Source organism: Equus caballus, chromosome 6 (assembly GCF_041296265.1).
Source record: "Equus caballus isolate H_3958 breed thoroughbred chromosome 6, TB-T2T, whole genome shotgun sequence".
Classification (NCBI taxonomy): Eukaryota; Metazoa; Chordata; class Mammalia; order Perissodactyla; family Equidae; genus Equus; species Equus caballus.
The window spans coordinates 47812949-47885037 of record NC_091689.1 but is presented as its reverse complement, the minus strand read 5'-3'; the positions used below and the strand labels follow the sequence as shown (position 1 = coordinate 47885037).

At 35.7% G+C, this 72089-nt stretch overlaps 1 protein-coding gene across 7 annotated transcripts; it reads left to right on the top strand.

Moving 5' to 3' along the window:
* Positions 1-17697: 17697 nt before the first annotated feature.
* Positions 17698-64997, top strand: CD163 (CD163 molecule). 7 transcript variants are annotated; one of them, XM_070270963.1, is made up of 19 exons: positions 17698-17890; positions 40655-40804; positions 42610-42696; positions 43701-43733; positions 43837-44021; positions 46634-46954; positions 48642-48962; positions 49456-49776; positions 55878-56192; positions 56291-56605; positions 56969-57061; positions 57143-57457; positions 58583-58903; positions 59624-59932; positions 60292-60321; positions 60529-60636; positions 61868-61963; positions 62738-62791; positions 64792-64997. In XM_070270963.1, exons 5-18 carry the CDS (start codon positions 43910-43912, stop codon positions 62758-62760), a joined length of 3000 nt encoding a protein of 999 aa, XP_070127064.1. In that variant the 5' UTR covers positions 17698-17890; positions 40655-40804; positions 42610-42696; positions 43701-43733; positions 43837-43909; the 3' UTR covers positions 62761-62791; positions 64792-64997. The 7 variants fall into 7 exon arrangements, with proteins under 7 accessions (XP_070127064.1, XP_070127060.1, XP_005610963.1 ...); XM_070270961.1 differs by lacking the exons at positions 17698-17890; positions 40655-40804 and adding exons at positions 41325-41449; positions 42123-42238; XM_070270962.1 differs by lacking the exons at positions 17698-17890; positions 40655-40804 and adding exons at positions 41330-41449; positions 42149-42238.
* Positions 64998-72089: the final 7092 nt, after the last annotated feature.

The following is a 72089-nucleotide window of genomic DNA, read 5'->3' as shown; positions in this document are numbered from 1 at the left end:
GTATTACTAAGGATTTGCTGATTTTGTTTACCATTTCAAAAAACCAACACTTCATTCCGTCAATTTTTTCTATTGATTTTTAAATTTCATTTACTTCTGCTGCAATCTTTATTATTTCCTTCCTTCTGCTAACATTGGACTTTGTTCTTCTTTTTTTAGTTCTTTGAAATGTAAATTTATTTTGTTTATTTGGGATCTTTTTTAATGTAGGGGTTTATCACTATGAACTTCCCTCTGAGTACTATTTTAGCTGTATCCTGTAAATATTTAATATGTTGTGCTTTTATTTGAGTTTGTCTCTAGACGTTTTCTAGTTTCTCTTTGGTTTCTTCCTTGCCCTAATGCTTGTTCAAGAGTATATTGTTTAGTTTCCATGTATTTATGAATTTTCCCTTTTTTCTTCCAATATTAATTTCTAGTTTTATTCCACTGTAGCCAAAAAATATACTTGGATGTTTTCAATCTTCTTAAATTTGTTAAGACTTCTTTTGTGGCCTAGTATGCTCACTATCCTGGAGAATGTTCTATGAGCACTTTAGGTAAATGTGTATTCTGCGGCTGTTGAATGGAATGTCCTGTACATATCTGTTAGGTCCATTCCCTATTGCTTTTATATTTTCTATTTTATGTATCTCCCTCTAATCTCAATTATTTCCTTCCTTCTGATAGCACTGAGTTTAGTTTGCTGTTTTTTTTCTAGTTTCTTAAGGGTCAAAGTTAGATCATTTATTTGACATATTTCTTCTTTTTAATGTAGGCATTTACTGCTATAAATTTCCATCTGAGTACTACTTTCACTGCATATCACAGTTTTTGTGTGTTGTGTTTTGTTTTCATTCAACTCAAAGTATTTTCTAATTTCCTTTGTATTTCTTCTTTGCCTCTTTTGTTGTTTAAGAGTATGCTGCTTAATTCCACATATGTATGAATTTTCTTTTTCCTTTTATTGATTTCTGTTTCATTCCATTGTGATTGGAGAGACATTTTGTATAATTTCCTTCATCTTGAAAGTGTTGGGACTTTTTTGTGGCCTAACTTGTGGTCTAACTTGGAGAATGTGCACTTGAGAAGGATGTATCTTCTGCTGTTGTTGGGCAGAGTGTTTTGTTTATGTCTCTTAGGTCTATTTAGTCCACGGTTTTATTCAAGTCCTCTATTTCCAGTTGATCTTCTGTCTGGTGTTCTGTCCATTATGAAATTTAGGGTATGAATTTTTCTACTGTTATTATGCTTCTGTCTACTCTTCCCCTTCAATTCTCTTAAAGTCTGCACTTCATCTAATTTGGAACTATGAGGTTTTGTGCATAAAAATTTATAATTATTACATATTCCTGGTGAATTGACCCTTTTATCATTACATAATGTATTTCTTTGTCTCTTGTAACAGTTTTTAATTAATGTCTATTTTGTCTTGTCTTAGTTTAACCATGCCTGTTCCCTTTGGTTACCATTTTCATACAATATCTTTTTCCATCCTTTCACTTTCAGCCTATGTGTGTCCTTAGGTCTAAAGTGAGTCTCTTACTGTAGTCAGTATAGAGTTGGATCCTGTTTTTTAAAATCCATTTAGCAAATCTATGTGTTTTCATTGGAGAGTTTATCCATTTACATTCAAAGTAATTGCTAACAGGGAAGAACTTACTATTGTCATTTTGATAATTGCTTTCTGTATGCCTTGTGTCATTTTTGTCCCTCCTTTACACTCTACAGCCTCCCTCTGTGTTTATTTCATTTTTTGTAGCAATAAGCTTTGAAGTTCTTCTCATTGCTTTTTTTTTTTTAAAGATTGGAACCTGGGTTAACAACTGTTGCCAATCTTTTTTTTTTTTTTTTCTGCTTTATCTCCCCAAAGCCCCCTGTACACAGTTGTATATCTTAGTTACATGTCCTTCTAGTTGTGGGATGTGGGACGCCGCCTCAACGTGGCCTGACGAGCGGTGCCATGTCCGCACCCAGGATCTGAACCCTGGGCCGCCGCAGCGGAGCGTGCAAATTTAACCACTCGGCCACGGAGCCGGCCCCCTTTTTTTTTTTAAGACTGGCACCTGAGCTAACATCTGTTGCCAATCTTCTTTTTTTCTTCTTCTTCTTTTCCTTCGCCCCAAAACCCCCCAGTACAGAGTGGTATATTCTAGTTGTGAGTGTCTCTGCTTCTGCTATGTGGGTTGCTGCCTCAGCATGGCTTGATGAGTGGTGCCACATCTGCACCCAGGATCCAAACCAGCAATACCCTGAGCCCCCGAAGCAGAGCACATGAACTTAACCACTCGGCCACAGGGCCGGCCCCTCATTTACCTTTTGTGTATATTCTGTGAGTAAGTTGTTTGTGGTAACCATTGCAATTAGATAACATATCTTAAAGTAATAGCAATCTATTTTAAAATAACAGCAACTTAAATTTAATTGCATGCAAAAATTCTACTCCTTTACAGTTTCACACATCCTACATTATGTAATTGATGTCACAAATTACATCTTTATATATTGTATACCCACTAACTTAGATTAATAGGTTTTTAATGCTTTTGTCATTTAAAGTCCATCCATTAAAACTACAATAATACAGGTTACTATATGTGTCCATGTGTATACTGTTACCACAGGATCTTATATTTTCATGCCCTTTGTGTTGCTATCTACTGTATTTTCATTTCAACTTGAAGGACTCCCTTTAGTATTTCTTGTAGAGCAAGTCTAGTTGTAATGAACTCCAATAACTTATGTTTGTCTGGAAAAAAGTATAAATTTTTCCTTCACTTTGAATGAAAGCTTTGCTGGATACAGTATTCTTGGTGCACAGCTTTATTTTTCTTTCAGCATTTTGACTGTATTATTCCACTCTCTTCTGACTTGCAGTTTTCCAGTGGAAAAATCCACTGATACTCTATGAAACTCCTTTATATGTGACAAATTGCTTTTATCTTCTTGCTTTCAAGATTCTCTCTTTGTCTTTGGTTTTAGACAGCTTGGTTATGATATTTCTTAGTGTAGTTCTCTTTGCATTTATTCTAGCCAGAGTTCTTTAAGCTTCTTGAATCTGTATGTTTATTTCTTTCCTCAAATTTGGGAAGTATTCAGCTATTATTTCTTCAAATAAGCTGTCTGCGTCTTTCTTTCTTCTCCTCCTGGGATTCTCAATATATGTATATTGGTGCACTTGATAGTGTTCCATAATCCCCTTAGGCACTCTTTACTTTTCTTCATTATTTTTTTCGTTTTGATCCTCTGACTGGATGACTTGTCTTCAAGTTTGTTGATTCTTTCTTCTACCCAATCAATCTGCTTTGGAATCCGTCTAACGATATTTTTTTTTAGTTCAACTATTTTTTTTTCAAATCTAGAATTTCTTTTAGATTCTTTTCTATATTTTCTTTCTCTTTGTTAATATTCTCATTTTGTTTATGCGTTACTCTCTTGATGTTATTTAGTTGTGTATCTTTGTTCTCTTTTCGCTCATTGAGCATCTTGATGATAATTATTTTAAATTCTTTGTCAGGTAGTTCATATATTTGTGTTTCTTTAGGGTTCATTTCTAGAGTTTCATTTTGTTCTTTTGATTTGGCCATGTTTCCCTCTTTCTTTGTATGCCTTATAATTTTTTGCTGGAATTTTGGCATTAAAAAAAACACCCACCTCTGCTAGTCTTTGTGTGCTGGGTTGTGAAGTAGAAGACCTACACCTGTGGTCCAGCTGGAGATTCTAGGACCTCTCAAATATTTTCTGATCTAGTCTCGAGCATTCACCTACAGAATTGCAGCTAAAATGTTCTTGCCTCTGTTACTCACCTCTGTTTTCAGTGACTTCCAAATTCTGGTACTGGTCCTCTCAGCACTCCAAGTCAGGCAAGACAGAAACTATTCCCTGGGGCATCCCCTCGACAAGCCAGTAATTGGATGGACAATCCATTCCTTTGCTTCTGTTCAAAGAAGGAACCTTAGTATGGGGGATTTTCTGCTTTTTGCTTCATTCTTTGCCACACAAGGGAGGAACATGAGTGTGTGCCATATGCCATGAGTTTTCCTATTCTTTCGCTGGAATCCTTTCTTTGATTTACAGTAGCCTGCATGCTGTAGCATCTCAGTTGGTCTCTAGGGTTCCCACAGAGATATTCTGGTCAGTATATCGTTGTTAACTCAGTGTCTTTGTTGGGGAAGGAGGGCTTATCACTTCTAGTCTGCCATTTTGTTGATGTCACCTTAATAATATTATTAACTAAATCAAAACATTTGAAATTGGGATTCTGGGAAGATGGCAGTGTAGGACTCTGACTCATCTCCTTCTGTGGACACAAAAAATCTACAATTACCTATGGGGTAATTTCCTCTGAGAGAGATCTGGAAGCTGTATAAAAAGAACATACACAACAAGGGACACACTGACAGGGTGGGAGAGGCAGAAATACACCTCTGCTGAGGAAAAAAGCACATCCTAGCAGAGATTCTTCAAGGCTAGGAGCAATCTTACACTTATGAAGCTTTTTCTCAGGAGAGCTGGGGGATTTGAGTGGGGGATCTATGCCACTATAGGCATCCCAGGACTTAGATTCAGCACAACTGAGAAGAAATCCCATAATACCTGGCTTTGAAAACCAACAGGGAATATCCCCAGAAAAACTATAAAACTTCAGAGAAAGAAACCCTGCTCTTAAAGGGCTCACACACACATTAACTCATTCTGGAAACGAATACAAAGACACCAGAAAGAAAAGTGCATAGTCCGTTGGTAAAAGAGATTCACTTACTAACTCTGAGTGTATCTTGTAGAGGTAGGAGGCAGCTGGGCCCATCTCCTCAGGGACTGAGACACTGGCAGCAGCCATTATTGTTCCCTAGTTCAGTTATGCTGACATGGATACTGGCAGATGCCATTGGATTCCTTCCTCTAACCTGTTCGTGTAGGGGTTTGCTCTGCACACTGGAACACCAATTTAATCCAGCACAGCCAGGACAGGCAAGACCATGGTGAACTTGTGGGCCTGCATAAGCAGAGTGTGTGGGACCTCTGCAGTGGGGTGAGTGGGTCCATGTTGGTGGGGTGGGGTATGCATGCATGCAGGCCTGTGTTGGCTGGATGCATGGGCCTTCAAATGGTGCAGCATGTCAGCTACAGCAAACTTGTGCCACTGGCCATCTCAAACAGCCATACAGGGGATCTGCCCTGCCTTCCAACGCCTGAAATGATTGTGTGATGCCATGCCTGGGGCTGGCGCCACTAATCTGTGCTCCTAAGAGCACCAACAAAAGTTGAAATGGCAGAGAGCCACACCTGAGGCCTGCAGCATTTGTGAACCTCTGGGCCTGGCACCCAGCCACACTGGGGGCCTGACTCACTTAACATCAAAACAACAGTAATTGTGTTCTATTAGACCTCACAGCCAGCCATGTCCCACCCAATAAAGTGATCATAGCAGCCATACAGAGCTGAGCCTTACAACCAGCTAGGCTGGGGACCAGCCTAGCTTACCAGTGTGCACACAGCAAGAGCAACCCCGCCATAAATAAGGGCACACAGAACTCACACAGTGGCCACTCCTGGAAAATTTCAAATGGGTGATGAGAGAGAAGACATGGCTAGGCTCCATAGGGCATCTCTGACATAAGGCCACATTTTGAAGATCAGAGACACAGCTGATCTACCTAAACATAGATATAAGCACAGAAAAGTATGCAAAATGAGAAAACAAGGACTATGTTCCAAATAAGGGAACAAGACAAATCCTCAGAAAAAGGATTAAATGAAACAGAGATAAACAATCTACCTGATAAAGAGTACAAATTAATAGTCATAAGAATGTTGATTGTGAGAGAAGAATAGATGGACACAGTGAGAACTTCAACAAAGACTAGAAAATATAAAAAGAAACCAATCAGAAGTGAAGAATACAATAATGGAAATTTAAAAATTCACTAGAGGCAATCAACAGCAGAGTAGATGACCTAAGAGTGGATCAGTGATCTGGATGAAAGAGTAGAGAAAATCACCCAAACTGAACAGAAAAAAGAATTAAAAAGAAAGAGGACAGTTCAAGGTACTGCTGGGACGACATCAGCATACTAACATCTGTATTATAGGTGACCTAGAAGGAGAAAAGAGAGACAAAGGGGCAGTGAAACCATTTGAATAAATAATAGCTGAAAACTTTCCTAACCTAAGGAAGGAAACAGACATCTGGGTACAGGAAGCACAGAGAGCACCAAACAAGATGAGGCCAAAGAGGCCCACCACAAGACAAATTATAATTAAAATATCAAGACTTAAAGATAAAGAGAAAAATCCTAAAAGCTGCAAGAGAAAGGCAATAAGTTACATACAAAGGAAACCCCATAAGGCTATCATCTGACTTCTCAGCAGAAATCTTACAGGCTAGAAGGGAGCAGCATGATATATTCAAAGTACTGAAAGGAAAAAACCTACCGTGAAGAATATGCTACCCAGCAAAGTTATCATTCAGAATGGAAGGAGAAATAAAGAGTTTCCTAGACAAGCAAAAACTAAAGGAGTTCATCACCACTAAACCAGCCTTATAAGAAATGTTAAAGGGATTTATTTAAGGTGAAAAGAAAAGCCACAAATAGGAATAAAAATATCGTCCAAGATAAACTATCAATAATAAAGGCAAATATACAGTAAAAGTAGCAGATCGAATATATATAAAGCTAGTATAAAAATAAAGGTTCTAAAATAATCTATCTACATGATAAGAAGGTAAGGGATACACCCACAAAATACATATATCAAAAACGTAAATTGTGGGGGGAGAGGAGCAAAAGTGGAGAGCTTTTAGTAAGAGATCAAACTTCAGGGACCATCAACTTAACATAGTTTGCTATTTACATATGTTATTATATATGAACCTTATGGTAAGCGCAAACTAGAAACCTGTAATAAATACACAAAACATGAAAGGAACCAAACACAATACTAAATGAAGCTATCAAATCATGAAAGAAGAAAGCAAGAGAAGAAGAAAAGAACAGAGAAGAAATACTAAAACACCCAGACAAAAGTAACAAGTGGCAATAAGTACATACTTATCAATAGTTAATTTAAATGCCAATGGACTATGCATTCCAATCAAAAGACTTAGAGAGGCTGAATGGATAGAAAAACAAGACACAAATCAGACCTAAAGACATGCACAAACTAAAAGAGAAGAGATGGAAAAGATACTCCATGCAAATGGAAAAAAAGACAGCTGGGGTAGCAATACTTAGACAAAATAGAATTTAAAACAAAAAGGGTAACAAGAGACAAAGAAGGGCATTCCATAATGATAAAGGGAAAAATCTAGTAAAAAGAAATTACACATAAATATATATGCGCCCAGTATTGGAGTATCTAAATATAGAAAGCAATTATTAACAGATATAAAAGGAGAAATAGACAGCAAGAAATAACAATAAGGGACTTTAACAACTACTTACATCAGTGGCTATATCATCCAAACAGAAGATCTATAAGGAAATATTGGCCTCAAATAACATATTAGACCGGATGGACTTAGGAGATACTTACAGAACATTCCATCCAAAAACTGCAGCATGCATATTCTTTCAAATGCACATGGAAGATTCTCCAGGATAGATCACATATTAGGCCACATAACAAGTCTCAATAAATTTAAGAAAATTGAAATAATAACAAGCATCTTTTCTGACCACAAAGGTATGAAACTAGAAATCAACTATAGGAAGAAAATCAGAAAAGCCACAAATACGTGGAGATTAAACAAAATGCTACTGAATAACTATTGAATCAATGAAGAAATCAAATAAGAAACGAAAAAACACCTGGAAACAAAAGAAAATGAAAATATAACCACCAAAATTTATGGGATACAACAAAAGCAGTTCTAAGAGAGAAGTTTATAGCAATACAGGCTTACCTCAAGAAATAAGAAAAATCTCAAATAAACAATCTAGCAATATACCTAAAGGAACTAGAAAGAGAATAAAGCCCAAAATCAGTAGAAGGAAGGATATAATAAAAATCAAATCAGAAATAAATGGAGTAGAAACTAAAAAAAGAAAAATAGAAAAAAATCAGAGAAACTAAGAGCTGGTTCTTTAAAAACATAAAGAAAATTGACAAACCTTAAGCTAGACTCACCAAGAAAAAAAAAACAGAGAAAGCTCAAATAAGTAAAATCAGAAACAAGAGGAGAATTACAACAGACGCACAGCAATACAAAATATTTTAAAAGAATGCTACAAAAAGCTAACATCAACAAATTGGATAATCTAAAAGCAAGGATAGATTCTTAGAATCATACAACTTCTCAAAACTGAATAAGAAATAGAGAATCTAAATAGATCACTAGTAAGGAGATTAAAACAGTAATCAAAAACCTTCCAAAAACAAAAGTCCAGGATCCAACCAATCCCCGGTGAATTCTATGAAACAGTCAAAGAAGATTTAGTACCTATCCTTCTCAAAGTCTTCCAAAAAGATGAAGAGGAGGAGATGCTTCCTAACTCACTCTGGAAGGCCAATATTAGCCTGATACCAAAACCAGACAAGGACAACACAAAAAAGAAAATTACAGGCCACTATCACTGATGAACATCAATGCAAAAGTCCTCAAAAGAATATTAGCAAATCAAATACAACAATACATTGAAAAGATCATATACCATGATCAAGTGGGATTCATTCCAGAGATGCAAGGATAGTTCAACATCTGCAAATCAATCAGCATGATGTACATTAACAAAATGAAGAAGAGAAATCACATGATCATCTCAATAGACACAGAAAAACATTCAACATGATACAGCATCTATTTATGATAAATATGTTGAATAAAATGGGTACAGTAGGAAAGTTCCTCAACATAATAAACGCCATATAGGTCAAACTTGCAGCTAACGCCATAGTTAACAATGAAAAACTGAAAGTTATTCCTCTAAGAACAGAACAAGACAAAGATGCTCACTTTCACCACTCTCATTTAACATAGTATTAGAAGTCCTGGCCAGAGCAATCAGGCAAGAAAAAGAAATAAAAAGGATCCAAATAGGAAAGGAAAAAGTAAAACTGTCACTATTTGAAGATGACATGATTCTAAATGTAGAAAACCCTAAGAATCTACCAAAAAACAATTAGAAATAATAAATATAGTAGAGTTGAAGGGTGAAAAATCAACATACAAAAATCACTCGCATTTCTAAACACTAACAACAAAGTAGCAGAAAGAGAAATTAAGAATAACAGTCCCATTTACAATTGTAACAAAAAGAATAAAATATCTAGGAATAAATTTAACCAGAGAGGCGAAAGAGCTGTACACTGAAAACTATAAAACGTTGTTGAACGAAATTGAAAAAAACACAAAGGAATGGAAAGATATTCTGTGCTCCTCGAATAGAAGAATTAACATAGTTAAAACGTTCATACTTCCTAAAGCAATCTACAGATTAAATGCAATCCCTATTAAAGTTCCAATGACATTTTTCACACAAATGGAACAAAGAATCTTAAAATTTATATCAAACAAAAGACCCCAAATAGCCAAAGGAATCCTGAGAGAAAACAAGTTGGAGATATCACAATCCCCAATTTCAAAATATACTACAAAACTATAGTAGTTAAAACAGCACAGTGCTGGCACAAAAACAGACACACAAATCAATAGAACAGAATTGAGAGCCCAGAAATAAACTCACACATCTATGGATAGCTAATTTTTGACAAGAGAGCCAAGAACATAAAATGGAGAAAGGAAAGTCTCTTCAGTAAATGGTATTGGGAAAACTGGACAGCCACATGCAAAAAAATAAAAGTAGACCATTATCTTACACCATACAGAAAAGTTAGCTCAAAATGGATTAAAGACTTGAATGTAAAACCTGAAACCAGAAAAGTTCAGAAGAAAACGTAGGCAGTACACTATTTGACACTGGTCTTAGCAGCATATTTTCAAGTACCGTGTCTGACCAGGAAATGGAAACAATAGAAAAAAAGAATGAATGGGACTATAGCAAACTAAAAACCTTCTGCAAAGCAAAGGAAACCATCAAAAAAATGAAAAGACAACCTAACAATTGGGATAAGATATTTGCAAACCGTATATCTGATAAGGGATTAATATCCAAAATATATAAAGAACTCATACTTCTCAACAGCAAAAAAACTAACCACCCAATTAAAAAATGGGCAAAAGATCTGAACAGACATTTTTATGAAGAAGATATACAGATGGGCAACAGGCATATGAAAACATGTTCAACATCACTAATTATTAGGGAAATGCAAATCAAAACTACAATGAGATATCACCTCACTCTGGTCAGAAAGGCTATAATTAACAAGACAGGAAATAACAAGTGTTGGAGAGGATGCAGAGAAAAGGAAACTCTCATACACTGCTGGTGGGTGTGCAACTGGTGCAGCCACTATGGAAAATAGTATAGAGATACCTCAGAAAATTATGAATAGAACTACCATTTGATCCAGCTATTGCACTGCTGGATATTTATCCAAAGAACATGAAAACATGAATGTATAAAGCTACATGCACCCCTATGTTCATTGCAGCATTATTCACAATAGCCAAGACTTGGAAGCAACCTAGGTACCCATCAAGGGAAAAATGGATAAAGAAAATGTGGCAGATATACACATTGGAACACTACTCAGCCATAAAAAAAAGATGAAACCCGACCATTTGTGACAATATGGATGGTATTATGCTAACTGAAATAAGTCAGAGAGAGAAAGTCAAATACTGTATGATCTCACTCATAAGAAGACGAAAACACCAACAAATGGGGCCAGCCGAGTGGCACAGTGGTTAAGTTCGCACTTTCCACTTGGCAGCCCAGTGTTTGCTAGTTTGGATCCCAGTTACGGACATGGCACTGCTTGGCAAGCCATGCTATTGTAGGCGTCCCTCATATAAAGTAGAGGAAGATGGACACGAATGTTAGCTCAGGGCCAGTCTTCCTCAGCAAAAAGAGGAGTATTGGCAGCAGATGTAGGCTCAGGGCTAATCTTCCTCAAAAACAAATTCTTTAAAAAAAACCACACCAAAAAACAATCACATAGAGATGGATTGGATTGGTGATTACCAGAGGGGAAGTGGGAAGGCAGGAGAGCAAAAGGGGTGATTAAGCATATGTGTATGGTGAGGGATGGTAATTAGTTTTTGGGTGGTGAACATGACATAATCTACACAGAAATTGAAACATGATGATGTACACCTGAAATTTATATAATGTTATAAACCAATGTTACCTAATTAATTAATTAAAAATAATTTAAAATAGAAAAATAAAAAATAAGCATTGAAAAATTAATAAATAAGAAATTTCAATGTGCAGTTTACATGTTATAGGACGTGGGAGGTACATGAAATCATATTACATCTTACCTGTTTGACATTCTTTTATAACATACATTAAGCATTTTGTGTGTATTCATTCTGTTGAGAAATATTTGTTTGTCATCTACTATTGCTGGATACTGTGGATACAATGATGACGAAATGGAACAATGTGGTCCTTATTCTCATGATACTCTACTGTCTCACTTTTTTTTATTAATAAGAGCATTTAATTTTTACACATAACAGGAACTGTAGAAATGAGCATATCTAGAATTATGTGCTGCCTCAGTGATGTCAAGACACTTAATTTCAATTTCTGCCATCTTCTTGACCTTGCCTCCATAGTTGCAAGATAGTTATCACTTCTCCAAGCCTCATATCTTATTTAAAGAGAGTTCCCAAAGAAGGAACAGGGAAAATGGGGGAAGGAAAGCTAATCCCTTTAAATTAATTACTTTTTTTCACACAAACACAAAATAAAGTAATTTAATTGCAATGACTATTCAATTGAGGCCAACGATTCATCATTTCAGTACATTAATATGTGTATGTTGTGGTGGATTGGAATTGGCCACCTCAAGATATGTGTCTTTGTCATGAGGATTATTTTGGGCTGCTTACTTTTAAAAAACTACAGACATGAGAGAAACTCTGAAAAGCAGAAGTTACCCTTTGTGAGATACATTTACATTTGTAAGGGAAATCTCTATCTGTAAAGGTGTCTCCCTCTCTGTACCAGGAAGAAGGGGAGATGACCTTATCTCTAAAAAATCTTATCAATATGGAAAGCAAGGACTTAAATCTGTATAATAACTTTACTCTTGTTTACTGTACTTTTCTGGTAATCTCCCATAACAGACTCCTCCCACCCCCAACATCCTCCTTTGTCTGTAGCTGAAGACGGTATTTAAGATGAGTATTTCCTTCATTTTGGCAAATTGCTCAGTTTTCCTGAGTCTCTCCCATGTATACATGTTATAAAACTTTGTTTAATTTTCTTCTGTTATTCTGTCTCATGTGAATTTAATTCATAGCCTGGCCAGAAGGACCTAGAGTGGGTAGAGGAAATGTCTTCCTCCCCTACAATCTCCATTGTAGTTTCATGAAACCTGCACATTTCAACAATAGCATCATCAAATTTTCCCTGTTTGTACTCATTTAAGTGCAAAAAGAAGTCTGATTAAAAATATTCAAATGAATATACAAAGTTATATAGTCAAAGGTGGTGGCATTAACAAGACAAAACTGATAGTTGCTGGGGAATATAATAGTGAAATACCTTAAACTGTTTGACTAATATATGAAAATCCAAATTTGACATATGAATAAGAGAACATGATGGCTTTACAGTAAGTATAGGTAAAGTTATGTGACAGCTGAACAACTAAAAACTAAACCCAAAGGTATACTTTGTTCTGCCAAACATAGTCATATGTCACTTAATGATGGGGATACATTCTGAGAAATGTGTCAGGCAATTTAGTTGTTGTGCAAATATCATAGAGTGTACTTACACAAACCTAGATGGTATAGCCTACTACACACCTAGGCTATATGGTACTAATCTCATGGGACCACCATTGTATGTGTGGTCCAGCATTGACCAAAATGTCCTTAAATGATGCATGACTATACTAAAGTAAAAAACTATATGTCAAAAAAAGTTTCTATGTAAATATAATGGAATATTATTCAGCCATAAAAAATGAATTTGTGATACATGTAACAACATGGATGAGTCTTGAAAACATCATGCTATGGGCTGGTCCAGTGGCACAGAGGTTAAGTGTGCCCTGCTTCAGTGGCCCAGGGTTCACTGGTTCAGATCCCAGGTGCAGACATGGCACCACTTGGTAAGCCATGCTGTAGTAGGCATCCCACATATAAAGTAGAGGAAGATGGGCATGGATGTTAGCTCAGGGTCAGTCTTCCTCAGCAAAAAGAGGAGGATTGGCAGCAGATGTTGGCTCAGGGCTAATCTTCCTCAAAAAACAAAAAAAAGAAAACGTCATGCTAAGTGAAATAAGCCAGACATAAATGGACAATACTGTATAATTCCACTTATATGAGGTACACAGTCTAAGCAAATTTATATAGACAGAAAGTAGAATAGAGGCTACAAGGGACTAGGGCAGGGGGACACTGGGGAGCTATTGCTTAGTGAGTACAAAGTTTCTGTTTGGAAGGATTAAAAAGTTTTGGAAATAGGTAATGGTGATTGTTACATAATACTGTAAATGTACTTAATGCCACTGAATTGTACACTTAAAATTATTAAACAGGTAAACTTCATGTTATGTGTATTTTATCTTAACAAAAAAGTGAGAAAATTTTTTTTTTCGGGGAAGATTAACCCTGAGCTAACTGCTGGCAATCCTCCTCTTTTTGCTAAGGAAGACTGGCCCTGAGCTATCATCCATGCTCAGCTTCTTCTACTTTATATGTGGGACACCTATCACAGCATGGCTTAGCCAAGCAGGGCCATGTCCGCACCCGGGATCCAAACTGGCAAACCCCAGGCCACCGAAGTGGAATGTGCACACTTAACTGCTGGGCCACCAGGCCAGCCCCAGAAAAAATTTTTTAAAGAATCTAGAAAAATGTTAACGGGATGATGATGAACAATAAAATCAATTAAACATGGGAATTGTTTAAATAGTTGCTTCAACTAGGTTATAAAACTATGTGAATGTAATAAATAATCCTTCATAGAGAAACAGAGAACCTATAGAAAAACTAGTGATTATAACAGCAATAATAGTAACAGCATGATTCTAAAATCTTTACTTTAGAAACCAAATATGCAACAAGGTGGGAAGGAAAGAGAAGAAGTAGAATATTCTAATTTCTTAAATTTTCAGTGTGTATTTTTTTTTTTTTTGATGTGCAATAATTAGTTTGAACCCTTCCCTTGGGGAATTAGCATTATTCCTTTTTTAAAAGGATAACAATATTTTTTCTTTATTTTTCTTTTTTCTTTTTCAGGGAAAGATTTGCCCTGAGCTAACATCTGTTACCAATCTTCCTCTTTTTTTTTTTTTGTCCCCAAAGCCCCAGTGCATGGTTGTATGTCCTAGCTGTAAGTCCTTCCACTTCTTCTATGTGAGCTGCCACCACAGCATGGCAACTGACAGTCTGGTGGTGGGGTTCCATGAGGGAGAAACAAACCTGGGCCACTGAAGTGGTGAGAGCTCCAAACTTTAACCACTAGATCACGCAGGTTGGCTCCCATTATTCCTTTTTACAGCTAGACCATAGGTCCTTAAACTTAATATGTAAAATGGGAATAAAACAAAATTGGAGTATTAATTGCATAAAATTTATTTAGCTCAATCTCTCTCAGATCACTCCATGGCAAACAACCAGAGGTACGTTTTAATGCTTGTCTAATCTGTCTCAGACTGTGTAGTAAGCACATTAAAACCATTGCTTCATTTAACCTTAACAGCGTTTCTATAAGTCAGGAATAACATGGAGCACTAACATAGGACAAGACCAACTCATTGTCCTCTCTCTCATTGAGACAGATATGGAACAGTTTAAGGCTGGAGAGAAAAGAGGCAGGAAACTAGTTACCTTCACTGGTAAATCAAGTTTTTGTAAGTCTAGAAAAGTGAAGAGAGAGGTAAACGAGCTGTGTAGAATAAATTCAAGATGTGTTGGGAAGTAACAGGAGTATGACGAAAGAGAGAGAGAAGGTGGGACGTGCATGAGAGGACATGGTGCATCACATGGGAACATGAAAGAGTAACATAAGGAAGGGCCTAGGAGAAGAACAAGAAAATTCTGGAGAGGGGAAAAGTTATGAAGTGGCAGGAGTTGCTAAATGGGGATGTGTGTATTTTTACTGATAGGAATCAAGTAAGAGATAAACAGATGTGCATATACACATGAGTATTTAGACCACAATCCCAGTAAAGGCTTACCTCACAGAAAGACTAAGCATGTGCTTAGGGTAGCATCAAATTATTGTGTTCAAATGCAACTGGGGGAAAATTTTTCATATTAAAAAGAAAATTGGACAAGTAATTGTTGGAAAATAATCTAGAATCTTGTTGGACTTCCTTACTCATATTTGAATGTTTAGTATAGTTTTATTTTAAATTATGTATATGAAAGAGCACCATAATCTCTTCAGATCTTGGAACAGCCTAAAGGTCTTAATCTGGCCCTATATCCCCCACAACTCTTGATACCATCCCTTTTCTATCCGCCATGTCTGTGTAAGGACTAATAACATTCAAGTCAGAGCTACTAAATACTAGTATTCTACAGTATAGTCTTGAGAGCAAATACTCACTGGAAAATTAAAAGTCTTTTAACCCAACGTCATAGGCTTCCAAATCATATGAGCCTTCCTGATCACATTACAGCCCTCATTTTAATTGCTGTAATTCAGAATTGCACATTTTTACTTCCTTTGCCTGTTTAAGAGGAGGTCACAGCCCTCACATTGACTACATTTCTTCATTCGTTCCAAATTTACTTCCTCTTCAAGCTTACTTTCTCCCTCCCTTGCTAACTCTAGAGACAGTAGCCAGGGAAGGGGGACTGGGGAAGGAAGAAAAGCATGGCAAGAGGTGAAAAATTCAACCACAAATTCTCCTAAACAATAAGCTCAGCATTTCCTCTCACGCTTAGTTTTGCTGATTCCAAAGGACTTAGCCAGTAGTCCTGCTGACACACATTTTCTTCTGTCTTCACTTGCTTTCTTCCCTGTTCTGCTTTCCCATATCTTTCTTATGTCTCTTCTTTCTGAAATAATTTTGGGTATTATGTGTGAACGTACATTTTCTAAAACACTATGTAACTAAAACATTCTGCTGTCCTCGCACATGACAGATGAGTTGATTAAGTAGAATTATTGGGTCACAAACATTTTCTTTCAACAACCCATTACCACATGTCCATTGTCACCTATGGCAGAAAATAAATCTGAAACCAGTGTTGTTTTGTTCCTTTAGATTATAATTACCTACTTTTTTTCCCTCAGAATTTTTCCCCCTTTTACTTAAAATATGTTGCCAAATAATATGTGAGTCTCTTTTGATTTTTTATTTCCCAAAATACAATGATCTATTTTAGTCTACATATTTAAGTTTCTCTATGTACAAAACTTTAGTTATTCTACTTACATATTTGACTATTTCTTTTATCCTATCTATTGTGATTTACATGTAGGGAAGAACTCCATTTCTTAGGTTGTATTCCTAATTTCCAACACACGTAGATCATTTTTGTCTTTCTCTTCAATAGTCTAACAGAGTTTCTCAGATTTAGCTTCCTTTCATAAATTTAGTTTTTCGTACTGTCGATTATCTTCTCTACTTCCTGCAATACAGATTTTAATTACACTATTACATTTTTAATGTTCTACAAGCCTTGCTAACTTCATCAAGCCCTTATTCCAAGTCTATCTATTATAATTTTATGTCATCTTGCTCTCTTCACATGTTTACTTGTTCACATCACATAAAGACCACAATATCTGGCAACCTACTGAGGATGACAAAACATCTGAATATTTTTTCTGCTCCTCTTCCCCTTCTCAAGAGTTGCTTTTCCTTCATGTTGACGTTCCTTGACTTACCCAGTAATTCTTCACAAACGTAATGCTGATTTTTGGAAAGTTTGATGAACTCTGCTTCTGGTGCAAAACCAGTTTCTAGAGGATATCCCTTTACTTTAGCACAGCTGAATTTACATAGAGTACCATCCTATGCATATGATCTGGTTCTTGAAATGTTCAATTTACGGAATATTTTGAAAATTACAACTCATTCCCATCATACACGGGGATGCGACAACATCCCAATTCATTTTCTACTCTTGATCAGTTGTTCTAAGTATCATGATGGCAACTAACATCATTTCAGCTAAAGTTCAGGTCTGAGCAGTGGATCTTGACAAACGCTTGTATTAGTAAAATGCTTTGGCCAGTGTTCACATTTTTAAAAATCCCCTCCCAATTTTCAGCTCAAATTACTGCCCATCACCAGGACAAATAACAGAAACATTAATAGGAGAAAAGGGAGGAGACTGATTGTCACCCTTACACAAACAAAAATCTTTGCTCTTGGACATATTGTTAAAAACTCTTATGTTATTTAAATAGGCTCTTGATAATTTGTGGGATGGGAAATACACTTACAAGCACTGGATAGATCTCGGCAGTCCTAATATCTTGAGATCAAGGATATATGGTTTTCATATGTGTTTTTTCTAGTTCTTTCCAGAGAGTATCAGGTAAGTCATTGTTAGTTAAATGCGAAAATGTGAAATGTGGAGTAGAAACCATGTTGTATTGCGTTCAGCTGGGTAAAATGAGAAGAAAATTCTGAATATAAACTGCTTCCTCTCAAAGAACTGTTAAAAGGGAAAAGCAGAAATTGCAAGTCTATGCTGGAGAACATTAGGAAACTCAAATAACAAATGCTGAGCATGTCCAGTAGCAAATGAAGTCTAAGCTACTGGGATAAGATCACGGTTCATATTTAGAGCAAAGAGTTTTTATTACAGGAGATGTGAAGAAAGAGCAAGAAAAGATTGAGAACAAGGATCAAGGTCAGTGTGGAATTATCCATAGCATGTATTCAATAGCTGTTGTGTACCTAGAGTGCAGTTGTGTTTGACTAGCTTAAAGAGCAAATGAAAGGTTAAGCAAAAGATAATTTTCAGGGAACCATAAACATGTAGGGGCATCTATAATGTTACCTGGTAGAGAAAAAAATTTACACTCAATATGGGAGTAATCTAGGTCAATTGTAAACCATAAAATTGTGATATTATGTAGCTTAGCCATAGCAATTGTTAGAGTAAAGAGAAAGATATCCAATCTCTGGTTCATGGTAAAGCAGTATGAAGATAGTATCTTGTTTCCATCTCAAAATATCTGTTTGAAGACAGGACCCCCAGTCCTGAAGTACCCATTGATTTGGAGAGGTAATCAAGATGGTAAGTGAAGCATAAGTAGATTGTATGAAACAAATTACTGGAATAGGTACATGACAAACACTGTCACAAGGCACAAATAAAGCAGAAGTCCAGTTACTAGAACTGGGGAAAAAAAATCAGAGTATGATGGAATCAAAGGAAACTATTAGTCAATAAGCAGCCTACAAAGAACTATTTACATGCCATAAGCAAGTATCATAGTATGCCAACATCCACACTTTTTATGTTCAATGTAAATATGAGTTTGCAAATGTGTACCTTAAATTTATATTCAATACACTAGAATATTAAGGGAAAATAATCTAAAAAAAGGACAATATTGAGTTAATTAGGGCCAAGAGCATAAAGGAGTCAGAAGACATTGCACTCTGGGGTTTTGAGGAATAAAATCAGATATGAGGTACAAAGAACTTTCTAGAAAGCCTGAAAAATAATAGTTGAAGAATTTGAAACCAAGGAAGTCCTGGCACTCTATCACAAAGGAAATTAGGTCTAGGTGACCATTCTCCATTAACTGCAGCAGAAGACTGGATTACTCATATGAGCTCAGTCTAATTCGCTACATTATTACCTTATATATCCCATTTCAAATAAATTCCAACAATGACTGCATTCTCTTAATAAAGAGACATATTTCCTATTCATATAACATAATACATATTTTACAATTATCAAAACAAGTTTGTGAATGTTATTTTCTAAAGATAGATTTCAAAAAATAAAATCTTTTTTCACAGATTAATATTTTTCCCTCTAATGTAATCCATAAAATATTTTTATTTTATTTATTATTTTCCAGTTTTATTGGAATATGATTGGCATACATCACTGTACAAGTTTAAGGTATACAGAATAATAGTTTGAATTGCATCTATTGTGAAATGATTACCACAATAAGTTTAGTTAGCATCCATCATCGAATATAGATACAAGAAAAAGAAAAATCAAAAAAATTTTTTTCCTTGTAATGAGAACTCTTAGGATTTACTCTCTTAACAACGTTCATGTATATTATAGAGCAGTGTTAACTATAGTCGCCATGCTGTACATTACATCCCCAGCGCTTGTTTATCTTGTAACTGGAAGTTTGTACCTTTTGGCCACCTTCCTTCACAAAATACTTTTAAGTCCTATCTCACTATTTCTAAATTCATGCGACCTAAATCAAGTTATAAAAAGTATAGAGCCAGCCGTGGCTAAAATTCTCCAATCACTAGTAGTTATAATTTCGAATTTTTGGTATCTAGAATGATTTTTACCATATCCTAGTACTACTACTACTAATAATAATAAACTTTTCATTATTGTCAACTACGTGCCAGATCAACCCTATCACAGGCCCTTTGCTCCAACCTCACTGTTACATGTGCCCACTTGAAGGTTCCCAGTGCGTTCCTTTAAAAGTGTTAAATATTTTATAATTTTTCTTAACTTTTTCAACAATAGAAATTGAAATATCCTGTTACCTCATTTACTGATATGAATATTTTTTACAACTGTGACAGACTACAGTGATTTGCTAACCAGTAGTTGGAAAAAGTTACACTATTCCAAATTTCCTGCAGTTTATATTTCATAAAATCTTAGAACTCAAATAGGACCTCATATAAGATCTGTTTCAGTAGTTTTGAAATTTGAGTACCTATATCTTTGGTGATATTTCCAAAGGTAGTGCTGGCAAAGATAGCTTACAGGAAATTATTGTCCAGATCTTCAGTTTCACATGTACTTTGCTAAAATTACTGACTTCCAAACTCCTTCATCACAATGGCCTCTTTCTACTTTGTAAAAGAAAGATATCTGGGCCGGCCGGGTGGCACAGCGGTTAAGTTCGCACGTTCTGCTTTGGCGGCCCTGGGTTTATTGGTTCAGATCCCAGGTGAGGACATGGCACTGCTTGGCACGCCATGCTGTGGTAGGCGTCCCACATATAAAGTGGAGGAAGATGGGCACCAATGTTAGCTCAGGGCCAGTCTTCCTCAGCAAAAAGAGGAGGATTGGCAGCGGATGTTAGCTCAGGGATAATCTTCCTCAAATAAATAAATAAAAATAATAAAAGAAAGATATCTAAGTTCCTTTCTCCTTAATTTCATTATGGTGTGCTTCCTGGGGATGTAGTAAACTCCATTGTGTCAATTAACATATAATGAAATACTGGTAAATGTTTAGAAGGGGAATTACTTTACTTATAGGTGAAAAATACATTTGAAAGTTAGAATGTTTCCATTTCTTTGCTTTCCATAAAATTGAGGGAGTATCTACTAGAGTGGTTAGCCAAGTCATCATTAATAATAATTATCGATGATAGTTTATTGCACAACTCGAAAAGAGTACAACAAATCAAATGGCATTGCTGTAACAAAATTTTCTCCATTCCTATTACCGTTATGTATCTGAAAAAGATTTCACACTGTCTTGATCTATAAAAAAGTATGATGGAGTTTATGCTGAACCGTACAGATTACTGTAGTACATAATATTAATTATGGATACATACTATGATTTGTAAAAGTTTGAGAGGCTTTTCCAATAAAATTGTATTTTTTATGTTTAATAATTATACACAAGTATTTCAATATAATTATGTTGTTTTGATTGTTTCTGTACCAGTAAAAATGTAATCATAACTAAATCCACAAGAAATTTATCATCTGGAGTTAAAAATTAAAGTAAAATAAAATTATAAATGGAAGTTAAACTAAAATTTACAGACTTTTCTCCTCCAGGCTGGAATCAGCCATTTTTCCTCCTGGTTCTTTTCCTGGAGAATGGTATTTAGAAACCAAGATCTCAGCAGTAAGTGAGCTTATTCCTTCTGAAGTATCATTGCTTTAAGGCTGTCTAAGCAGTCAGAGCTACTTACACACACACACCCCCATGCACACATACATTCACACATACTCTCTCTCTCACACACACACGTCTATATCTATGTCTCTATCTATTAAAAACAATGAATTCATACTCATCTCTCTGAATCCAACCCAATATCCCAAGGTTCATTCTAACTGCTCTCATTCCGTATTTGTAACTCTCTTCTCCCATGGCGGGAAACCTGTCCCCCAGTATATTTACTCAATCCTAGAATACATCGAAGCCTTAACCAAAGGATCAAAGTTAACCTTATCAATAGTGGAACAAGTTGACATCCTTTGTCCCTGATATAATGCACTGAGATGAATTCAAAAGTTGCCTAATAAATTCTTCTGGATTAGTTGTTTTTATAATTTTTTAGTGCATAAACAATCAAAATAACATAATCATAAGCATTATAAGATGTTGGCAAATAATTATTAAACATAAAAAGTACAATTTCATTGGGAAAAGCCTCTCAATTAAATGGATTGGACTTTTAAAAATTATAGGATACACTCGTAATTGAATGTTAATTATTATAAAACATTAGAAAAAAACAAATTCAGAGGTCTTTTACAAAATAAGTGCACAGCAGTTGAAATATTGATATATTCAAAGACAAAGAAAAACAGCAGAACTATTTCAGGTCAAAGAAGACTAAAAAGATATGGCAACTAAATTAAATGGTATAGGATATTGGGCCAGGGGAAAGTGGGCCGGGGTGGGAGAAGATAATACTTATATCTTCTCAAAGTATCTTTCCGCAAATTACCTAAGTACAAAAGGAAAATCATAAATTTACACAGTGGAGAAACCCAAGTGATCAAAGCAACACATGATCTGGGATTTTCTTTTGCTATAGAAGATGTTATTGAGGAAATTAGCAAAATACGATTATGGTTTGTACATCAAACAAGAGAATTTGGTACTCATGTGAATCCCCTGATTTTGTAAATTTCTCCTGATTTTCATAATTGTACTGTGGTTATGAAAGAGAATGCTTTCGGAAAACACAAAGAAACAGGAAATAATTGCCTGTTTTAAGGAACTATTTAGGAGAAAATGAACATCATGTCCTCAACTTCTCAGATGATTGAGAAAATAAAACTTACGTAAGAGAATAGATATAGCTGAAAACATGTACATGCACATTCATCCACCGATCTTTTGATACAGGGCAAGGCTATTCCTTTTTGATTGGTTTCACTGACTGCAGTTCTGCCTCCTTATTCTTGAATAATCTTACATCAATAAAACATTGTCTAAGATAACCAGTTTTAGATTCTTTAAAGTAGAGTCAGAGCTTAAAGACATTTTTTAAAGCAATCTGTATGTAAGCTCTGTCTAGGTTTTTAGAATTTTTTTGCTAATCTTTTCCAATTCTTATTCAACACTTAATCCAACAACAACTTTCTAGTGACTCACTTTTCTAAAATGTTCCATCTGTATAGAAACAACTCTTCATTTAATTCATATTTTATCCATTAGTGAAATATTTATTTAATTATGCAGAGAACAATTCCTATAACAGTGCAGGGCCTAAAATATCTCAACTAGTGATGACTTCTCTAGATAAATTCTTTTGAAAGGAGGTCCCAAGGGATATTAGTAATGACAATAATTTCAAAATTAAATTAGTGATGTTCCCAAAAGTGGAGTAAGGTACTGTGCTGTATGGCTCTCCCAAGCACCCCCAACTGAGTGTTAATACCAATGAATGGCATCAGTTGTTCAATGTAAGGGACAAACTGTCATGAACTATACTAATTAGGAGATCTTGTATTAATTGATAAAGAAAAAGCCATAATTGACTTATTATTCTACTCAAAAATATATACCAAGTAGTTGTCTAAGTGCTTGGAATATATCAGAGAACAAAATTCCTCCCCATTATGGACCACATATTCAGATATAGCAAGTGGGGAAGGAGAGAGACTGACACCCAGGAAAAAATGGACTAAATAAATAAGTAAACTCCTTGTATGTTAGAAAGTGAAAATTCTATAGAAGAAAGAAAAATTAATACAGCAGTGGAGATATAAGGATGGGAGTTATTTTAAAAAATAATTATGGAGAAGACTTACTGAGAAGCTGATTGAGATTTGAAGAGGATGAAGGAATTAATGTTCTAGACAAAAAAGCGCAGCTAGTACAGTGGTCCCAAGGAAAGACGGTGCTTGATGTGCTTGAAAGCCAGCAAGATGGCCAGCGTAGGTCGAGATTAATGAGTAGGGAAAGAGTCAAAGTAGATTCAGAGAGGTAAGGGAAGTGGTGGTGGTGGTGGTGGGAGTTGGTCAGTCCCTTATAGACCATTTTGAGTAGTTCTACTTTTATTCTGAGTGAGATAGGGAGCCTTTGGAGAATTTTGAATAAGCAAATGATATGATCTGACTCAAAATTTAAAAGATTTACCCTAGTTATCTTGTTGAAAACAGATACCTGGGAGAGGTAAAGTGAGTTAGGAAGCTCAGGCAGGATTCTAGGCATGAGATGATGGTGACTCTGACCGGGGTGGTTGTAACAGATGCAGATATATTTCTAAAGTGATGCAAATAAGATTTCCCAAAGAACTGAATATGAGATGTGAAAGAGAAGGATCAATGATGACTACAAGAATTCTGGTCAGAAGAACTGAAAATTGTGACATAAATTTGCCTTTCACATGGCAGTGAAAACCTAGAATCCATATTCGTAATCCATGGATTTTCTTTATTTACATCCTGTAATGTCTACTAATACTTAGGTTAGGAGAGTTCCACTGAAAGATTTTAATGCCTATTTCAAATTGCATTTTTTATTTTCTTTATGGAGTGGGCTGTGCACAAAGAATTAGAGCTGAGTTTGAATGTGTTTTAGAATCAGTCTCCAGAAATATTTCACTCAGACTTTCCACAGTAGTCCATCTTTCCATCTTGGAACATTTCCTAAGTGGCTTGGAACATTTGTAGTGGTTCTCTAACAATTTTTTCCCAGTGTCTAAGTCAAGTTCTTGATTTGGTGGTCAACATAATGTATGTCATTTATCTTGATCATAAAAGCTGTCATAGAATAATTACAGGTTGACGTTTGTTCAATAAAATGTCTCTTTAACCTACCTGTCACAGTTTTACTTTTATCAACTGACCTCTGATGGTTACTGTTTGGGCACTTGTTTCTGCATGTATTTGTAAATTGAATTGATTGACAGGTCATGAACTATATGAATGATTCTTCTTTCTTTTTAATCCATAGTCTGAAGATTTTCAATTTCTTTTTCAGTTTTCTCTCTATAATACCAGACCCCTGGGGACTGACTTTCACAGAATAATCTTAATTTCATATGGAGCTTTAAAACATATAATGAAACTCATATACCAGTAATGGCAGTCATGTTGGAGATCCCACAAACCTTCTTCTCCTCTAATCTCATTGCTTGGCAGAAAACCTGGAAGTCATCCACACCACTCCATTAGCACCCTCATCCTTAACCAGGTCCATTTTCTTCTTCATTTTAATAACCGCTAACTATAGTTTCCTCTCAATGTGCACTACCCCTCCTTCAACTCACTCTTAACATTTCTTTCTTGAATTACTTGTGTAGCAAGTACAACAAAAAGTACTGATTTAAAAGCTGTCTATAGCTACCTCAACATTCTAGAATTACAGAAGTCATCTTGAGGAGCTCATTTGTTTGGAAAAACCCATTACTTATCCTCTGAAAGCTAAAGATACTTATCTAAAACTAGTAGGAAAAGCTCTGCAAATAAAGAAATATAATTCTCTTTAATGAATGTCAAGATTATGTGGGAGAAGAGGGAGAATGCCTCCCCCTTTTCCCCTTCTAGTTCTTATGGCATTTCAAATAATTAAAATGACATAAGGCAGGTTGGCAGGAGAAAATCAAAGTTTAGTACATGTACATGGGGAATTTCACATAAAGATGAAGAATTCCGAAGACAGGCAAAATGAGGTGTATGTCTTTCTGCACTAAGGAGAGGGACATAGAGGCCTGGGACTTCAGAGGGGGAGAAGGCAATTTACAGAAAGATGAAAAGAGTTAATATTTGGTAAACAAATGTTTGCTGGGCCGTCTATAGATAATGGGACCCGAGAGAGATCTTTTGATAAAATGGCCCTTGCTAGATGCCTTCCTACCTACCACACCTAGAATTATCTATGGTGATAGCTCCTTCGTGGGACAGCCTCTTCTATCTTAAATTTCTTAAGGAAATTTGTGGGAAAGTCAAATGTTCTTCATGAGTCTTCTGAGCCTTGATTTACTTTAGCTCAAAATAATCTGCATACAAGAGTGGCACTACTTGGGGCGGCCTGCCATGAACCTCATCAATTATTATTTGGCTGAATAATAATGGATTATTATTATTTTTTTATTTTTGTTACTCTTTGGAGTCCTTGGACCTGGCAAAGAAGTAATATTAGAGAGAGGCCTCTGATTTAAGTAGAAACAAGTTCCAGAAACATGGCAGAATTTTGGAGGAACCCTGTGAGAGGGAAGGGTTAATGGGCACGAAGACAAGTGCTATCTGATATTCAGTTTTCTGTTTTCTCTCTTGTTTTTCTAATGATTTCTTTAAATCTTCATTAAGAACTATTGACAGCAATATTCGGATGAAACACAGACAAACGAGCAGAGAAGATCCTAAAGAAGGTAGGAGAGGTAGTTTGAGAAGTAATCAAAACATGTAAACATCCACGGAAGAGTTTCAGAAATTTTAGGCACAGGGGTGGAATTCCTTACAGGACCACAGGGTAAAGGTTCAGATTATAGATGCTTAAGTATTAAAGGAAAGTTGACTTTAGATGTGCGGAGGTTTTGTCTTGGGATACACATCCTGCTTTCCATATTGTTCTTCATTCCCTTTCTGAGTTGCCTTTCTATCTTTTAAACATAACTATATTTCCATGACTAAATACCTTAATTAAATATCCGTTATCTTCCATACAAAGTCAAGACTTCTTGTTTGTTCTTTTTTTCTTAACTTCCAAATGTAAATCCTTCCACATCTTTACATAACTTATAGTTTATTCATACAACTTCCAAGTTCCCAAGTGTGTCATATTTTCACATGCCACAAAGCCTTTGCACTAGTTATATCTGTAACTGAAATATTTCCTCCCTTATCTGCATGACTACTATTGATAGTTTCAGATGTAGCCCCAAACAGAGCTTTCTTGACCCCTTTATGTCGAGTTACAAGATGTTTATCCATCCTCTCATAGTATCCATATACACTGCCATCAAAACCCATGTCACACTCTGTTGTAGTTGTTGATTTTCTTGTTTATGGTGTCTTGTTCATCTATGAATTCATACTGTCTGTCTCAGAGAATAGCATCTACTGGATATTCAGTAAATGTTTCTTAAGTAGGAAATTAAATAGATAAATAAATTAAAGTTGTCAGGGAGCCATATGCTGTTTTAAAAAGATACTCCTTTACTTTTAATATAAAAATAAAATGTATAGTATAGATCAATCATAAAGTACAATTCAATTTTTGTTTGTTTCAGGACTTTCAGTGTGTGCATAGATGTGTGTGCACAAATATAAATATTTGTAAAATGTAATCATATTATATTATAATATTCTGTATATTGCTTTTCTCACTTATAAAACAGCATGGACTTTTCCAAGTCAGTACATAGGAAGTGACATTATTATTTTTAACAGTTGCATAGTATTCCATCGAATGGATGTTCTAAATTTTCAAAACTTTATCCCCTTATTGGGCACATGTCTATTTCAAAATTTTCATTATTCTAGATAAGCCTGTGTATTTATATTTGGATACTTGTCCACTTATTTCCTCAGGACCTCTGCCTATGAATGAATTCTTAAATATCTCTGACTTAAGGATTTAATAGTACACACATGGAGAAGTCGTGCTGTGTACATTTTGTAACCACTTCTTATTATAGACATAAAAGGCTGAAGATTTCAGCAAGTAACTGAATGTGATGTTCCTGGGTTTTGCAAATAGCTACTTTCAAAAAGGGAAGAACATTACATTCCTCTTAAAAAAATCCGTTTCTGAAAACATTCATCTCTACATCGGCAAAATATAAAGTAATTTTACAAGGATGAACATAGAGCTGACACATCAATTTTAGGATTCAATAGGAAGAAGCAGTTTGGTTGTCACCTAGCTTATTACTCTTTTCTTTTTCCAGAAAGAATAAGAGGAAATATTCTTTTTATCATAAATAAGTGACAACATCTTTACCAGGAGCGCTAACAACAAGAAAAGAGTCAAATATCTCAACCCCACCAAGTTATATTTGCCCATCCATACTGGCACTTTTCTAAAGATTTAGGTTTTGCTTGGAGTTCAGTTTTTCCCTTCTTTCCAACTTCTTCAGCCTAAATGAAAGTTTCTGGTCTCTGGAATTGTGTTCTTCATGATGGAAAGTTACTATGTGATTTGCTTTAAGGATTTCTGAGATCTTTTTACAAAGAGTTCAAAAAATTTTCTAACTCTGAGGTAAAATATGTTTAAATGAAAAGGAAAATGGGCATGGAGTCAAAATTTCACTGTTTCAATCCTTGTTTTTCCACATAATAAACAACATTTGGTAAGCCATTTAACTTGTTTAAGCATCAGTACTCTTATCTGCAAGATAAAGAAATTATTAATTATTTTGCAAGATAACTGGCAAGAATAATGAGGTCGCATGCCTAAAAATGAACAACACGTTACCTGAGCAAAGAAGGGCTCATCTGCGCTTGTTAGTGGACAAGACTGGCTACACTTTCACAAAAGCCTTAGTTTCTGTCGCTTTGTACTTTACGTGTCAGAATTCCACACTTACTATTCCTCTTTGTCCCTCGGAATATGCTTTCCTTCTTCATGCTCAATATCTGATTTTTTTTTTAAAGATTTTATTTTTTCCTTTTTCTCCCCAAAGCCCCCCGTACATAGTTGTATATTCTTCGTTGTGGGTCCTTCTAGTTGTGGCATGTGGGACGCCTCCTCAGCGTGGTTTGATGAGCAGTACCATGTCCGCGCCCAGGATTCGAACCAACGAAACACTGGGCCGCCTGCAACGGAGCGCTCAAACTTAACCACTCGGCCACGGGGTCAGCCCTCAATAGCTGATTTTTAAAGTGACTTTTTCTTAATTTTTAAAGAAAAGGTCTAATTCTTTCCAAATTTGATACCCATATTCCAGACCTTATGATTTGGCAGAAGGTATAAAGATTTCCGCAATGCCTGTTTTCTCTTCTGGATATACTATTCTGTAACCCACTCACACTGGCAATTCTCCTTTCTTGTGCAAGTATAATGCCAGCATATTTTGATAACCCAGGGGAAGTACTCTCTTCCCTGCCTTTTTACCTGATTGCTACAACTGGGCTCCACCCCTGCCTCATGTCCTATGTTTCTGTTTTTAACACTCAAGGGAACACTTGCTCTGTCCTTTGTCCTAAATGGTCTCTCCTATTTGGTGAGCCTGCTACAATCCCCTGCTTCAGCCATTCTTATTCCTTCGCTATTTCCTGGACCTAATTTTAAAATGACCTATTTTATATCCTGCGTTTTCACTCTTTTAACTTTAAATCATATACACCTGGATTTAAAATGGATTTAAAATTGAACTCATTATTGTGTGTAACTTGGCCATGAAATAATCCAGCTGCAAAAGCCAAAGCATCTGGCTCAAAAGAGCCTTTTGGAAACGCAATGAAACTCCACAATTTGGGAGGGTCTCTGGGGCAACTTCTAATTTGATAATATGCTCAGCTTAAACATTTGCCACTTTTCTTTCATTTTGTTACTTATTTACCCATATAATTATTTGACATAGGGTTATCTGACATATTGAACTGGGATTTTTTTTTGAACTCCCAAGTAGAGTATCAAGAACAGAGCTCATAGATTCTCCTTTTTTTTAATGCTTTCATATGATTTTGTATGTAAATCTTATGACATTGTAATTGTCTAAGCTCTAAATTAGATAATAAATTCCTTGAGGGCAAGGATCACACTTATTTTATTCCTTGCACTTAACACAGTTTCTGGCATGCTCTAAATTGCATTAACTAAGTACAGAATGAATGGAATAATAGATCCATTAAGTGAAAATTTTCTCCATGGTATACTCTGACATTATCTTAGAACAGACAAATGAGGGATTGTATTAAAAAATCTTTTAAACAAAATACTTTGTAACTAAAATATATTCCTTTATTCATTTATTCAGTAAACATATCTTCCTTTAGTGCTTAATATCATGTGCCAGTTTCAAAAATATTAGTGACACATGGAGTAATTTTAGCTTTATCCTGTGAATTGTTTTGTAAAACTAAATGTTATTTTCAATAATTTTATTCTGTGGTTCATATTCTACATGTCTATTGATATTTTCTACCCCTTGCAATTTGCCTCATGGACCTTAATGACACAGCTCTTCCTGTGTATTTCATTCCAAAATCTTTACTTTTTTAGAACTATGCTTTTCTTTACCTTCACTGAGACTTTTACACACTATTAGCTACTTATTTGGCAAAGAAATTTCTGTTAGATTATTAATAGATACTAATAAGCTCTTATGTTATTACTCTGTGATATAATATTTGCATTTTTATCTCATAATCAGCTCATTGTTTTTTCCCCCATTATATTTCCTTATTCAGATATAGTTTTTCCCTAAGTCAAGTTGCTTTCTGCACATATATATTTTATCCTTATGTATGAAGAGGTAAAGTTTGACACATATTTCAAAAATCATTTAATCCAGATGGTTAATTTTTATAAGTATCTCCTCACCCAAAGGTAAAGTCTTCAATATCTGAAAGTAATTCTAGTAAAAACTGCTGAAATTTATTTTTACACAGACTTAAAGTAAGTTGGATGAAATACTTTGGTAAAAAGTGACCAGACGGTAAAAGATTTGACAACTTTTGAAAGGGGATGAAATATGAGAAAAAGCAAATAAAAATCTGTGGAAATATTTTTCTAAATTAAAAATAAAAGTGAACGGGCAAAAGATTCTAAAATATAAAGTTTCTCACATACTGAGAACTAAGATTTAGAGTGTTGTGGAGCTAACTATAAACCTCAAGTGTGCATATAGATTTAAAAGGTATTTTTTAAGATGCAAGTCACTTGAATGATGTTTCGTGTACTGTAGCAGAATAGCAAGACACACACTTCTCCTTCTTCCTCTTATCAGTTCAAACTCATGCACATGGTGATTCTATCAACTTCTCAGAAAATCCATAAATCCTTTCTTGTTTCTAGATGGTCCCACTGTAGCTATATACGCATGATCTATGGCAATAAAGCACTGAAATCAGCACAGCTGTGTAGGAGTTTTCATCTGCTCTAGGTTGTTATTTTTCTCTCTTCAATTGTCTTATAATAAATTGAGTTAAAAATTATCTTCCTTGTGGTGTCGGCCCGGTGGCGCAGCAGTTAAGTATGCACATTCCACTTCGGCAGCCCAGGGTTCACCTGGGTGAACCTGGGTGTGGACATGGTACCACTGGGCAAGCCATGCTGTGGCAGGCGTCCCACATATAAAGTAGAGGAAGATGGGCACGAATGTTAGCTCAGAGCCAGTCTTCCTCAGCAAAAAGAGGAGGATTGGCAACAGACGTTAGCTCAGGGCTAATCATCCCCCCCCAAAAATAAATTATCTTCCTTGTCTTTAATTTGTAACACAGCACAAGTTGAATTTTTTCACATGCCTTCAAGACACGTATTATTCCTTTTTCTGAAATCACTAACCCTTGATTTTCCTTTCAGCCCAACTTTTACTGCATCTGTTTCTGGAACTTGCAGTGGCCAATTAAGAGAAGAACTTGTCATCTACACCATTTCTGAAACATATAATGTTTTCACAGAAGCCAGAAGTAATTTACACAGTGTTCTGGCTTAAAAACAAAAAACAACAACAAAAAAAAGATGGGCTGGAAAGAATAGGAAGTAACCATTTCTTGGTAGGATTGCAGTGTAGTACTTCTGGAATTAGCAAGAATGATGCATTGTTACACAATGATGGGGAAGTTCTGAGTGCATGACTCAGAGACATTCTAACTGGATTTTGCTCTGCTTCTTTTTCTCAGCTAGTTTCTCTCCCCTGGAACTCCTGTTCGTGGTGACACAATTGTTACAGCTGGAAAAAAAGACATAACTGAGCAGATAGGAACCATTTTAAATAATGATCGTTATCCTCACCTGGGCCCTCAGTTTGTCATTCAGCTCCACCTACCACAATCTGTCCTATGTTGCTTATTCACATGTCACAGAAAAAAATATATAAATCACTTCACTGAAACTCTTCTCACCAAATTCAATGTTGACTTCTACATCACAAATCCAACAAGCTCTTTTTGGTCTTCATCTTATTTGATACGTCAACATGATTTGACACATAGCCTATTATCTTTTTTTGTTTCTAATATTTTCTTTTCTTGACTACAGGGCGTTGCTCTCCAGGATTTTCTCATATATATCTGAGCATCCCTTCTTTGTTTCTTTTGAAAACATCTTATCCTCTACCAATCGTTCCATGTTGGAGTTTCCTGGATGTTCATCATTACCCGTGCTCTTATGGTATCTCTTCGATTTCTATGTCTTCAATTATTATCTACATATTCCCAAACTTATGTCCCAAGTCCAGAGTTCTCTTTCACAATTCTTTTTTTTTTTTTTTTTTTTTGAGGAAGAGTAGCCCTGAGCTAACATCCACCACCAATCCTCCTCTCTTTGCTGAGGAAGCTTGCCCCTGAGCTAACATCCACGCCCATCTTCTTCTACTTTATATGTGGGACGCCTACCACAGCATGGCTTGATGAACAGTGCATAGGTCCATGCCCGGGATCTAAACATGCAAATCCCCCAGGCATTGAAGCAGAGCACGCCAACATAACTTCTACACCACTGGGCTGGCCGCTCCTTCACAATTCTTAATTGCATATATATTGTTTACTCATTGCCTCCTCTTGGATGTCTCAAAGAGACTTCAAATGTCACGTGGCCAATTTTAATAACTTACTACCTTTCATTCCACATCTGTCCTTCCTCCAATGTTCCTTATCATGGTTAATGATAACCTTATCAGTTGTTAAATCGATAATCTTGAATTGTCTCATCCTCTCATTATCAATCATCAAAGTTTATCTTTGTTTTAGACTACCAGAGTGTATTTTACCCGTATCCACTTGTCTTCTTCTTCCTGTGTTCTTGGATCTCAAGTAGACATCAATGGACCAATGATCATCCTCAGGCTATGGCACACTGTGCTATACTGGTACATGTATACACCTTTTTCATTTACTTAGTCAGTCAGTCATTTATTTCTAGGAATAATTAAATACTGATGAACCCACCACTACATCCCATCATCTATACCATATGTCGTTTCTTACTGAGCACTGTAATAGCCTCCTTTCTGGCATTATTACAACTACTTTTGCCCTTTTGCAAGCTCTTTTTATAGTGTATCCAGAGTAATTGTTGCAAACAGAGGTGTGATCATATTACTACCTTGTTTTCTACTTCTCAGGATCTTCCTTTTGACCTTAAGGAAAAATTCTTAACATGTCCTTCAGTATTCTGTGAGATCTGTCCCTGTCCTTCCTCTGAACTCATTAAATATCATCCTCAGTTTCTATGTTGCAACCATACTGGTTTTGTAGCTCCTTCAATGCACTAGTCTATTTATTACCTCCTGGACTTCAAACACGCTTTCCTTTCTGCCTAAGGAATCTACTACTCTCCCATCATTGCTATATAACTCATCCTTCAGAGCTCAAATTAAAGGACATTTCCTCCTGGATGTCATGCAAATACCTAGAATTGGTTGTAAGAAGTTAAGTCTACTTGCTATGTTCTTGCCCTCTATATTACATAGAACATGTTATTTGCTTATGTTTGTCTATCATTCCTCAATGATATGCTCAATGCTCAATGAGTTTAAAAGCCTTGAATGAATTGATTCCTAATGTATTCCAGGAAACCAACAGAGTACTTGAGTAGAGTAGACATTTAAATATATTTGTTTGTTAAATGCAAAAATATAAAATATGGAGTGGAAAACATATTGTACTGAGTTCAATTGGGTGAAATAAAAAGCAAATTGTGATTTTAAACTGCTTCCTCATATAGAACTTTTAAAAAGGAACAGCAGGACTTGCTGGAGAATGTTGGAAAACTCAAACATCAAATGATGAGGATGTCTAGTACCAACATGAAATCTAAGCTACCAGGAATATGATCACAGTTCAGATTTAGAGCAAAGAGTTTATATTACAGGAGATGTGGATAAAGAGTAAGAAAAGATTGAGAACAAGGAGAAAGGTCAGTGTGGAATTATCCATAAAGTGTATTCAATAGATGTGTATATAGAGTGCAGTTTGTTTGACTAGCTTACAGAGCACACGAAAGGCTACGCAAATGATAATTTTTCAGGGGAACCATAAACATGTACGGGCATCTATAATGTTACTTAATGGAGAAAAACAATTTACACTCAATGTGTTGGTAATCTAGGTCAGTTGTAAACCATAAAATTGTAATATTAGGTAGCTTAGCCATAGCAATTATTGGAGTAAAGAGAAAGATATCCAATCTCTGGCTCACAGTAAAACAGTAGGAAGACAATATCTTGCTTCTGTCTTATAATATCTGTTGGAAGACAGGACCCCCAGTCTTGAAGCACTCATTGATTTGGAGAGGTAATCAAAATGGTAAGTGAAGCATAAGTAGATCATATGAAACAAATTACTGGAATTGGTACATGACAAAAACTGTCACAAGCCACAAACAAAGCAGAAGTCCAATTAATAGAACTGGGAAAAAAATCAGAGCATGATGGAATCAAAGAAAACTATTAGTCAATAAGCAGCCTATAAAGAACTATTCATACGTAACAAGCAGGTCTCATATTATGCTGACATCCACACTGTATATGTTCAATGTAAATGATGAATTTGCAAATGTGTAGCTTAAGTTTATTCTCAATGTGTTAGAATATTAAGGGACAATAATCTGAAGAAAAAGGCAATATTGAGTTAATTAAGCCCAAGAGCATAAAGGAGTCAGAAGACATTGCACTGTGAGGTTTTGAGGGAAAAAAAAATCAGATATGAGAGATGAAGAACTTTTCAGAAAGACTGAAAAATAATAAATTGTTGAAGAATTGGAAACCAAGGGAGTCCTGGCACTCTATCACAAAGGATAATTAGGTCTAGATGGCAATTCTCCAAGATGTGCAACAAAAGACTAGACTGTGAGTGGTAGAGCCTAAAAAAGGGAAAAGTTGAGCTTGAGTTTGCTCAGCATCACGAAGAAACTATATCTTAGGCAAATTAGGAAGAGAACACAGATATTCTCTACCATTGAGTGGTAGAAGACTGAATAATGAAAAGACGAGAGTTTGTTCCATGATTTATATAATGATACTATAAAATTGTATTTTATATGTAGATATTTTTAACACAGCAATAAAGAAGCTTATTTCATTATAAAAAGCACCAGGTAATTCTGACAAAGCTAATGACTTCATTTAAAGAAGAAATACAATGGGTATATGAGCACAATCACTTTACTAACAAGCCCAAAATCTGTTCCAAAATCAAAACGAGTTCCCAAATCTGATACCATCCTCTTTCTCTATTCCTCTTCTTTCTTCCACTTGTCATGCATAGGCCCATATAAAAATGTCACAGGTTTCCTAACAAATTATCTTCTAACTTCCAGGTCCACTCAAATTTTTTCCCATAGTCAGTTTCCCCCAAACTTGGCTCTCATTGGAGAGTTTGCCCTGCACCATGTATTGTAAACCTGAAAAATTTGGTTGATGCTAGACTTCTTCCTTTCCTTCATCCTCCACCAATAACTGCTCACTAAGATTTTCTAAACAGCTTTATTTAGGTACAATTGACATACACTAAGCTGCACATAATTACTGTGTTCAATGTTTTAGTTTTGATATATGTGTATACCTGTGAAACCAACAACACAATCAAGATAATGAACATATCAATTACCCCCCAAAAGTTTCATCATAATTACCCACCATGTATCCTCTCCTTTCCATGCCTCCCAATCTATCCCTAAGCAATCACTGCTTCCAGTCACAATACAAGAATGCTTGCATTTTCCAGAATTCTATATAAATAGAATCATAAAGTGTAAGATTCATTCCTGTTGTAGTATATATCACCTGTTCATTCCTTTTTAGTTTGTTTACCCATTCACCAGTTGAAGGACATTTGGTTTGTTTCTAGTTTTTGTCTATTACAAATAAAATTGGCATAGAAACTCACGTACAAGTCATTAAATGGATACACGTTACCATGTCTCAAGTAAAAACTTAAGAGTTTAAAAAAACCTGTCAAACTGTTTTTGAAAATGCTTACATCATTTAAATTCCCATTAAGACTGTATGAGTTCCAGTTCCTCAACATTATCGACAAGATTTGGTATAGTCAGTCTTTGTAAATTTAGACACTCTAATAGATGTGTAGTTGTATCTCATTGTGGATTTAATTTGCATTTCCTTATGGACCAACGATACTGAAAATCTTTCCACGTGCTTATTGCCATCATGTACATTCTTTGGTGAAGTGCCTGTGCAAATTTCTTGCTTGCTTTTAAGTAAGGTTGATTGTTTTCTTATTACTGATTTTTGAGAATTTTTAATAAATTTTCAATACAAGTCCTTTATCAGATACATGATTTGCAAGTATTTTCTCCCAGTCTGTGGCTTGTCTTTCATTCTTCTGTGACTTTTGAAGAGCAGAACTTTTTGATTTCGGTGATATCCAGTTTATCAAATTCTTGTTTTCTGACTCATGCTTTTGATATTGTATCTAGGAAATCTTTGCCTAACCTAAGGCCATGTAGATTTTCTCCTCTGTTTTTAACAACTGTTGCCAATCTTTTTTTTTTTTCTGCTTTATCTCCCCAACCCACCCCCCCCCCACCCCCGTACATAGTTGTATATCTTAGTTGCAGGTCCTTCTAGTTGTGGGATGTGGGACGCCGCCTCAACGTGGCCTGACGAACGGTGCCATGTCGGCGCCCAAGATCGGAACCCTGGGCCGCCGCAGCGGAGTGCAAACTTAACCACTTGGCCACAGAGCCGGCCCCTCCTCTTTTTTTTTTTTTCAAGTTTTGTAGTTTTAGGTTTTAGATTTATGTCTATGATCCATTTAGAGTTAATTTTTGCATAGGATGGAAGGATTGAAATTCATCTTACTTCATATGGATAGCTAATTGTTCCAGTGCCTGTTGTTAAAAATATAATATTCTTTATCAAAAATGAGTCATCCATATATGTATTGATTATGCTAATACAACATTGTCTTCATAATACTACTCAGCTTTACTAAAAAATCTTGAAATATGATAATGTTGATCCTCCAACTTGTTCCTTGTTTTCTAATTTGTTTTGACTATTCTAGAGCCTTTGGATTTCCATGTAAATTTTAAAACCAATTTGTAATTTCTATCAAAAAATGCCTACTGCCATATTGATTTTGGTTGCACAGAATTTGTAAATCAATTTGGGGAGCATCGACACAACAATAATGTCTTCTAAGCCAAGAACATAGTGTATCTTTCCAATTATTTAAGTCTTCTTTAACTTCTGTCAGCAATATTGTGTAGTTTAGAGTGGATAGGATTTTCACAGTTTGGGTCAGATTTATCCCTAAATATTTTATATAATTTTCATACTATTAAATGGAATTTGTTTTTTCCATTTCAATGTCTGGTTTTTTGGTTCTTCATTTTTGTATGTTGATCTTGTATCCTGCAAACTTGCTAAACTCAGTTACTAGTTCTGTTGTAGATTCCATCAGACATCCTACACAGACAATCAGGTCGTCTGCAAAGAAAGGCTGTTTTGCTTCTTCCTCTTCAATACGGATGCCGTTTCTTTCTTTTTCTTACCTGATTGGACTGGATAATCTCTCCAGTACAATGTTGAATAGAAATGGTAAAAGTGAACATTCTTGTCTTGCTCTTGATCTTAGGAAGAAAGCATTCCGTCTTTCAACAATAAGTATGATTTTAGCTGCAAGTTTTTCATAGGCATCCTTTATATACCCAGTTTGCAGAGAGTTTTTATTTGCAAAAGTCTTTTTTTTACATCTATCAAGTTGATTGAATTATTTTTTCTGTTTAGGTGTTTTAATATAGCAAGTTGTATTAATTGATTTTTGAGTGTTAAACTAACCTTGCATTCCTCAGATAAACCCTGCTTGGTCATGATATATTATCCTTTTTATATATTGTTGGATTTCATTTGCTAACATTTTGCTTTGATTTTTGCATATATGTCTGTGAGAGATATTCATAGGTAATTTTCTTTCCCTGTGATGTATTTTTTGGTTTTGATATCAAGATATATTGGTCTCATAGAACATATTGGAAGGTAGTCACGACTCTATTTTCTGGAAATGTTTGCTTAGAATTGGTATTTTTTTCCTTAAATATTTGTTAGAATTTACCAGTGAAACCAATAGGGCTTGAAATTTTCATTGTGGGGAGACTTTTAGTAACAATAATATACAAATTATTACTTTTTTAGTGGGCTTTTGTAGTTTGTGTCTTGTAAGGAATTTGTCCTTTTTATGTAATTATCAATTTATTGGCAAAGAGTTTTCATAATATTTCCTTATTATCCTTTTAATTCTGTAAACTTTATAGTGATCCCCATTCTTAATATCGGCAATTTGTGTCTTTCCTTTTCCTCATCAGTCTGACTTTAGTTTTATCCATTTTATTTGTATTTTCAAAGAAGCAGGTTTGGGTTTCATTTATTCTCTTTATTTTTCTGTTCTTTATTTCATTGATTTCTGCTTTTATCTTTATTACACCCTTCTTCTGCCTACTTTGAGCTGAATTTTCTCTTCTTTTTCTAGTTTCTTAAGGTGACGATTGAGACCTCTCTTCTTTTCTACTATAGTGTTTAGTGCTATAAGTTTCCCCTTAAGGATTGTTTTAGTGACATCCCACAAATTTTGATGTCTGCATTTTCATTTTCACTCATTCTTAAATATTTTCTAATTTCCTTTTGATTTCTTCTTTACCTATTGAATTATTAAAAGTGTGCTATTTAGTTTCCAAATATTTGAAGTTTTCCAGACATATTTCTGTTATTGATTTCTAATTTAATTTTATTGTGATCATAGAAGATATTTCATATGATCTGAATTAGTTTTAATTTACTGAGAATTTTTATATGTTCAAAAATATTATCTATCTTAAGAAATGTTCTGTATGCACTTGAAAAGAACATATGTTCTGTTATTACTGGATGAAATGTTCTATAAATGTTGATCAGGTTAAATTGATAGTGTTGTTCACTTCCACTATGTTCTTACTGATTTTATACCTATTTGTTCTACCAGTTATTGAGAGATATTTACATCTTCTACCATAATTGAGGATTTTCTGTTTCTCCTTGCAGTTCTATAAGTTTTTGCTTCATGGATTTTGAAGCACCAGTGTTAATTTCATAAACATTCAGGATTGATATGCACTCTCAATAAATGGATCCATTCACTATTATGAAATGATTTTCTTTATCCCTGGATATACTTTTTGTTCTGAAATGGACTTTTGCTGATTTTAGTATAGCCACTCTGGCTTTATTTTAATTGGTGTTAGCATAGCATATCTTTTTCCATCATTTTACTTTTAGCCTATTTTCGTCTTTATATTATTTAGACATCATACAGTTAAATTTTACTTTTTAATCCAGTCTTCCAATTTCTGCCTTTTAGCTGAGTGTACTTAGACTACTTACATGTAATGTAATTATAGACATATTTGGGTCCAAATCTCTTATCTTGCTCTTTGCTTTTTGTTTGTCCTATCTATTCTTTGCTCCTTTTTCATCTCTTTATGGCTTCTTTTGGATTAATTGGACATTTTTTACAATTCACTTTATCTACTTTGTTGGCTCGTTAGCTGTAACTCCTTGTTTTGTCATTTTAGTAGCTGTTTTAGAGTTATAGTATGCAATTTTAGCTCATCATAGTCTACCTTCAAAAGATATTTCATTTTATGAATGTTATAAACTCCACACTACATAGCTATTATTCTTGCTTAAACAACTGTCTTTAAAAAATACTTAAATGATAAAAGTTATATATTTACCTATGTAGTTACCATTTCTGGTACTCTTTATTCCTTGTGTTGAACTATATTTCCATCTAATATTTTTTTTCTGTCTGAAAGACTTTCTTTTACATTTCTTGTGGTGTGGGTCTAGGGGTGATGAATTATTTCATCTTTTAAAGGAGAAAAGCATCTTCATTTCTTCTTCATTTTTGAAAGATATTTTTGCTAGTTAAGGAAATTTAAGTTGGAAATGTCTTTGTCTTTCAGTGTTTAATAATGTTGCTCCGCTGTCTTCTTGTATGCATGTTTCTGACAAGCAATCTGCTGTTATCCTATCTTTGTTGCTCTGTACGTATGAGTCTTTTTCTTTTCTCTGACTGCTTTTAAAATTTTCTTCTTATTAGGACCGGCCACATAGGATAGTGGTTAAGTTCACGTGCTCCACTTCATGGGCCTGAGGCTCGCAGGTTCAGATCCTGGGTGTAGACCTACACACTGACCATCAAGCTATGCTGTGGCAGCATCCCACATAGAAGAACTAGAAGGACACACAACTAGGATATACAACCATGTACTGGGGCTTTGGTGAATTAAAAAAAAAAAAAAAAGGAAGATTGGCAACAGATGTTAGTTCAGGGCCACTCTTCCTAACCAAAAAAAAAAAAAAAAGCATAAAAGTAAGCCACACTTCCGTGCTATATTATCTAACAAAGACCAAGTGCATTGAGCCAGAAACCTAGAAAAAGAAATTTCTCTTTATCACTGGATTTGGACAATTTATTGTGATATGCCTTGTTGTAGTGTTATTCACGTTTCTTGTGTTTGAGGTTTGTCAACCTTCTTGGATCTGCAGGCTTATAATTTTCACTAACTTTGAAAGTTTTTAAGCCATTATTTCTTCAAATGCCCACTGCCTTTTGGAAGACTTCAATCACAGATATATAAGGCTGCTTGAAGTTGTCCCATAGCTCACTGATGCTCTTTTCATTTTAGTTAATTTTTTCTCTCTCTCTGTGTTTCATTTTGGGTAGTTTCTATTGCTATGTCTTCAAATTTACTAATCTTTTTTTTTCTGCAACATCTAATCTGCCCTTAATCCCATTCAGTGTATTTTTTTTAATATCACTTACTGTAGTTTTCATCTCTAGAAATCTAATTTGGCTCTCTTTATATACTTCTTGTCTCTACATAATTTTTGAACATACAGAAAATATTTATCGTAACTATTTTAATGTTCTTGTCTGCAAATGCTAACAGCTTTATCCATTCTGGTTTGGTTTCAATTGATTAGTTTTTTCTCTCATTATGAGTTGTCTTTTTCTACTTTTTCCATGCTAGATAATATTTGTGTTTTTTTTAAAGATTTTGTTTTTTTCCTTTTTCTCCCCAAAGCCCTCTGGTACATAGTTGTCTATTCTTTGTTGTGGGTCCTTCTAGTTGTGGCATGTGGGATGCTGCCTTAGCACGGTTTGATGAGCAGTGCCATGTCCGGTCCGCACCCAGGATTTGAACCAACGAAACACTGGGCCGCCTGCAGCGGAGCGTGTGAACTTAACCACTCGGCCACCAGGCCAGCCCCCATACTAGGTAATATTTTATTTAATTCCAGATATTCTGAATTGAACCTTGCTGAGTTAAAAAAATTTTTTTTATTCCTTTAAACATTCTTAAGCTTTGTTCTAGGATACTATTGTACACAATTACACAAAATTGTTTATTAGACATATTTGATTATGGAAATAATATTAAAAATGTTGTACAATAAATCAATTATCTAATTATATTTTGCCTATTTTACTTTAGTTTTTGACATAATTTAACTACACAACAATTGTTATTTTTATTTCTGACATATTAGTCCAAAAGAAAGGGCAGAAATTTAAAATATTCAGTTCAATAACAACAGTATATGAGTAAATATTTCCCTTAATTTTTGTAAATCTGTAGTGAATATTTCTCAATTTCCTTTGGTTGTTTCATGTCCTATATTGAAGAAAATATGGGTATGAAAGGGAACTTCACTCTTTTAATGACTTCTCTTTTTTGGTTGACTCCACCTCTATTATGTAACCTTTCTGGTTTTTTGTGGAGGTGAGATGACTTTTACAGTTCTTAGTGGTTCTCTTCCTTAGGAGAACATTCCTAGGGAACAATACAAGGAGATTTAGGAACCATACAACTCTGGAACAGACAAACTCAGAATGGTGCTACATGAAAACCCTGGATCTGCTGGTAAAAGCTTCTCATTTATCCTTTAATGGAGTATAGCGTGATTCTGACAGTCAGTGGATCTGATTTAATAGTAATTGGCATCAGGAGAGTGAGGAATTGGAAGAGGGCATTAAGCTTATACGGCAGTATCTTTTATCTGCCATAGATTCAAAATCGAAGATATGAGATAAGGATTAGATTTGGCATCAGTTTTGTAAAACTGCTGACGTGAAATTAAGCAAGGAACTGAAATTAACCGAACTGTACTGAGTATGAAAACAATGGTCGTTAGAAAAGATAGAATATGTAGGAATGAATATTGATTGAAAGTTGATTGCTTAGAGGAAATTTAGAATAACACCCCTGGGTTTTGAAATCTACTTCATGATTTATATGGACATGTTAAACTCGTTGAGTACTTTTACTTTTTAAAAATTTTTTTTCAAGCTTTTCATTGATGTATAACATGCCACATGAAAGTGGAAGTCCTAAGTGCACAGTTCAGTGACTTATCCCAAAGTGAGTGCTCCTGTGTGGCTACCATAGCATTTTTACTTTTAAATTCATGTCAGGTTAGAGTAGACTAGAGGTATGAGAGTGATAACAGTTTTAAAGAGTGTTTTATGCTATATCTGGAGATAAGATCCAATACTGGGGTTTTTCAAATATAAACACTGTCACTTTATTCCATCAGTGTATTGTTCAGCTACTATTTAGCAGGCGCTGTACCAGGTACTGGTGAAACTATGGTGAACATGATAGATATAATCCATTCCCTCATGGAACTTACCATCTAACAATGTGGATCAGGTAGGCTTGGAGATGGGGACATCATAGTTCAATATTGCTTTGTGCCTGCAGGGAGAACTGCCCACTTCTAAGTTTCATTGATCCTTTTCAGTTTTCCAGGTTTTAAGGCCTGGTCTTGCCATTTTTTTCCATCTTCTACTTTCCTCTAAGTACTTAGTCCTAGGTTGTCTATAAAAATGAACATTTTCAAAGCTATTTCACTATACCGTTCTGGGTATGAATTTTTCCCTGTCTGCCTTGCCATTTAGAAGGAAGGTTTTTCAGTCTTGGTTTGACCTTCTTTGTTAATGTCAAACCTCTGAAACCATCTGTCTTCCCCAAAGTCTCTTTGGAGGAAGACTATACTTTTGCCCTCTTTCTTTTTTCCACAGAATTTAGAAGACGTTTTGTCCACTTGAGTTCCTTCCCTTTTGCTCTGGTCTCAGTTCTCAGTGCCTGTTTGATCACCAGTTCTCTCGGTGAGTACTTTGTCAGATTTACTTGCAGCCTTAGCCCACTCAGACAAGAATCATTGAAAAGCAAAAAATTCTCCTGAAGGCTAAATAGCATCTAAAAACATGCTCCATGGTTCCAAAGGATTGATATTAGAAGAACAAAATAAGGACATAACCATGAGACCCAAAAAAATGAACAAAATATTAGAACAGTTCCCCCCAAAATAAAATAAACTCTCACAGGAAGAAAATGCATTTTACTTAAAGATTTGAAATTATGTCTAACTAAAAAATAAAAAATACAGAATTATTGAGATGAAAGGGAATTTTAGGAATACTTTAATAAATTCAAATGCTAAAAATTAATCTAAAAATGTATTGAGGGAGGCCAGATATCCATCAGTGGGACCACAGCTTCCTATGTTAGCTAAAATAATCACCGCGCGGTAGCTATTTTAGGGGGGAGGGGCGTGATTATTTTATGGTACAAGGTAATAGGAAAATATTTCCATCTTAATTTCCATTTAAATAGATAAGTTTCAGTCAGATTTCAACTACTATTTTAAAAATTCATGGCATTTTACATATACGTGTGAAATGTGTGTTAAATTTCTTGTTACTGGTCTTTCCTTCGTCATCATCAGCCTTCTTTCTATTGATTTTAGGATTTTGGAGAAACTTATGGAGATCATCCTTGTAAAATTTTGTAACACCTTATTTAAATATTAAACTCTCCTTGGAGGTTATATAAGTTGACATTATCATGAATATCAGTCATAAAATAAAGATATCATATAGCATTGTGTTGCTTAGCTTTACAAGCTTTACATCCTTACTTACTTTGAAGCCTGTGATACTGATATTTGTATTTGAATTCTTATGAAATAACATTCTTCTATTGTACATGGGTGGGTCCAGGAATGTTTCTCAAATCTGGCTTTGAAAAATAAGTAAGTAATCTAAAACATAATAATTCTCTACTTGTTCTTTGGATCTTGACCAATTGATGCCTTTATCCATTGTTGCAGGAGGAACAGACAAGAAGCTGAGACTAACAGCTGGTAAAGATAATTGTACTGGGAGAGTGGAGGTGAAAGTCCAGGAGGAGTGGGGAACTGTGTGTAATAATGGCTGGGACATGGATGAGGTCTCTGTGATTTGTAGGCAGCTAGGATGTCCAACTGTTATCAAAGCCACTGGATGGGCTAATTCCAGTGCAGGCTCTGGACGCATTTGGATGGATCATGTTTCCTGTCGAGGAAATGAATCAGCTCTCTGGGATTGCAAACACGATGGATGGGGAAAGCATAACTGCACTCACCAACAAGATGCTGGAGTAACCTGCGCAGGTAAGACTTGCATAACTCAAAGCCCCAACATGAAATGTTTTGCAGGAAAAAATATTTAGATGAGTTAAAAATGAAAAAGAGCTAGTTTTCTGTAAGTATCGTAGTCCACGAATAAAGTTATCCAACCCAATGTTAAAAGACCAGAAAATACATGGCAAAGCCTATATTTAAAAAAAAATCAAAAGAGATTCTGAATGCTACTATCAATGAGGAAGTGACTAGCTTCAATTTTATATTTAGGAATCCTGCTACAGCCTCCTACTCCTATATAAAAATACCATGATATCTAGGTTATTTCATTGTTCCACTTCCCAGTAATGTGCTGCTTTCATACATTCGTCCATAAATCATGACCTTTTTGTCCATTAATTGATAATCAACTTACTGAATTAAGAAATAAATATTCTTAACACTAATCTTTCTTTGTTGGAGGAAGGATGTTTTGCAAAGTATGATTGCTTTTTCCAGTGTACAGTGCTAATCATTTCATTTACATGGTAGTTTTAATTTATAAAACATTTCGTAAGTTTTAATTCAGTTGATCTTACCTTAACTCAGAAAGTTATGTGTCAGATCTTTCTGCTGACAAATCCTAAGGCCATGTTTCTGACACAATTCAGATTCCTGGTCTTCCCATTTCTCCTTGCTCATTTCATCAGTTTTTATGCAACCCTCTCACCTCCCAGCCTCTGTCTTAAAGACCATCTCCTCCCTAAGACTGAGTTTAGAAAGGACTAATCTCTACTCAAGCATTGTGGTATAATGGGAGCAACACAGGCTAGCATCTAGAAGAAAAACACTGGACTAAATTCCACCTCAGCCATTCATTAATGCAATTATTTTGAACAAGTTGTTAAATCTTTCTAAACTTTAGTTTTTGAGAACTCAATAACATAACACATGTAAAGCTACTGGTACACTGTCTGATGTATAATAGGTATTAAAGGTTAACATTCGTTTCCTCATGGCTCACTGTTTCTCGTTACCTTGACAACTTAGTTTTCTTCTTCCTGCTTTCTCTTCCGCTTCCTCCTCCTCTTCTTCCTTCTTTTTCCTCTTCTTCCTGCCTTTTATTGCTAATCATTATGCAAAAAAGATAGGAAATGATAATAGGAACATCTAAATCAAACATAGACAGCAAAGTTAAAAATCATAATAAGTTTTGCCAGGTTCTTACTATAATTATTACCATCTATAGAGCTGACTGTTTAAGCTAAGACATCAGTGTAGTACTTTTGACTCTAGCTTTCTGTTATTTTGATCTGAAAGATGGAGTTCATCAAACTTGCTTTTTGAAGTTTATGCACCTAAAGCTCTAACTGGGACATAAGAACAGAAAGGGACGCATAGCCACTCCAGGACTCACTAGTCTCTTGAGGTTTCAGAGCCTGCATTTCTGAGACTCTTCACCATGATTAATACTCAATCCTCAGAGCCTCAACCTCTTGGGAGATTTTATTATCACCACGTGCACTGGGGTGGTATAGCATATTGGTGAATAGAATAGACTGTAGCGCTAGACTGTCTATTTTTCACATCCTAGTTCTACTATTTTCTAAGTGTTTGATCCTGTGCCAATTATTTAACCTCAGTTTGTTGGTCTGTGAAATAGGGATAGTGGTAATAACGCATAATGCTTAATGCTGTTGTCAAGACTAAACAAGATAGCGTATTTGATACACTTGGAATAGCATATACATATTTTGATTGTGAGCTCTTATTATCATTATTATTATTATTAATTGTCCATAATCAAAAATCTTAAGAGGAGGTCTTTGCCTGGAGTTTAGAACTTTTGAAATTGAATTACTGTTTCAAAAAAGAACTTCTAAACATTTTGTTCAACCACAAACAGTTTTTGTTTTTCAGGTGTCCCCAAATTTCACTCCAAATCTTCTTTTCTCAGATATTTTAGTCCTCATAGAAAATCTGAGTGATAGCGTATAGAGAGAATCTTCTTTATAAGAAAGTTGTTCTTTGCTAAAAATGGTGCCAGATGCTTTGGGGAGGGGAAAAAAAGCTTCAATTCAAATAGGAAATTGGTAAGAAAGGAATTATTTTGACAGATTTTTTCTTCAATTTTTAATAATTTGATATACCATAAGGTACTTGTGCAAACTATTATGCATGCTTATGCATTTTTATTTTTTGCTTTTTCTTGTTTTCTAATTTCAAATTCAACTTTAGACAATTATCCATGCTCTGAATAAAGAAAGATTAAAGATTTTAAATGTTCAACAAACGACCAACTTGTCATTTTTACTACTTCATTGTATGCACCAGTTTTATTTTTTCTAGTTTTTAAAAGAAATACTTTGAGACAAATTTATCTATTTCTACATATAAGAGGGTTTACTCTGTCTTAGTAATGAAAGGAAACAAAACAAAACAGAAAGTAAATTTTAATCTGTAAACATTTTCCTTGGTAAGTAGATGTAGATGAAAGCCCTAATTGTTAGCTTGTTTTTAAAAGATTAAAATTTTGCAATATGTAAAGATGGGTAGCATCCACAATGAGGCACCATTTTTAAGGACAGCATCAAATCTCAAGTGTCGGGAGGAATCCTATTTTCTAAAATCACTTCCAAACTCTGGCCTTTTCTCTGCTCTAGATGGATCCAGCTTGGAGATGAGGCTGATGAATGGAGGACACCGGTGTTCAGGCAGAATAGAGGTCAAATTCCAAGGACAGTGGGGAACAGTGTGTGATGATAACTTCAACATAAATCATGCTTCTGTGGTTTGTAAACAACTTAAATGTGGAAGTGCTGTCAGTTTCTCTGGTTCAGCTAATTTTGGAGAAGGCTCTGGACCAATCTGGTTTGATGATCTTGTATGCAATGGAACTGAGTCAGCTCTCTGGAACTGCAAACATGAAGGATGGGGCAAGCATAATTGTGATCACGCTGAGGATGTTGGAGTGATTTGCTTAGGTAAGGACTGATCTGAGTTTGTTCTGTTCCCCATGAGAGGACAAAAGAAAGGGGGTAAGGGTCTTAAAATCCTGAACTCTTAAAAACATAATGAAGACTGCTTCTTTTATCATTTTATTATTACCTAATTTCAGGTTTCAGTTCTGATACCTGTGGAGATTTTACCTTTACTGAAATTAGGATAAAGAGGTTAGGGAGGAAGGATGAACAGTGAAATTGATATCTAAGTCATGAGGATAGAAGGAGGTGTTTAGAGAACAGTCCAGTATCCCCCTAAAAAAAAAAGAAAGAAGGAAAAAGAAAAAAGAGCCTAACTAGCAAATTTTGCTTTCTAGATGGGTTTTAAAAGTAAATCACCCCCTTGTCCTCTACCTACAAAAGTTTCCTCTTTAGCCATGTTAACCCACCCGTTCCCAAACTGTTAGTCCAAATTCACAGAATCAAATAATTAAAAAAAATAATTTTGGTTTCCTATTGAAACCTCATTTATGCTAGTGCAATGGCATGAGCAGACATTGTGTCTAGAGACTTTCAGGTTCCATGCTTGATCAGGAGGACAATGGTTTGTGTGTGCAGGGACTCCACTCACCTTTTTTCGCTTCAATTCTTAGTTTGATGAAGACCTAGTATATCTTGAATCCCAGGGAACATTTAGGAAAATATAATTAGAGTAAAAACATGCCTGTCGTCATCAGGTATCTTTTCTTTTGCAAATGAAGGAGAATCAATTCAAACTAACTTTAAAATAAGAGAATACTGTCTCAGAAACTGGGAAATCTAGGAGGTACAGTTAGCTTCATGCATGGCTGGATTCAAGCACCTAAATAATGTCATCAGGGTTTTCTATTTCTTGAACTTGCTTTTTTCTTGTTGAACAATATGGCTGTCTATAGTCTGAACCACAAAGAATGGGATTCCTACCGAAAAGATGGATTTCATTAGCTGAAGAACGTGAAAGGGATTTGGGGTAGAAAAAACACAGTATGTACCTTCTATTTTCCTTTACCCATCAAAATCTTTCTAGGTCCTCTATCAGCACTATTTTTCTCAATGTGTTTTATACATGCTGAGGAATCACAATAAACAGTATGATGGCAACAAAAATTAAAATGGCCAGCAAAAAAAAAGCAATTTATTTATTACAAGATATTACTCAGAATCAAGATCTGTTCTTTGACGAATATTGATTGGGGGAAGGAGAAGGTAGTAATAGGGAGGTCCTTTTTCTCTTTTCTTTGCTTTTAAACTAAGGAAGTGGTCACAAAGGGACCAAGTATAAAATATAAACCAGGTAATATAGATAGGTAATGCAGTCAGAGGCAAAAGTGAGTGTTGAATATTGAGGCAAACTGGAGTGTGTAGGTACCACCTAAACACATGCAAATGTATATTTAACAGCAACAACAAAATTCCAACAAAAACTCTGTGGTCAAACAAGAAAATTTCACCCTGAACCTCCTGTTAGGAACGCTTCCTATAGTGCATGCTTTCCTTACTGAGAAGTACTGTCTTCTTGCCTGATCCACTCCTCCTTCCATCTTTGATTTTCAGTGGTAGTATATTACTGCTTTCTCTGTCTCGACTATATCTTCCCTTTTTTCCTTAACTCATCTCAGGTACATCTATTTAGAATCCCCTTATTCTTGTTGTTTCTTTGTCACAGACTTGTTTTGTTTCTCTCTTACAGAAGGAGCAGATATGAGCCTGAGACTGGTAGATGGAGTCACTGAATGTTCAGGAAGATTAGAAGTGAAATTCCAAGGAGAATGGGGGACAGTGTGTGATGATGGCTGGGATAGTAAGGATGCCGCTGTGGTATGTAAGCAACTGGGATGTCCAACTGCCATCACCGCCATTGGTCGAGTTAATGCCAGTGAGGGAACTGGACACATTTGGCTTGACAGTGTTTCCTGCCATGGACATGAATCTGCTCTCTGGCAGTGTCAACACCATGAATGGGGAAAGCATTATTGTAATCATAATGAAGATGCTGGGGTGACATGTTCTGGTAAGTTCAAACAGAGAGAAAAACAGAGGGAAGGACCTGTGGTCTTTAGGAGTAGGAACAGGTGTGAGATATGAGGGATGGAAATATCTATTGATTTTTTTGTTAGGGATTCTTTTATGCATTCTTTATTTGACTAGTTTGGAGTGTTGTCTTACTCAATTTTCTGTATTAATTATTCAGACTGCTGTTAGGGACCACACTTTGAACTCTAAATCTTCTTGGAGCTCTAAGAGACAAAATGTTATAGGTCTCTTTTTTTAATATATCTGACTTGCTCATATTTTTCTGCCATTAACAATTTCTATTAACCCTTGAAACTTAATCCCATTTATAACCAAATTTATCGTCTATATTGGCTGTTAAAAAAAGCTGGGAGATAGTTAAGCCATAATTTCCAGTGTCTCAGTATCTGGGAAGGAGCAAGTTAAAAATATATTCTTTGGGAACTAACTTCCTTAAGTGTTTATGGCCTGAGTGTATGTTTCTTTTGCAGATGGATCAGATCTGGAACTGAGACTTATAGGTGGAGGCAGCCGTTGTGCTGGGACAGTGGAGGTGGAAATTCAGAAACTGTTTGGGAAAGTGTGCGACAGAAACTGGGGACTGAAAGAAGCTGATGTGGTTTGCAGGCAGCTGGGATGTGGATCTGCACTCAAAACATCCTATCAAGTTTATTCCAAAATTAAGGCAACAAACACTTGGCTGTTTTCAGGTAGCTGCAATGGAAATGAAACTTCTCTTTGGGAGTGCAAGAATTGGCAATGGGGCGGACTTAACTGCCAGCTCGATGGAGAAGCCAAAATTACCTGCTCAGGTAAGACTTTCAATCAATGTGTTAAGAAGTTGAATTCCGAGAGCGTAAATTTCCAGTAATAACTTCGAAACTGATCAGAAACATTGTTCTCCTTGACTAGATTTTTCTCAAAAAAACAGAAAATATCTACTCCATTGTGAGAATTTCAGGTAAATTTATAATTCATTTTGTACCTTGCACACAGGTGTTTGTTTTTTGCTCACTTTAACTTTTGACTTATTTTTAAATACATAGAAGTGTGAAAGATTAAGGAGGTTAAAATTTTTAAGGTAAAACTTAAATATGTCTTTCATGCAAATGTCACCAAAAGATTTAAAAAATAACTTGGATAAACTGGCGTGATTGACACTTAGGCTCCCTCTATCTTACTATGAAAGAATTTTCCTCTTTCTGAACATTTTTGTGTATTTCACGGCAACCTCTTTAAAAAGCTCAAAAGTGAGTTGGCTAGCTTGTGGATAATCTCTGCTATTTTACACTAATCATGTTTATACAAATGCTAACTTTGTTAAAAAGTGATGCCTTTTCAACAACTGTAAGGTAATATATTGATGTAGCTACTACTAATATAGTGGGGGAAAAAAGACTTTAGAGAGAACAACGTAAGAGCAAAACCATTAAACATACAGAGACCTAGTCATAGGGTGGAAACTTATGTGCTGCGTGTCCACTAGCCAATGGCTTTGCCCTAGACACATCCTAACCTAGATATGCTCCTAGGTTCATTCCCTGATGTTGCAAATTGTGTCTACCTCTGGTTACATAGAAATTATCCTCTGATTGAAATAAGACAGTCTTTTAAGATACAAATTTGAATTTATACATTTGCTTTTCAATCTTCTTTTTTTGAAAAAAGGTATTTTTTGATTAGCCAATATATTCACATAGTTTAAACTTCAAAACATGAAAGAGTAAACTTTTCCTCCACTGCTGTCCCCAGCTATCCAGTTCTATTCCCCACAGACAACTTCTGTGGTTGGAGTATTTATATATTCTTCAAGAGACATTTTATGTAAATACAAGAAAATACAAACAAACCCATATATAAGTTTCACCTCATTTTGTTATCCAAATGGTGGCATATTATATAAACTGTTCTGTTGAGTATTTACTTAATAAAATATCTTGACCATAATTTCATATCAGTTTTTAAAGAGCTTTCAGAAATTATTTCTGCATCCATGACATTTCTTTTCTCAGCATTTTTAGTGTGTGCATTTATTTATATTTTTAATTTCTTTTTTAGATAAAATTAGCTGTTAGCTTTTTTTTTAAGGAACTAGTATTTGGATTTTTTAAGATTAGTGCTATGTGCGCTTTCTAATTCATTAAAATTTGTTTTTCTTTCTATTAATTCACTTCTGATATCCTAAAGTATGGTTTCTTTCTTTCTCTTGAATTCTTGAATTGGATGTTTAATTAATTTTGATTCTTTCTTATTTATTAATATAAATATCTGAGGTTATAGGTTTTCCACTGAGTGCACCAGTAGCTGTTTTGCATAATTGATGATTAATACTGTGTGAATCTGGGACATAGATCTTCCTATGACTATGTGGTCATTGTGAATTGCTCTTTTTAGCATTATAAAGTTTCCAGTTTTTTATGGTCGAGTGATTTTTTTTCTTAATCAAACTCGTCTGATATTAATATCATGACTACGGCTTTATTTATTTTCAACCTTTATAAATCATTCTGTTTTAGGTGCATCACTTGTACTCATCATACAATTGAGATTTATTTTAAAAAGGACTCTGATTAAATTACTTTTGAGATGAGAGATATAGTTGATCTTAGTCATATTAAGATTATATTGTCCTATTATGTATACAGAATATTTATAGTCATTATGTATTATGCTACAACTAAAAACATTTTTCACTATGTGACCTTTTTGGGGACTTTGCATGTGTTTGAGCACGTGCAAGCATACTTCTATGTCTGATAATTTGCTTCTAAATTTAGAAAGATTTGTATATTTTCCTATTAATTGTATTTCATATTAGCACTAAGTTCAGCTGCATCTAAAAAAAAATCAAATAAGAGTGATTGAAGAAAAAGTTTGGTTTTTTCTCATTAAAGAAAAGTCAGATAGGTAAGCAGTTTAAGGCTGTTTTGGTGGCGCTGTGGTCACCAAGAAACACCTAGAGTTGTTTTTCTGCAGTAATTATCAAATCCTCCTGGACAAGAATGAAGAATTGCCCTGCAACTGAGTGAGTTCCTTGGTAGGCCAATCTGATAGCCCAGGCTCTACTTTCTGAAGTTGCCCTCTGTCTGTTGTCCTTCACGAGCCCAGGTGCCGTTCTTAGGGCAGTTCTCCCTAGTGCATGGTTCTCCATAGTCACATGTGAGTTCGGTTTGGAGATTATATCCACACCTTTCACAACCCATTTTCTGCTGATATTAGTTTAGCGACCCTTGGGTTGCTGTAAGGGTTGAGTAATCACTGGCTGATGTCAGCTGCCATCAAAATCAGCAAAACAATGCTCTCTAAACTTAGTAGGCTTTTGGTCTATTTGCTTTAATTGAATGCCATGTGAAAGTAACCACAGTCAAAGAATACATTTACATACTTTGATCTATGCTGTGGCCAGTCCCTTCCTCTTAATTTATTGGCCACTTCCTTAAAATCATTTGAAACCATGAGTTTGGGAGGAAAGGCAAGACCTAAATCCTGTCTTTGCTGGTAGGCTCATTGTCTTTGTAAGTGGAGCATCAATTTTATTTTCTGCTAAAGCTGCAGTTTTATCACCATTTCAATTTGGGGGACAGGATACTTATGCTTTTTTTTTTAGTCCTGCAAGTTTTAAATTATAGGACTTACAATTAACTACATATAGTAGCTGCAGGCAGAGCATGCCTCCCTTACAAATTGGTACTTTTCCTTCCACTTCTTCTTGCAGTCTGGCTACTTCTAGTCTGAGTTTATCTCTTGCTGGTAAGTGTTAAAAGTGGCAAGAAGGTTTCATGTCATACCAACCTTATGATTTTTTTCTCAGTTTTTTATACCTTCCTCAATGTTCTCCAATTTTTCAGCTTTAGTGAGCACATGATTTTCTTTTCAAGGTTACATTTGTCCAAATATCTTACCATGAATAACAAGACTCATTAGCTTTCCAGCCTCCAATATCTGAGTCATTGGTATATTCTGCCCATCAATTCTGTTTAATCACATTCAAAATCTAGGTTTCATAACTAGAGTACCTCACTTATGGTAATACATTCTGAATTATTTAGGATTCTTTTCAGCTGCATATAGTAGAAATCCCAAATAGGATAAGTTGGCAACTTAAGGTGGGCCCCTTTCTCTACAGAACTATATTTTTGTTTGCTATTTGTCATGCGTTTCCTTTGCTTTCTTTTCTAAACTTTTTTGTTATATTTATGTAGCTTTTGGAAGCTTTTTCACTTATTTTGCGGCCCAGATTTTAGCTCTCTCCTTGTTTTGCTAGAAATAGGGTTTGTAATTTTGTTCCTTGCCTTACTTGATACTTTCAGAAGATTTCCAGGAAAAAAATAGAGGAATACTGTCTCTATGCCTGCAAAATTCAAATCGCAAATTCCATAATCTATTTGAATTCTTAGACTTTTATAGAGCACAAGTCTTTATGGCTGCAAAGGGCCAGAAAAACTCAATAAAGCAGGAAGACTAGAATGATAAAACAGTTTCTCTCTGATGTGCAGTTTAGACAAATCAGACAGAAAGAAGTCTAAGAAATTGTACTCTTTAAATGCTGTTTCACACGTTGTTTATGTGGTAAATTCCTCATTTTTTTTTTTTTTGTCAAAACTCAGGTCAGATTTATAATATTCTCTAGAGTTTTCCTACTAAGACTCAAACAGAACTGATGACTTCTTCATTTTTCAGTTTTTTTATCCAACATATATTTCTAATTTTGGACTCATGATTATTTAAACATGTGTGTCTTCTACTAAACTGTGAGTTCTTAGGGGAGAGAGCAATCAATGAGAAATTGAGCAGCCTTGAAAAGAAGTAGCCTTCTCCCAGGTACACAAGGTTGGGAAATATATTACAGTTAGAAGGAAAAGTTTCGGCAGAGGTACAGAAGCATGAAAAAGCATAGTATGCCCAGGCATCTTTAAGCTGGGGCGTCAGGTATGATTGATAGAGTAATAGATAACTAAGTCTTCTAAGGTAACATCATGATAGAGTAATAGATAACTAAGTCTTCTAAGGTAACATCATAGATCATTTTAAAGTATGTCAAGAAATTAGCATTTATCATCTTTCCTTAATTTTAATAGATAGGTAATATTGGGAAATTTACCAAAGCTCTCTGTGCTGCAATTTCCTCAAAAGAAAAATGATGGTAATAATAATACCTACCTCACAGGAATTACACAGCAAGTGATCAATACATGTTAGCTACTATGGTTATGATTGTTATTAGCGGTATTAGTATTATCTATCTTCACTGATAGACTGAACTCTGTGACAGACTTTTTAGCCCATCCAAATGCCTAAAACATTGTAGGTAATTAATAACATTTGTTTAAAGGATAAATTATTGTATAAATAATAAAGAAACATTGAACTATCTTGAAGACAAAGATATCATGTGAAAATATTTGAAATTTAATAATATATTTGTGGTCTTGGCATAGACGTATTGGAAAGAGGACTTAGAAACAAGTAGACCACAAGGACACTATTGCAAAGGTTTACATGACATGTGATAACAAATTACATTAAAGCAATAGCAATAAATATGGACAAACAGTGGTGGTTTTCCACATGTGCAGTCATTGTGAGGGTCAAGATTCTAGTCTGGAATATAGTGCCTGGCTTTAAATCCTGGCCTTTCACTAACTCGGGTGTGACCTTACCAAATTACTACATTTCTCTGTGTTTCAATTTCCTTGTCTGTAAAATTGGAATGATATTAATAATTATCCCTTTAAGTATCTGTATGAATTAAATAATGTTTGTGGAACACCTAGCAAAATGCCCTGTATACAATAGGTGCACACTTAATGTTCACTACTATCGTTATTATTACCATTATTCCTCGTGAGATAAAGGAGTGGTTCAATTTTAGGTGATTCTAATTTGATCTGAATCTCACTAAGTGCATAAAGAATACAGTGGTCTTATCAGTACATTAGTTCATTCAGTCCTGAACACCTTAAGTTCCAGTTGAACAAGTAAATATGTTTATGAATATAAATGTAAAGGGAAATGTATAGATGAAAACATACTTATTGGCAGTTAAGAGAAGATGTCCATTGAGAGGATGAGAAAGTGGAGGATAGAACTTCTTTGGTCAGAGAATACATGATAAAGTACTGTTGGGCAGGAAGGAGGAGTAAAGGGGAGAAAGAAGCGTCTCATGTATCAAGTGTAACAGTTATCAAAGGGAAGAAGGGGTCTGATGTTCATTTTGAAATGGGAAGTACATCGAAAAACTTCATGTAGAACCATTTGAAAAGGTTGGGGCAGACTGCAGATTGCAGTGGGCGGAGGATTGAGTATAGGGCTAAAAGAGAGAGTGGATATATGTTACTGTGGTCTCCAATGTTAGGAATAACGTAAGCAAAATACTGAAAGGAAAGAATTATCATGCCTCCAGGCATGGTTGGTCCCAGGAGGCAAAGTTCCAGAATTTTTCCAGATGAATTGGTCCAATGAGGAATGGGGAGACCTAGAAATTGCTATGCCCAACTCCAGGCAGAAAAGCCAAGAGGGGGGAGGCCCCATGGCCGAGTGGTTAAGTGCACATGCTCCGTTTCAGCAGCCCAGGGTTTCAACAGTTCAGATCCTAGACTCAGACATGGCACCACTCATCAGACCATGCTGAGGTGGCATCCCACAAGGCACAACCAGAAGGACCTCCAGCTAGAATATACAGCTATGAACTGGGGGGCCTTGGGGAGAAGAACAAGGGAAAGAAGTGAAGATTGGCAACAGATGTTACCTCAGGTATCAATCTTTAAAAAAAAAAAAAAGGAAAGCCAAAAGGAATGAGAGTGGAAAATCACTAAACACTCTGGTCTCCCTTTCTCACTCTTCACTCCCTTCCTCACCTGAAGGAAAATCTGAGTATCATGTTATCTTTCACTGAAATATTATTATTTTTCAGCCCACAGGGAACCCAGACTGGTTGGAGGGGACATTCCCTGCTCTGGTCGTGTTGAAGTGAAACATGGCGACACATGGGGCTCCGTCTGTGACTCTGACTTCTCCCTGGAAGCTGCCCGTGTGCTGTGCAGGGAATTACAGTGTGGCACAGTCGTCTCTATCCTAGGGGGAGCTCACTTTGGAGAAGGAACTGGGCAGATCTGGACTGAAGAATTCCAGTGTGAGGGGCACGAGTCCCATCTTTCACTCTGCCCAGTAGCACCCCACCCCGACGGGACCTGTAGCCACAGCAGAGACGTTGGAGTAGTCTGCTCAAGTGAGATGCAAAGAACATGTTCAATTTGTTCTCATACTGTGAAAAGGGTAGGGATAGGTAGTCACAGACATCTTTTGTAAAGCCCTGTCTCCTTCCAGGATACACAGAAATCCGCTTGGTGAATGGCAAGTCTGCATGTGAGGGAAGAGTGGAGCTCAAGATTCTTGGGACCTGGGGATCCCTCTGCAACTCTCACTGGGACATGGAAGATGCTCATGTTTTTTGCCAGCAGCTTAAATGTGGAGTTGCCCTTTCTACCCAAGGAGGAGCACATTTTGGGAAAGGAAGTGGTCAGGTCTGGAGGCACATGTTTCACTGCACTGGGACTGAGCAGCACGTGGGAGATTGTCCTGTAACCGCTCTGGGTGCATCGCTATGTTCTGCAGGGCAAGTGGCCTCTGTAATCTGCTCAGGTAAGAGGATAAATGGCACTCGTGGTGGTGTGCCTTAAGAGTAGCTGTACCTTTAGAGATGAAGATAGAAAGTAAAAGGGAATGATCCATTTTGTGGGATCACAAGAAGTGTGCCAGAATGTTAACCTCATTTGTCTTTTTAGAGAGAAAGTAAACTTAATTTGCATGGACCTTGTAGTTATCCAGTGCTTAAGACGTGCCAGCTCTTCTCAAAGAACTGCTTCGTTCCCAGCCTGCTTGACCCATTCACCTTCCTCTCTCTAAAACTATGTTTGCCCTCAGCTCACCTAACATTCCATCTTGACTCCCTTCCTCACTCTAACTTTTTGTATCTTGTATGACTGAGCAACTTGATATTTGCAGGAAACCAAAGTCACACACTATCTCCGTGCAATTCATCATCTTCAGACCCAACAAGCTCTACTACTTCAGAAGAAAGTGCTGTTGCCTGCGTAGGTAAGAATCAGTGACCAATCTGTGAAAATGATCTAGATCCTTAGGAATGCATTTTATTCATATTCTATTCTCTCTTTCCAGAGAGTGGTCAAGTTCGTCTGGTAAATGGAAGTGGTCGCTGTGCTGGGAGAATAGAGATCTATCATGAGGGCTCTTGGGGCACCATCTGTGATGACAGCTGGGACCTGAGGGATGCCCATGTGGTGTGCAGACAGCTGGGCTGTGGAGTGGCCATTAACGCCACTGGTTCTGCTCATTTTGGGGAAGGAACAGGGCCCATCTGGCTGGACGAGATGAACTGTAATGGAAAAGAATCTCGTATTTCACAATGCCATTCACATGGCTGGGGGCGGCAAAATTGTAGGCATAAGGAGGATGCAGGCGTTATCTGCTCAGGTAAGTTTTGCCCACAACCTGTGGTCACAATTACTTAAGAAAGGAGTGAGGCAGGGGACAGGATAGCGAGGGATGTTAATCTCAGAGAATTCCCTGAAAAGCAGACACAGAGGAATGTACTGTAAGTCAAGATCCCATAAGTGTTGATTTGATGGATTACTGCTACCTCGTTGGCAAAGTAGCATAATATCAGAAGAGAAAAATTCAGAAATGAGCTAGCATATCATGAAAATAACAATACTAATAAGTTCTTTTATAAATATATATGGAGCTGGATATTGGGTAAGGATTCAGCGCACTACTGTATTAATAAAGAGGTAGATTAAAAGAGACACGAAGAAATATATTTGGTGCTACATTATACAGAGAAAAATATAATTACCATGCCTAAGTAATTTTTCATGACAGACAAATGAGACTGACTTCTCGTAGGAACAAAAGTTACCATAAGAGGCCACTGCTTTTGTTTTGTATTCATGGGAAACTTTAGAAAGTATTCTGAAATAGAAAAATGGACTCAGTCGTTATATGTTAGGGAAAACAGTACCGTGACTCAGTAAACTTAGGGAAGTGAAAAATTCTATATGCTAGAAGTGATTCTGATATTCATATTTAATGACATAAATCTAGTAGAGGACACATATGGAAAAATTGGGAAGTGTCAGAAAGGGAAATATTTTATTTTAAAGTAATGTACACAAAACATTGGTTTAGTGTCGCAGTACCTCACAAATTTTAACTATCAAAGACAACTGCAAAACTAATGAATGGAATAAGTTTCTTGAAGCTAAAATTGCAGTAGTTTATGGGAAAAAATCCAAATTATGTAACTGATGAAAGGCTCTGAGCCTTTGACTGAGATTTAGAAGTCAACTTTGAATCATTGGTGGCATTCTAAAGAGGTCCCTAAGTCCAAAACCCAAGACTAAAAAACCATAAAAATATTTATAGGACAAATACTATATTTTGCTAAAATCTACTAAATCATCCAGAAGTTACTGAAGAATTACCAGTAATTGACATATTGTACCTATTTTTAAAGAATTTTCACCTCAGAATTAAGAGAGAGAGTCCTCTGAATCATCAGAGAAGTTATGAAACTACTAACTCTGTATTCCACCCTAGAGTTCATGTCTCTGAGACTGATCAGTGAAACCAGCAGAGAGACCTGTGCAGGGCGTCTGGAAGTTTTTTACAATGGAGCTTGGGGCACCGTTGGCAAGAGTAACATGTCCGAAACCACTGTGGGAGTGGTATGCAGGCAGCTGGGCTGTGCAGACAAGGGAAACATCAGCCCTGCATCTTTATACAAGACAATGTCCAGATACATGTGGGTGGACAATGTTCAGTGTCCAAAAGGACCTGATACGTTATGGCAGTGCCCATCGTCTCCATGGAAACAAAGACTGGCCAGCCCCTCAGAGGAGACCTGGATCACATGTACCAGTGAGTATCCATTGACCTATATGAAAATTCCATTCTGTAATTCTGCTATCATCTTCTGACTTCATTAAGTAGGAATGAATAACCTCTGGTTAATACTTATTGCACCTGAATGGTGTAATTGATTTTATTTAATTTAGCCAGTGTGCATTCAGGATTAGTGATCATTTTTCTCAAGAGTATTATCCTCGCCATGGTCTTCTTGAAAGTTTTATTCATTTGCTTTCTCTGTGAATAAATGAGAAGCAAAGAATACATGATTCAGTATTTGACTATTGAATGGTCTACTTTACCTTTTCCATTTTTCTTTCAAGTATTGTCTTGCTACACTAATATGAGGAGATAAGCAGTCAGAAAAATTAATCCTAAGTATTTCCCCATTCTCCATCTTCTTAAAATGAAAGAAGATTTCCGCGTACCTGACAACCTCCCAAGCTCTTTTCTATTTGAGAGAACTGACCATTATGCAATGTTAACTTTATTCATTCGATGTTTCCCGACTAACACTAATGTTCTTACGTAGAGGATGAAATATACCCCATTTGCTGAAAAGACATGCACTTTCATAAAAGATGAATTTTGTTAAAATATATTTTTAAATGTAAATTAAATAAGCAAATTTTAAAATAGAGATTTAAAAAAGAGTTTCAAATCTCTTTTTCCCTGTGACCTCTTAGAAGCTTTATCTTCTCAGAAATTACCTAGCTGTCTCTGATTTTTCAGACAAGATAAGACTTCAAGAAGGAAACACTACTTGTTCTGGACGTGTGGAGATCTGGTATGGAGGTTCCTGGGGAACAGTGTGTGATGACTCCTGGGACCTTAAAGATGCTCAGGTGGTGTGTCGACAGCTGGGATGTGGCCCAGCTTTGGAGGCACTAAAGGAGGCGGCATTTGGTCAAGGGACTGGGCCCATATGGCTCAATGAAGTGAATTGCAAAGGGAATGAGTCTTCTTTGTGGGATTGTCCTGCCAGATCCTGGGGGCACAGTGACTGTGGGCACAAGGAAGATGCCGCTGTGAGGTGCTCAGGTGAGTTCCAGGAAGCTGGCTTAAGCTTGGAATCTCTGGCTGCAAAGAGAGTGTGGGCAGTGAAGTGCCTTGCGTAAAGACTGGACATATCAACACAGGGATCTGGTGGGGAAAGAATCACGATGTTTCAATCTGATGGAATGATGAAAACATTTGTTGCTATACACTGGCCTTCACCAAGGAAAAGAGTATAACTTATATGCATCCCTGTGCAGAGGGAAGAAAGACTGGAGGACTAGTTGTAGGTCAGAAGGAATAGTTTACTTGGTTGAGAGGCTTGAAACCCTCAGACAGAAAATAGAAATATTTGTTCTATATATTACTCCCAAAATTGAGTCTCCTTCTCTTTTCTCCTACAGAACTTGTCAAAGAATCATCAAATGCCACAGGTATATCATGGGGTTTACAAGTATGGGGCCAATTGTATGCATTATTTAGAATGCCTCTCATTTAGAGACTTTGGGTCAGAAGAAGTTCTGAGGATTTGAAATTTACTTCAGTAATTTTGTATCTGACCTAAGAGAGGGATAGTAACTAGGGACCTAGGTCTTTTGGCTAAGACATTATCATCTCTTGTGACATTTACTTGTTCTCAGGTCATTCATTCCTTGTTGTATTGGGGATCGTTGGTGTCATTCTGTTGGCCTTTCTCATTGCACTCTTCTTGTGGACTCAGAAGCGAAGACAGAGACAGCTGCTTACAGGTCTGAGCCAATTTATGGTCTCTCTAATGTTTCCATGGAATAAGAACCTTCTTGGGATAAAAAAACAAAGATGAAAAGTATTAGACTCAAGTATCAAATGGCCAGAAGGGTGGAGCCTAGAAGAAGTTTAAGCAGTTCTCAGAAAAGAAGAAACAAAATTTCAGAGGAGAAAATGGGCCTTTGTTGTATTGATGATGATTCCTATTCTCTATCTACATGTTTAATAGTGATGTCATAGAACTGATAGTTTAGAATGAATATGCATATATGATTTAGGATGAATCCTTTATTGCCCAAACATTATTTGCTCTTCCTATATAGTTATTACTAATTTTGCTGTTTTGTCAAGAAGTATGCTAAGCTCTGAAAATGCAGACATGACTAATCAAGTGTTTCTGTCTTCTTGGAATTTCAAGTCTAGCAGAAGAGATATACAAATAAACAAATAAACTGCAATGTAGTATTATACATTAACATGCATAAGGAACAAAAGTGTCACAGAGGAGAGAGTAACTAACTAAAAGTGTAGGGGAGTATCAGAGGCTTCTTGGAAGCTTTTGAGACAAATTTTGAAGAGAAGCCTCAAAGAACTGAGTAAGGTGCATTATAGGGAAAGAGAAAAATATGTACGAGTGTAGAGAAGCTTAAAGAATGGCACATTTGTCCTTTTAGGGGAAATTAAAAGTTGATTTCAAGGAGAGAATCTACTGATAAGGCTGCAGAAGAGACAAGGAACAAATTATAAAGTTCTATATTCTGGTCAGAAGATTAATAGTCATTAAAGAGTATTATGTGGGGAAGAGCAATAGTCAAGCTGTCTTTTAGAAAGTTCTGTTAGACAACAGGATGTATGAAGGGTCAAAGGATGATCTCATTATTGATGAGATAGCATTTTGAAATAGTTGAGATGAAAGATGAAAAGGACTTTATAGTGAGAATGAAGGGGAGAGGATAGATTTTAGAGAAATTTGAGGAAAAGCTCCAATGAATTAGGGAAGACTGCTGGCTGCCTTGGGGGAAGAAACTGGGTTATATGATGGCAATAGGGGAGGTTTAGCCTCATCCTATTGCATTTGTGTATGTAGTATTACAAGGGAAAAGCTTGGTAGTAGAATGAGATGGAGACATGGATAAAGGTTAGGTATCTTTGCACTGCTTGGAAAAAACCCACATAGGGAGGCAAAGTTTTATTATGATCTGCTGATCCCTAACCTAGGACCTCTGTTATCAGTGTCCTCGAGAGGAGAGAATTCTGTCCACCAAATTCAATACCGGGAGATGAATTCTTGCTTGAAGGCAGATGATCTGGACGTGCTGAATTCCTCAGGTCTGTGAGTTCTTTGAGGGTCTATAGCCCTAAACTAAACTAAAAATTATTTTTAGAAAAGACGAAAGTTTCAATCATGAGGAGACCTCTGGCTAAGAGGTCTATGATTACTTCTGACTGAGGTACAAAGAATCATGTAGCACCTCATTTTTTCAAAAGAGAAATTAATCTTCTAAAAGGTAGTTTAATTTTTCATATCTTTTCCACAGTTTCTTCCATTTCCACTTCCTGCTACTTTCCTTTCTCTAATTTGGCATTTATTATATTTTTCTAAAAATCTAAAAACTTAAGTTTTCTATATCATTATCCCAACAGAAGCAATAACTATTCACAGGACATGCTTCTTTCTTTGTCCTTTGACTTCTGTTAACACCAATGCCTCTCAGCAGTATAACTCTGCAGGGTTGGAAGAAATATCACAATATCCACATACTCTATGAAAGTTAGATGCCTTCTCAATATTCCTTACCTTCTGAGAGGAGACTGCCTCACTTCTGCAATCCAAGGGATTTGCTGTTTGCTGCAACTATGTCAGAAAACATATTTAAAGCATAGGAAGGACTCTCTATGCCCCTTAAATCACATTTGTTTGTCTTCCCAATGTGGACAGTAACTTTAGATATTCAAAGAGCTTCGAAGACACTTGAGGGAAGTTCTGATTTATTTCCCAGAAATTATTTTCTTCCTTTCAAAAAATTCCAATGAGTCAGATGGTTTTAGTGCTGCTGGACTAATTTCTGTATCTTAATCTTTTCCTATTTCTGCATGAAAAAGAGGACCGTTCTGAGGTACACTGAAAAGGAGAATGGGAATCTATAACCCAGTGAGGTGAGTGAGGAGAATTTATTCATTATTGTTCACAACAGGTACATTTCTTTTTAAAACGGAGAACTCTCCAGTATTAGAAAGAAAGAATGTGTATACACATATATTTACATATATATGTATATATGTTGATGAATATGTATATGTATCCATATTTAGAATATGTAACAGCTTTTTATAAATTTGACTCTTGTACATTTCTCAGTTGCATATATATTCTAAGCAATAACAATGGTTTATTACGGAGCTAAGGAGAAACTGGGTAATGTTCTTACCTGCTATATTTCATGTTCATATTTTATTTTGGGGACTGTTGGGGAGGTGGTGGGCTTTGGAAGATTAAGTTGGGGCAAGATAGAATCAAATTTTATAATTTTCCTTCATGAGGAAAGTATAACAAAAGAAGAAAAAGTAAACAAAGCAAAAAATTTAAGTCATACATCAAAAAGAAAAGATGGCTAAATGAGTTAGTGGAGACATTTCTTATTTTTTAAAAAAAACAATTTGGAGAGGACTATACACTTAGAAATGATATGTGGCAAAAGTATGTTCTTTTTTAGAAATATTATATATGACATAAGAGGAATACAAATTGAGACAAAGGATAAAAGTTGGAACTCTTAGAAGAATATAAATATAAAGTGTTATTATATATATACACATATAGAGAGGGAGTTCTTATAAATTGTATATAACATGAAAAGGGTTGATATTTATATGTAAATTATATATATTTTATCAATTGTTAAAACAAAAAGAGCATCTAGTGGATAATTGGGCAAAGCTGTGAAAAGACAATTCACACAAAATGAATTTCAGATGACAAATACAGTCATGTGCTGCATGACGATGTTTCAGTCAACAGTGGACTGCATATATGACAGTGGTCTCACAAGATTAGTACCAAATAGCCCAGGTGTCTTGTAGGCTGTACCATCTAGGTTTGTGTAAGTACCCGCTATGATGTTTGCACAACAACAAAATTGCCTAAAGATACATTTCTCAGAACGTGTCCCCTTCGTTAAGCAAGACATGACTGTAGACATTTAAAAAGTGCTCGAATTCACTAGTATGTCTGGCAGTTCAAATTATGATTAACAATATTATATTGCTATATATAAATCAGACTAAGAAAAATTAAAAACAGCATCAATATTTATTGCTGGTGGGAATACAGAGAAAAAAGTAATTTCAAACATTGCTATTGGAAACGAGAGATATGGTAGCCTTTGGAGAAAGCAATCTGGAAACTTCTATTAAAATTTTTGGAAAATGCTTCACAGATCCTTTGACTCAACAATTCCACCTCTGAGAATTTCTTCCATACAGATGAAGCCACTACTGTGTAAGAACGTATATATATGAGGGCTCCTTCTTGCAGCATTGTTAGTAGTGGCAAAAAGCTGGAAACGAAGCGAATGCCAATCAGTGGAGTAGTGGCTGGAAAAATTATGATGCAGCCAAGTAAAAAGAAAAATCATCCACAAAAATGCTAGGATGTCATTTATGTGCTCATGTTATTGAATATAACTAAATATAACTTTTACATCTGTAAAATTATACATGTGTATATGTATAAAGAAACATTCAAAAATTCTAACAGCATTGTAAACTGAGGAAGACTGAATGTCTTTTGATTTATAATCTCAAACAAATGAATATTATTCTGATGTAGTAAATAATGATTAAACTATTTTTTTTCCTTAAAAAGTGCTTACTGCTGAATCACTGCTTTAGAATCACATGGAGGTGGTTTTACAAATGGCGTTTCTGGGTACCACTGTAGTTCTATGGAATAGAAAGAAACCTTATGCACACTGAAGTTGGAAAATCATTTCATATAAGTTTTCAATTCAGGAAAGGAGTATGCTTTTTAAGTATATGTGAGTTTGAGTGTGTGTGAGATAATGTAATGTAATATGTTATATTATATTCTAACGTAATTCTTCTATGTGTGTGGGTGAAGAGAAAAATAACTTTTTTCCCTCTATTTATGGCTTTAGTTCGGCCTGTACGATACCATGATGAAGAACTGGACTATTGAATGGAGCACGAATCCACCTTGTTCACTGAAGACTACAGTACAGTCCGTTTTCCTCCAGTATTCCAAAGACCGCTGCTGAATTTATAAAAATTAAACAGTGAATGTGACTACCAAGAGTTGTATATAAGATTTTCAAGGGGATTAAATAAAAAGCAATATTGCTAATTTGTATTTGCTTTAACTTCTTGTTCTTGCTTTTATGAATTTCTGAATGGGCTTTCTGACTTTTTTAGGAGTTTCCTAAATATAATATGATGTCTTTTCATTTGACAATGTTTTCATTTGCTTATAATATATATTTTTCTAGTTTGGTTTTAATAATAATTTTCTTCTTATTAGCAAATAAAAACAAATTTATTTTTCCTTTAGTTGTTTTAAGAAAGGGAAAGTTAATGGTTATTGAGGGGTTTGTTGATAATATATGGTTATCCCTAAGAGGCCTAACTCTCTTTGGTTCTTTAACCAAAAGTTATCTAATCATTTATTCTTTCATTCAACAAAATTTATTGAGCACCTGTTTTTTGTCAGGTATTGTTCATTAAATCCCCAATTATATGCCATGCATCCAATTACATCAGGTACTATATATGTGTGTAAATACATATATGTGTGTGTGTGTATATATATATCTCTCTCCAATTATAGTATACACACCTAGGAACCCCACCTATATGATAATTAACATAAATCTTTTTTTTTTTGAGGAAGTTTAGTCCTGAGCTAACTACTGCCAGTCCTCCTCTTTTTGCTGAGGAAGCCTGGCCCTGAGTTAACATCTGTGCCCATCTTCCTCCACTTTATATGTGGGATGCCTACCACAGCATGGCGTGCCAAGCAGTACCATGTCTGCATCTGGGATCTGAACCCACGAACCCCGGGCTGCCGAGAAGCAGAACGTGCGAACTTAACCACTATGCCACCGGGCCGGCCCCAAACATAAATTTTTATGTACATATTTTAAAATAATATGAAATAGAGTCTTTACCTATATTTAGATTTATTTTACCAAAATTGTGTATCAGACATCAATTGTTAAAATACCTCCTAATTAATGGACATTAATTAGTAGGTGGTAAATGAAAATTGTGATGGTATTTCAGAATTTCCACCACTGTTTTAGAGAGTATTAGTAGTAATGCTCCCCTCTCCTTTTATTGCTCAACATGTCCCCTGACTGGTAAAACTCTACTCCGTGTAATAGTAGTTAACATGTTGTATTTACTGTGCACCAGAGAATGCTTTAAATGTTTTACATGAGTTAACAGCTTAATCCTCACAATAACCTGATAAGGGACATACTTTTTTATACTCACTTTAGATTTGGGAAAACTGAAGGACAGAGAGGTTAAATGACTTGCCTAGAGACATGCAACTAGTAAGTGACAGAGCTGAAATTTGAAGCAAGGGACTGGCTCTACAGGCCATGTTCTCAACCATCATATTATATAAATATTGCCTTTCAAAATGAAATACAGTTTATATGAGGCCAAAACATTTCCAACTTTCATTGTCTTATACCCACTTACGTGTAATTTATGACACTGTTACCGTTTGTAGAGAACTGATTTACTTTGATGAAACAAGGGCAAAAATGGCGTATGAGCTACCTCAACAGAGAAAAGGATCAAATCTATATTAGCAAACCGTCCTCTCAATCTTTGCCTGAGTCCATCTGCTCCAAATCTATCTCTGTCTAGCATCACAAATTTTCTCATCTTTCATGTCTATGTCACTTGGCCACTTAAATCACCTAGTTAAAAATGTTTTTTGGAAGAGGATGTATTTTAAAAATGGGAATATTTACCTTTCCCTTCTTAACTCTTGGATTACTTTTCTTTCAGTGACTCTTTTACAGAATTCTTTCCTCTGTCAACCAATAAAAAGCCCAATACAGTCATTTATTATTAGTGTCTCTTTCTCTCAATATCTCTCATTCTCTCTCTCTCTCTCTCTTTCTCTCTCTCATAAGTTGCCATTTAACAGTCCTAACAATTCTTATTAATTTATTTCTAAATTGTTTGTGTTTTTTTGTCATTGTAAATATCTTTTTTTTCTTCTGGGTTTTAACTGGGTTACGGCTAACATAATCTACATTTCTGATTCTCTTGAAAATTCAGGAGATCTGGAAAGATTGGGCCATCATTCCAGCATGACAGCAGTGAGCTGGGGTTAAGTAGCCCCTTCCTTCTATCAATAGGACATGTGCTTGTCATTTTACACATCCACACTCAGCCCACTTCATGCATTTACATTACCTTCCTGGCCTCTATAGGCAAATGCACTTATTTAAGGGTGGGTGAATTGTAATTACAGATGTTGACATTACCTGGATGAAACAGTACTATGCATTCTACTTGGTGCTGCTATTGACTCTATGGCCTCACCAACTCAGTCCATAAATCTGACCTCACCTGCCTGACTTATAGAACTTCCCAGGTCCTCCTAGCTCTGTATGCTCTTCTGTGGTCTACCTTCGGTCTCTAATCAGAAGCAATTGCCATGTCCTCTCACCTAAACACCCCCTCCACAGTCCTCCCCTTCCTGCTGCTTTTCCTACTACAAGCATGGTACCATTGTTTAACTGACAAACTGAAAGCCCAAGGGTCTGTAAATACTCCTATCATCCGCAGCTTTATTTGCATATCTGTTCTACTTTCCTCTAAAGGTCTGCCAGTTAGGAGGAAAAGTTCTAAAATGAAAAAAAAAATTTATATCTCTGGTCTTATAATTTCTCATTTCTTCCTCGCCATGATGTAGCTTATCCCAAACTTCTGCAACACCATCTATAGTGATGCCAAATAAATTATAAGAAAGGAAAAAATACCTTCTTATCTACCCTAAATAATTCTTGACTTATATTGTGACCACACTGGACTATAAAAACTTCAGATAAAGATTTTTAAAGAAGGATTATATTATGGCTTAAGAAACTTTTGTTATACATATTTCTGTGATTCGCGATAATATCATAAATCCTCTCTATAGACCACGTTCACATTCACAAGCATAGGAGAGCTTGCTCATTTGCCTGTTTTCAGCATATTTCCTCAAACATTTTATAAGCATATCTTTCACAAAGATATATTTCTCATTTCTCTTTTTAACTTTTTTAATTGTGTTCATAATAGTTTACGTCATGAAATTTCAGTTGTACATTATTTCTTGTCTGTCACTACATAAGTGCTCCCCTTCACCCCCTGTGCCCACCCTCCCACCCCCCTTCCCCTGGTAACCACTAAACTGTTTTCTTTGTCCATGTATTTGTTTATATTTCACATATGAGTGAAATCATATTATGTTTGTCTTTCTCAGTCTGGCTTATTTAATTTAACATAATTCCCTCTGGTCCAACCATGTTGCTACAAATGGGATGATCTTGTCTTCTTCTATGGCTGAGTAGTATTCCATTGTGTATATACACCACATCTTCTTTATCCAATCATCGGTTGATGGGCACTTGGATTGTTTCCATGTCTTGGCTAGTGTGAATAGTGCTACAATGAACATAGCGGTACATATGTTACTTTGAATTGTCGATTTCTAGTTGTTTGGGTAGATACCCAGTAGTAGGATAACTGGGTCATATGGTATTTCTATTTTTAGTCTTTTGAGGAATCACCATACTGTTTTCCATAGTGGCTTCACCAATTTGCATTCCCACCAGCCTTTTCTCCACACCCTCTCCAACATTTGCTATTTTTAGTCTTCGTGATTATAACCATTACAGGTGTAAGGTGGTATCTTAGTGTAGTTTTGATTTGCATTTCCCTGATGATTAGTGATGTTGAACATCTTTTCATGTGTTTATTGGCCATCTATATATCTTCTTTGGAACAATGTCTGTTCATATCCTCTGCCCATTTTTCGATCAGCCTGTTTGCTTTTTCGCTGTTCAGTTGTGTGAGTTCCTTATGTGTTGTGGAGATTAACCCCTTGTCAGATATATGATTTGCAAATATTTTCTCCCAGTTGGTGGGTTGTCTTTTTGTTTTGATCCTAGTTTTCTTTGTCTTGCAGAAGCTCTTTAGTGTGGTGAACTCCCACTTGTTTATTTCTTCTTTTGTTTCCCTTGTCTGAGAAGATATGGTATTCAAAAAGATCCTTTTAAGTTCGATGTCAAGGAGTGTACTACCTATATTATCTTCCAGGAGTTTTATGGTTTCAGGACTTATCTTAAAGTCTTTGATCCATTTTGAGTTTATTTTTGTGTATAGTGTAAGATAATGGTCTACTTTCATTCTTTTGCATGTGGCTGTCCAGTTTTCCCAACACCATTTATTGGAGAGACTATCTTTTCTCCACTGTGTGTTCTTGGCACCTTTGTTGAAGATTAGCTATCCATAGATGTTTTATTTCTGGGCTTTCAGTTCTGTTCCATTGATCTGTGTGCCTGTTTTTGTACCAGTACCATGCTGTTTTGATCACTATGGCTTTGTAGTACATTTTGAAGTCAGGGATTGTGATGCCTCCAGCTTTGTTCTTTTGCCTCAGGATTGCTTTAGCAATTCGGGGTCTTTGGTTGCCCCATACGAGTTTTAGGATTCTTTGTTCTATTTCCATGGAAAATGTCACTGGGATTCTGATAGGGATTGCATTGAATCTGTAGACTGCTTTGGGTAGTATGGACGTTTTAACTATATTTATTCTTCCAATCCATGTGCATGGAATCTCTTTCCATTTCTTTATGTCATCATCTATCTCTTTCAATAATATCTTATAATTTTCCTTGTATAAGTCCTTCGTCTCCTTGGTTAAATTTATTCCTAGATATTTTATTATTCTTGTTGCGATGGTAAATGGAATTGTATTCTTCAGTTTTCTTTCTGTAAGTTTGTTATTAGAGTACAGAAATGAAACTGATTTTTGTAAGTTGATCTTGTACCCTGCAACTTTACTGTAGCTGTTAATTATTTCTAATGGTTTTCCAATGGATTCTTTGGGATTTTATATATGTAAGATCATGTCATCTGCAAACAGTGAGAGTTTCAATTCTTCACTCCCTATTTGGATTCCTTTTATTTCTTTCTCTTGCCTGATTGCTCTGGCCAAAACCTCCAGTACTATGCTGAGCAAGAGAGGTGATAGAGGACATCCTTTTCTTGTTCCTGTTCTCAGAGGGATGGCGCTCAGTTTTCCCCAGTGAGTATGATGTTGGCTGTGGATTTGTCATATATGGCCTTTATTATGTTGAGGTAATTTCCTTCTATCCCCATTTTGTTGAGTTTTTTTTTTTTAATCATAAATGGCTGTTGGATCTTGTCAAATGCTTTCTCTGCATCTATTGACATGATCAAGTGGCTTTTCTTCCTCATTTTGTTAATCCAGTGTATCACCTTGATTGATTTGAGGATGTTGAACCATCCCTGTGTCCCTGGTATAAATCCAACTTGATCATGATGTATGATCTTTCTGATGTATTGCTGTATTCGGGTTGCCAATATTTTGTTGAGAATTTTTGCGTCTATGTTCATCAGTGATATTGGTCTGTAGTTTTCCTTTTTTGTGTCGTTCTTGTCAGGCTTTGGTATCAGAATGATGTTGGTCTCATAGAATGTGTTAGTAAGCATTCCATTTTCCCTATCTTTTGGAATAGTTTGAGAAGGATAGGTATTAAATCCTCTCTAAAAGTTTGGTAGAATTCTCCAGGGAAGCCATCTGGTCCTGGGCTTTTATTTTTGGGGATGATTTTGATTACTGTTTCAATCTCTTTACTTGTGATTGGTCTATTTGGGTTATCTATGTCTTCTTGATTCAGCTTTGGGAGGTTGTAAGAGTCTAAGAATTTAGCCATTTCCTCTAGATTGTCCATTTTGTTGTCATATATCTTTTTATACTATTCTCTTATAATCCACTGTATTTCTGTGGTATCTGTTGTTATTTCTCCTCTTTCATTTCTAATTTTATCTATCTCAGCTTTCTCTATTGTTTTCTTAGTAAGTCTGGTTAGGGGTTTGTCAGTTTTGTTTATCTTCTCAAAGAACCAGCTGTTTGTTTCATTGATCCTTTCTACTGCCTTTCTGTTTCAATAGCATTTATTTCTGCTCTAATTTTTATTATATCTCTCCATCTGCTAACTTTGGTTAGCAGTTAGGTGTAGTTTGAGATTAGTTATTTGAGGTTTTTCTTGTTTGTTAAGTTGAGCCTGTATTGCGATGAATGTCCCTCTTAATGTGGCTTTTGCTGCATCCCATATGAGTTGGTATGGTATGTTTTCATTTTCATTTGTCTCCAGATATTTTTAATTTCTTCAATGATCCATTGGTTGTTCAATAGCACGTTGTTTAGTCTCCACGTCTTTGTCTCTTCCTCAGCTTTTTTCTTGTGATTAATTTCTAGCTTCATAGCATTGTGATTGGAAAAGATGCTTGTTATTATTTCAATCTTCTTAAATTTATTGAGGCTTACCTTGTTTCCCAACATATGGTCTATCCTTGAGAATGTTCTGTGTGCACTTGAGAAGAAAGTGTATTCTGCTGTTTTTGGATGGAGTGTTCTATATATGTCTATTAAGTCCAGCTGGTCTAGTTTTTCATTTAATTCCACTGTTTCTTTGTTGATTTTCTGTCTGGATGATCTATCCATTGATGTGAGTGGAGTGTTGAGGTCCCCTAATATTATTGTGTTATTATTAATATCTTCTTTTAGGTTTGTTTATAGTTGCTTTATGTACTTTGGTGCTCCTGTGTGGGGTACATAGATATTTATAAGTGTTATATCTTCTTGGTGGAGTGTCCCTTTAATAATTATATACTGCCCCACTTTGTCTCTCTTTACCTCTCTTACCTTGAAGTCTACTTTGTCTGATATAAGTATTGAGATACCTGCTTTCTTTTGTTTGCCATTGACTTGGAGCATCACCTTCCATCCCTTCACTCTGAGCCCGTGTTTGTTGTTGGAGTTGAGATGTGTTTCCTGGAGACAGCATATTGTTGGCTCTCGTCCTTTAATCCACCTTGCCACTCTGTGCCGTTTCATTGGAGAACTCAATCCATTTACATTTAGGGTGATTATTGATATATGAGGGCTTAATGCTGCCATTTTATCTCTCATTTTCTGGTCCTCCATTTCCTTTGTTTCTCCTCCTGTGTATTTTGGTCTACCAATCGAGCTATGTAGTTGTTAATGTTGTATTTCTTTGTTTTCTCCTTATTTATTATTTGTGTTTCTGTTCTGCTTTTTTGTTTACTGGTTACCATGAGGTTTGTATTCAAAATCTCATAGATAAGATAGTCCAGGATAAGCCTATGACAGGGATGA

Coding starts and splice junctions, on each gene's coding strand:
- CD163 (XM_070270959.1), top strand. CDS start 40,690: ATGAGCAGTGCCATGTCCGGTCCGCACCCAGGATTTGAACCAACGAAA. Junction 56,193..56,290: donor CGTTGGAGTAGTCTGCTCAA/GTGAGATGCAAA, acceptor GTCTCCTTCCAG/GATACACAGAAATCCGCTTG. Junction 57,458..58,582: donor TGCAGGCGTTATCTGCTCAG/GTAAGTTTTGCC, acceptor ATTCCACCCTAG/AGTTCATGTCTCTGAGACTG.